Source organism: Vidua chalybeata, chromosome Z, assembly GCF_026979565.1.
Source record: "Vidua chalybeata isolate OUT-0048 chromosome Z, bVidCha1 merged haplotype, whole genome shotgun sequence".
Classification (NCBI taxonomy): domain Eukaryota; kingdom Metazoa; phylum Chordata; class Aves; order Passeriformes; family Viduidae; genus Vidua; species Vidua chalybeata.
In genome coordinates, this window is record NC_071570.1 from 55,764,428 (window position 1) to 55,836,516 (window position 72,089).

General features: G+C 37.8%; 1 protein-coding gene and 1 long non-coding RNA gene across 3 annotated transcripts; both read right to left on the reverse strand.

Moving 5' to 3' along the window:
* Nucleotides 1–2,695: 2,695 nt before the first annotated feature.
* SNX2 (sorting nexin 2) lies at nucleotides 2,696–32,117 on the reverse strand. Of its 2 annotated transcripts, XM_053931580.1 has the most exons (15): nucleotides 31,971–32,117; nucleotides 24,869–24,986; nucleotides 17,393–17,556; nucleotides 16,164–16,230; nucleotides 15,912–15,955; nucleotides 15,684–15,825; nucleotides 12,365–12,443; nucleotides 11,091–11,166; nucleotides 9,739–9,852; nucleotides 9,419–9,512; nucleotides 7,539–7,744; nucleotides 6,467–6,610; nucleotides 3,840–3,920; nucleotides 3,661–3,732; nucleotides 2,696–2,862 (listed from the first exon to the last, which is right to left on the reverse strand). In XM_053931580.1, the coding sequence occupies exons 1-15, from the start codon at nucleotides 32,076–32,078 to the stop codon at nucleotides 2,812–2,814; spliced, it is 1,560 nt and encodes a 519-aa protein (XP_053787555.1). In that variant the 5' UTR covers nucleotides 32,079–32,117; the 3' UTR covers nucleotides 2,696–2,811. The 2 variants fall into 2 exon arrangements, with proteins under 2 accessions (XP_053787555.1, XP_053787556.1); XM_053931581.1 differs by lacking the exon at nucleotides 24,869–24,986 and having other exon boundaries at nucleotides 31,971–32,053.
* An 11,198-nt stretch (nucleotides 32,118–43,315) lies between these two features.
* Nucleotides 43,316–50,532, reverse strand: LOC128781731 (uncharacterized). The gene is made up of 3 exons (XR_008428477.1): nucleotides 49,156–50,532; nucleotides 45,959–46,065; nucleotides 43,316–43,384 (listed from the first exon to the last, which is right to left on the reverse strand). It is a non-coding gene; the product is annotated as an uncharacterized LOC128781731 (long non-coding RNA).
* Between the last annotated feature and the right edge of the window lie 21,557 nt (nucleotides 50,533–72,089).

Here is a 72,089-nt window from a genome sequence, read left to right on the forward strand (position 1 = left end):
GAATAATTGATATGGAAGCAGAATATTCTGTTTTGAAAGGGACAGTGACTAAAGAATTACAGACTTACTGTACACTGAACATCAGCTTAGGAAAGAAATAACAATGTCTTCAATTTGAGCCACTTAATGTTGTTATATTTAATTTAAAAAGGACCATGGACATGATGAACAGAAGAATTTGTTGCAAATATCTGCAACCTAAAAAATAAACTAGAATTCAGTAGCACCTTGTCTTTCATACAGTATTCCAAATGCAGTTCATCATTTTGCAAACATTTACTTTTTGCTTATGCTAGTGATTCTTCAGCAGTGCATTGGCTTGTAGTTTTAATGAAATACACACTTAAATTTAGTACAATACCTAGTAGTGAGGTCTACAGAGGAAAGAGTTCAGTAATACCTCCATTCACTTGGTTTGAGATACATCTGCTAATGTGGATGTTAATCGCATAAGGAAAGACAGTAACCAAATCTCCAATCCTCACAATGCAGGGGAAGATAAACAAAATACATTTCCAGATCATAGGATATTCTGAGTTGAAAGGGACCCACAAAGATCATCAAGTCCAACTCTTAAATGAATCACCCATCTGGGACTTGAACCTAGAGCCTCAGCATTATCAGCCAGCTGAGCCAATCGCAGGATCATTAACAGCTTCTTGAAACAGCAAGGGTTGTATGCTAACCAAATGTGACAGCTGATCTGGATATTCTGCTCAAGCTAACCTTGTGACACAAAAAAACCCTTAGAATCTTTTGTATTAGCAGCCAACCCTGTGTGACAGCGAACTCCAGAAATGCCATTATCCTTTTGTTTCTCAAAAGGCTTCCGGTTTTGAGAAAAAACTTGCACAACTCATTCTTGTTTTCAGTGACTGGTATGGATGGCCACACTAACCTTTGCTAGCAGACTTTCTCATTGTCTTGTCACAAGAGAAGAAAACTGATCCATTATTCAAATGAATTCTAACCCTGATAGAAGCAAAAAGAGATCAAGAGCTAAGATAGCTGGACAAACCACTTACAGAAAAAAGATCATGAAAGGATATGTTCACCCATTTTGACCTCTGCATGTCCAAACTGAGTCTTTTAGTTCTGGAATTATCAATTTCAGTGTGAGCAGTATATATCTGAAGTTTAATACTGAGCTGTAGGTCAATTTTAATTAGCAGCAAGCAAGCCAACATTAAGTACATTGCAACACTTTACAGAGTCTTATGCCTAGATCATCATGCCTAGTTTCTTCGTCATAAATCTCCTGCATACTTGAGCTCTTCAAAAGGCAGTTTTAAGATCAATGACAGAACAAACACTGACGCATAAGGTATTATTTTAAGTGCTTAAGTGCTAAAGCCTTAAGCATTTAAAAAGAAGCTTGATTTGGCTTGTTAAATTTTGGTGATTGTTTTTCTGGTCTAATTTCCTTGAAAACTACTACAAATACTGAGTTAAGAGAGGTATGTAGAGAAAAATAGCAAACACTAATCTGTCAAGTTTACACTAACTTTGTAGTAAAAATAGAGTATGGCCTTCCAATTGAATGGAGGTTTCCATTCTCTTCAGAAATGGTATTATGTGCTCTTTTAGATTTGACCCCAAACAATACAAATTCATGGGTTTATCCTGCAGTCTTATGATTAGCTGAAAGCAACAGCCTCTCTTGCTTTTTTATGTGATTAATATTTGCCTAAAATGTGTTAACATTAATACTTTCCATTAATACTAATATATCAACAAGCTCAGTATGTCACTAAAATGACAGGACAACACATGTTAATCCTGTGTATTTCAGAAAAATGTTTACATGCTCTGACTTCTTGCAAAAGGTATAACCAGTCCTTTCAAATGTATTTTCTACTGAAGAAAATACAAACAGAATACTAGCTCTTACAACAAGCACTGAGCTGAATTACCCACTTTTCTTCCCCAACTGTTACCAGAATTACTGCAAGATTTTTTTTTTTTATTTCTGTATCCTGAGACCACTGAATACAACTGATGCAATGTGTCAGTCCAGTAGGACATCAGTATTTGACCATGCAGATGATTTTAATTCTGCAGAAGCTTTGTAAAAACTTGAAGAAGATTTCAGTTTACATCTGTCTGTTGCCCAAGCATGTCTTTTGACCCTATAAGTACTAACACAGTAGACTTTGCCAAGGCAGTGATAACTTCAAGTGAAAAGAACACCTGTAATGAAGAGATTCAGAATTGGAAACCATAACAGTTACCACAGATAATTGTTTGTGGATCTTTAACACCTTCTCCAGCACTCTTCACAAAATGTTGGGTTTGCCCTGGATACATCTCAGTTTGTTCTAAACAGTACTCCTAAGAACATCAGTAAGTATCGACAGACACAAGCCCAGAGTGTTTTATGTTTCACAAGGTACACCCCTTTATTATTATAATCACAAAAACATGATTTTGTACAGGAATGTTTAAGTGAACATTAATCAATGCAATTAAATTTGTTTAATAAAGATCAGGTAAACATACTACAGAACATCGTGTTGTAGAGAACAAAAATATCAGCTTTCTGACCTTGCAGCGCACGTTTTAGTGCAAGTATTAAGACATAATAGTGTTTAATTCAGCAATGTATTCCAGAACATCATGCCACAGTCCACTTAAAAGAGGGTCAGGACATGCAGCTTGTTAATAAAATGCTGTGGTATATAAAAAAAGCCACATGTTAATTCATAAAATATACAGTGGTTTATTTGGATGATTTAAAGTGATTTCACTGTGGAATTTAGTTTTATCCAGGACAAACATCCAGAGTGTCTTGTCATTTGGAATATTCTTCTTCTAGGCAATGGCTTTGGCTTCAGGTAGGAATGCCTCCCAGTATTTTATTAGCTTGAAGAGAAGAGGAAAATCACTCATTAGGTACTAAATGTTGAAAACCATAATGCATACCTACCTCCTCTTGCAGTAAACTTGCCTCCACAAGTAAGAATGTAGGTACTTATTCAAAGTAAGAATGTAGGTACTTATTCATTAATATTTTTAGATAGTGCAAGAAAAAAACACAAGTAATAAATACACAAATCTGCTCATAACTATAGATATCTTGCCATAAGTTGAACACAGTGTTATAGAATGATACAGATTTTTTTAAAGATCAGTCACTTACTCTTACCACTAAAGATACTGTTTTTTCAGATTTTTTAAATTAAACAAAGCTAGAGGGTGCTATTCCTGCCATTAGCAGAGGAAAGATCCCAGACTTTTTCTAGTAACAAGACCTACTTCTCAGACACTGAAAACTGTTTTACTGCTTTCCAGTATTCAATAATATTCTGTACTTTTTAAAAAGAGCAACAAACATTTAAGAATCCAAGTCTCTTCAGTAAGTGTAAGTACATACTGATTAAAATTTACTCTAATCTCTAAGTGAAAGTACTCATTCAGTTTGAGAAGATAACAAGACCCTCTGCTTGCCCATATCCCTAAGGGAACTTCTCCGTTGCTTCCCTGAATTACAGTTCTGCATGGGCTGGGAAACTGCAGTCATCATGTCATTCACCAATACAGCACAGACTAGCAGCTCTTAATACTTTAGAAACAGCTGTGCTTAAAGCTCATATTTTTCTAAGTAACCTAATACGGAATGTATTATTTATTAACTTCTTCAAAGCTTAATATTTATCTTACCTGCTGTTGTGTTTGCACTAACGACTCTAAGTACTCGATAATAACAGTTTTAAAGTCTTTCACTCGTTCCTTCTGTTAATAAATAAATTATGGCATATTAACTTCTTCACAAATTTTACTTACAATGTCAATATTATGTACAATAGAACTGTCATTTACTTGGAAAAAATTATACATGCCTCAAATCTTCCCACTTCCTTGCGAATGGTTTTGGAGATCCGTTCAAAATCTTTTTCCCCTTGCTGAACTTTTGTCTCCCACTGGCAAAGGAAAGATATACAGAGGTAAGATTTTGTGTTGTCCACTCAGTCTATCTGTATCTGAATTTTTTTAGCACCCTGATAGTCACTTAAGAGCTAAAAGGACCTATTTGATTGTTTTGGCCTATTTAAAAGAAAATCTTACAATAACAATTTCAAATTTGTGTTATAGGATGTCATCAGATCAATTACAACAAAGGTATCTTTAAGGCAATGCTATCTGTAGATAAAATGTAAAAGTATCTTAGTACTGCTATTAAGAATATTTAACAACATTTAAAAATATTCTTTAGAAAACAAAATGGATCTCAAAGGCTTTACTTACTATTCCCTTTACAAACTTCATAAAAAGGAACCTAAACCTGTTCAATCAAGCTTGGAAGAGTCTCAAGTTAGTTCCCCATACTTTCCTAATTCCAGAAGAGATAAGTAAACCTTCATCTCTGCCTCTGGTCAAGTATTTGATTATTGCTATCATATTTCTGTTGCAAATGACAAGCTACTGAGGATTTGTTTATCTGCTTTCCAAAGCACAAGCCTTCTTTTTCAGTGGCAACTGTTTTCACAGAAAGCTGGACTAAGAGGTTACTAGAGGAAAATTCAGAGAAAGAGATGTTTCTTACGGGGTTATGCCATATTGGGAGCATTGCATTCGTGTAACAATATTCTCCTTAGTTTCTCTGAAAAGACATCCAGCTAGACAAGAAGGGATCATCAGTATCTACCTTGCCCTGTAACTGCTTTTACACACCTATTACATTATTAAAATTAAGGTAGTTGTGTAGATAAACTGAGAGAACCACAGCAGGCTAGCAGTTCTTTGAAATGCAACTGTATCTGTTCATATCAACATATTAACTGAGAACAAATACATTCAGTAACATTTATCTTCCTCAGAAAAAATCAGCAGGGAAGCAACATGCTTCAATATAACATCTTGCTGTTGGCAATCCAGAGGTCCTACTTATTTCACAAAAGCATTTTGTGATGCAATGTCAAGTTTCTACTGTGGTATGAGATAAACGTCATCTATGTTCCAATAAACATCTCCATATTTATATTTTTAGTATATATTTATTCACAGTTCCCTGACTGCCCTTTCAGATTTACATTATGAAGCTTTTTATTAAGTCATAATAGTATCTTCTTCATGGAAGATCAGCCTGAACAGTTAGCTAATAACTGAAATATTATAAAACACGGCTAAGGAAGATTAGGATTGCCCATACCTTCCTACCACATCAAACAGAGGTGCCTGAGATATCTGTGAAAGCTTCTACAGGCCTAATGAATTCAACATTTCAGTTTCATCATGCCCAGGTCCTATGTGAATTATCATTGGGTAACAGTTTGCCATTTTATAGTATCTAACAAGGAGAAATTTCCTCATTCAATAAGGTATCTCTAGGACAGTCCATTGTCCCCTTATCCACAAAAAACAACCAAGTCATGGATGATGCTCAAGCTGCTTAGGCTTCTACTTTGCAATTCCTCTGCCAGAGGGTCCACTATTACAGATTTCAGCAGCTCCGAACACATTTCAGTGGCAGTGAGAATTTTCAATTGGCACACTTAAACTGTGGGTTTACTAAAAATGTTGTCTAGTTATCCAATAATGCAGGAAAAAGAATTCCTTGAGAAGAAAGCAATTGCTTTAATATTGGGACTGGGAAAGGACCACTATTTCCCACTACCAGTAATCAGGAAATTTATTGTGCATGCTGACATCAGTAGAGGCAATCAACAAGAATGTGGTCACACAAGAGTAATGGTAGGTTTTGTCAGTAAACAAAGGACTTCTTTAAGGAAAAGAAAATCAAGTTAATGAGTAATTTAAATACTGCATGTAAAATATATCAAAGGGCAAAAAAAAAAAAAAAAAGGAGCATGTGGTTAGTGACCAATGAGGAAGCCAAACAAAGCAATTGTGTAAAAGAGCTTGAAATCTGCAATAACATTCTTCCATTATTTAATGGGAGAGCACTAGAGCATATTCAGAATGCATTAGTGTTAAATAATTAAGTTGTCCTACCTCTTCAATTTCCTTAGTGAAGCATGATAGAGAAAGTGTATAAATTATGACACTTCAAAATGTTAGATTTATTTTTACTGAAATTACACCATATATACATGCATATATATATATGGGTAGAAAAGCTGCATATTTAAGCAAAACATGAGAATAGCTAGCTCTCTGTTAGTTGTCTTTGCTGGATTTACCCAAGTCATCTTAGCTTTAGAAACCAAGAAATGCTCCTCTGCCTATCCAAGTGAGCTGTTAGCAGTTAAAAGCATTAACTTGTCCATGTTCCCTCCCTCCCATCTCCCAGACTCTGTAGAGACAGTATTAACTGTCTTACTGATCTTACAATGAGTAAAAATTGCACACATGTAGTGTTTTAAGTAAATTCCTAAAAAATTTCAGTAAATATGGGAAACAGCAAGTAAGTGATTTGTAAACAAAAATGGTATAAAGCAGCATTAATGCAGAATGAATGAGCCAATGCAGAAAGTCTGACCTCCAAAATAATGTTTAATAACATTACCTCTTTTATCTCATCTTTAGCTTGCTGTAATTTATCAGGTTTGTTGGCTAGTTGGAGCTTTGCTTCAGCTTCACGTTTTTTTTGTAAAGTGACCTGAGCATCTTGCCACTTCTGCCAGCATTTCATTCGATGGTCAAATACACCCTGTGAGAATAGACAAACTTATTAAACAACTGGAATTGTTAGAGCTATCTAAAGTCCCAGTAGGAAAAAATAATCCTAGGATAAAGCTGAAACAAGTATTGCACTACCATGTATTGCATTTCACTTGACATCATGCTTGCACAGTTCAACACCTTACACAAATTATAGGCTGTTCAAGAACCCTTTTCAGAGGCACACACTTCAGTGCTCCAAATCATTTTATGCCCCTCATTTTATCAAAACACTACCAAAACAACCACAATGAAGTGCTCTATCATGCAGACAATTCTCTAACTGCAGATACTAGCAAACTGTTCATGCATATGTATTGCATGCATTTTCAGCAACACGTTTATGTTAGCAATGAACTGAGGCAGCAGAAGTGAAGTACACATATCAAAAAAAAAAAAAAGTCAAAAGAAAAATATGTACTTCCAACAACCTGGTAAGTTCAAAGGTATTTCTGGACAGAATTCAGATACCTGTTCTCATGTCTAAACCTAATCATGCTGTGCAGCATAGCTTACACTTAAATTGAATATTTTCTTTAATGAGATACAGATCCACAAATTGAGTTTTTTTCTTATTTAAAGACATTACCAGCTGTCTACTAAATATAGAATACCAAATTATATTCTTCTACATTTATGTATGCTGTATGCTTTATGTATGCCAAATACTGTACACAATCAATATTGCTCAAAGTAGATTTGCATTTTCTCCGGATCTAACCACTCCATTCACATCTTTGATCACAACCATTTATATAATTGGAGTAACTCATGAATGCTTTCACTTTACCCTGCTAGATCAGGCAAAAACCTAATTGTGTTATATGAGCAAATGCACACATTCATTTACCCTAAACCTATATGCTGAAGAATGTGACTTTAAATGCTAAATCAGTATTTTTCCTAGTAGCACTCACTTTTACTGCAGCAATCAGACGAATGTAATCACCAAGCAGTTCTGAGAACACATAGAAATCAGCAAAAGCTTGTTCTTGATGCAACTGGTCTATCTTCTCCTCAACCTCTGCAAGCTGAGACAAAGCTCTAGATAGAGCAGTGTGGTCCTCCGAGTTACCTAACATGGCAGCACTTTTAGCAAAGGCAGCGGTGTTGGCTGAAAGCTCTGAAACACAGGAGTAATGTTCAGCATGATTTAGTTAATTTAATCAGTGGAGTAGAGGTTTAACTTCACCAACTGAAAAGAAGGTAAAGATCACAGTAAGATACACAAGGACATCATAATGAAACCACATTTAAGAGAAAGACTCCTGTGCAAAAAAAGTCTCAATCAGTAAATGCTTTGCCAAGTCTGTTAATGTCATGCTTACTCTGTTCAGCAAAAATATGAAAAAAGTCACTTCAGTATTATCCAGTTGCCTACTTTAGAGAAAATGCAAACTCACAAAACAAAAGGAAAAATCACCTTTCACAAAATCACCACTCCCATGAGTGGAATTTATTTCTGTTGGGCTGTTTTACTGACTTTAAGTAACTTTTATGTGTGCATACTGTAATGAATTGTCATATTCTGCTATGCCTTTAAAATAAAAAACAACCAAAGCTCACATATCATCAACATCTGTGGAAGTGAAGTTTTGAGCTTATTTATTAACAAATACTGGTGCAATTGTCTCAAATACCATGTAAGTAATGTACAAAGTTTAGTTCCATGAAGGACCTTTGAACAAATGTTTGGTCCAAATTACTTCAGGTTAGTTTGCAATTTTGCTGCTCCTGCAAAACCATCAGAACACCAGAAGTGATTGCAGAAGGAAGCTTCTTCAGATATTTAAAACTTTTACAATTTAAACACAACTCTTAGAAAAAACCCAATGAATCAGTACTTCTTCAAATCTGTAAGATGTCAAATCAACCGTAAATAAAGATTTCCATTTTCCATTACTTCTTAAATACTCCTTAGCCTTGAGGATAGGTGGCTAAAGATATTTTTACTGCAGAAAGAAATTTTTGATTAGAATTATGAGAAAGCAACTTACGACATTTTCATGCACTTTTGGAAACACTCAGAGGTGACACCATATTTTAGCATAGTACAATATTATCAGCACACTTAATGGTCTTCTTGAGCTACAAATTCAAAATTGTGGTTTGTCTGGAGTTTTGTCTGGAGTTCTGTCTGGTTTGGTATGTTTTTTATTATGCTTGTTTTTTTTAATAATCTGATAGAAATCCATCTGACAAAGAGCAGCACAGGTTATTACAATACAAACGTACAGGTTTTGCTTATATCTAAAATAAGCAAACAAAAAGCTGATATTCTGTGACTACTTATCTTCCCAGAAATGTTTACCTTAACAGTAGCTTGAGGGTATATCATTATGCAGACTAAATTAAGAATAAGAAAATCCTGTGTAAGCACTTAAACTCAGTTAACAGAGCAATACTGAACCAAAAGATGTTTAAATGGATTTATGCAGTCACTTTTTGTTCAGAAAATATTACTCTTGCCATGAGACCTAAAGATAAATTTATGGATGTCTACTGTAGTAGAATCACTTGCTAGGTGTGATAAAGAAACTGTGCAAGGGAAAAAAAAATATGCTGGATCATCCTAGTGACTCTAGGAATGACAGATACCCGGGTTAAATTTAAAATTAAAGGCAGGTATACAAAAATACGAGAGCAGTTTAAAATAGAAGATACAACTAAAAAATTCTTGCACTAAAATACATTGTGTAACTATTTTAGTTAAGAGTTCTGACATGATGAGCTCTTGTCTCATGTTTACATGAGCTCTTGTTTACATGTCCTAAGGTTCATGTAAAAGTAAAGTTACCTTTTCTGTGGCAGACTAATGCTTCAACACTGGCATGAAGCTTCCTAAGTTGCTGATCCAGATTCTCAAATTGCTGCTGTTTTTCTTCAAACCACTGACAAAAGATGAAGGAGTCAAGCATTACAAATTAGATTACCAACAACATTTCTGGTTCTAAAGAAGCAAATTATCCAGGTGCTTCCACGGTGGTCAACTGATACAGCTAAGAATTCAAGCCAATAAGGAAATTAATAACCCATTTTCACTTCTACAGCTTTAAAATGCAATTGTTGAGGCTCATTAATTCATCGCATTATTCAAGCTGAAAAATCAGCTCTTACTGCATCCGATTCATTCATCTTGATTGTCATTTTGTTGACAGCGTCGGCAGCCTTGTTCACCATTCTCAATATTCCTGCTCCACTCAGAGCCTGGGTGTTAACTGCTCTCGGCAGCTGGAATTGAATGACAAATAAGGGCAAAAAGACTGGTTAAAAGGATGGAGGTTTAACGGGGCACAAGGGGAAAGAAAAGGATATAGTGTTTTCTTTTGTCCTATGTGTTTCAATATAGTGGAATCTAATTTCTCAAATTTACTACTTCTACATTCTCAAGAGGAAAACTTAAAAATATAGACTATTTACTTTTCTTCTACATCTTTACATTTAAATGGAACAAACAAACCACTTGTCCAAAGCTGTTATGAACTAGCCAAATGTCCTAAATGGCCACCTATATGCTACAATGAACAAACTGCCACTACAGGAACAGAAAAGCTTAGATTTATAACAAATTAGACAAAGGAAATTCTGTTACACATTTAATTGTAATGCAACACATACACTGCATGCTGATAATAAAAGGTTGATGACTTTTTGCTTTTCAATATAAGATTATAAATGTACCTCAAGTATCAAGAGAACATGTTATCTGCTTAGGTATTGAGAAGCCCTTGGAGTTAAATTAACAAACTTTAAATTTAATTGATATTATTATTCAGGTTAGATTGAATATGCTATACAAGGTGGCCCATATGTCAGACCATTTACCCTTCATGTGATGTTTTGTCTGTCAGCAGCATTGACAAACCTACTGTAAGTTATCTATTGATGCTTTTGTCAGTACAGAGGCCTCTGTGACTTATTAGTATTACTAAAATACTGACATTAGCCAAAACATAATTCAGTATTAGAGTGAAACCATTATGCACGTTTATAAAGAGATACGTTGTATCTTTAACAATGTATTTAATATTGTGAAAGGTACCAGAATAGTACAGGCGACTGAAATCCTTATTCACAAAAATACCTAGCCTGGTCAGCAGCACTGCCAGCATTTTCACATTATCGTACCAATATACCTCAAGCTGAATTCCTAGAGGCAAGAGAGCTGCTTCCAAGCCAGTTTAATTTTAGATCTTACTTAACAAGCAGTAACATCAGAACTGAAAAGACCTACTCACTTGAAAAGTCACTATACAGCAAATAGCTTTTTGTCACTACCATTTTAAGTTTTACCAGAGCCTGAGGCACACCATTACCTAAGTAGCCTCTGCCATTATAGCCCATGAAGGGTATGGTCCACTTGACTTCATATTAATTCAGGGGATTAGGTCTCAATACAAAGTGAATATATTGCTTGGTAGGTTATCATATGTAGAAATAAATAAGAGAAGTTAAAAGAACATAAATACCTCAGAACTTTCCAAGAACTGTCTCAAATCTGGATCCTGTAGCAAGGTTGGGTGCTTTACTGTTCGTTGTAGATACCTATGATTTTAAAAATTAAAATATCAGGAAATAGAACAGATTTGATGTCCCTGACTGCACATAATGCAGTGCCATGCACTCCATACTACAACATAACATACTAAAGTTTGGGTAGTGTTTCACAGCACAGTTTGTTTACACCAGAAACTACTTAATGTGGGGACTGCCATATCTGTATGTTGCACAGTGGTAAAATAATACGCGTCTTACTTCAAACAGCTGAGTGAAGACTCCTTTATTAAACAGTTTATGCCAGAAAAAAAAATGAACTTTAAACATTTTTGTAAACTGCACTGGAAAGGCTTCTTGTTATAGGTAATTCTGGCTGATTTATTTTAGAGTTATAGGAAATCTGGGACAAGTTAGTTGATTCTGGTCTAGGTATAAACTATTTATGTGCTGGATAGATGAGAGTCTTCAATCCATTTAGTTGTCATACATGCACAAGTACAATTGAATGTAACTCATTCCTTTTATTCTTCTGCACTTCTGCTTAGACCTCAAGTGCAATTTTTTATCCACCCTTCATTAGGTACGACCAGCAGATCCTCATCTGTTTTTTCCTGAAGAAGGTAAGGATTGCAGTTAAACTATTTTACACATTAGAATGCTCAACTTTTTTTCCTTGTTCCATACTCTGTATGAAGTACAAGTTAAGGTTAAGGTGGCACTCTACCAGGGATAGGACCTTTCCCCGACAAAGATACTTGGACAGCATCAGCTGTGTATCAGTGCTGGGTGACAGAGATCCAGTATCTCTTATGCCAAAATTCAGCAAGTCACATCAATGTCATCAATGCACATCATCAGAAGCCCATTTTACTTTCAAGTGATTGAAGGCCTCTTCACCTGCCTTCCTGCCCAACAGCTGATTTGCTATGGAATAAATATATTACTGTAATTGTCTTAATTCTTTCAACCCAAAATGTTTACAGAAGCTGGTAATGGTAGTTTTACTTACTGAACCTCTGCAATCTTAATTTTAAGCCTGAAACAAGTCATCTGTAATAATTTTTATGAATAAGGCTACTCTTCCTGTTATTAATGGGAATTAGTCAATCTCTACACAAAAATTTGACAGTTGTATACAGTCTCCAGAATTCACGTAAGTACAGATCACCAGCGCTGCAATTACAGAACCCGTATAGTGTACTACAAGCAATTCTGAGCCTAAATAAATTTTAGATACACACATTACCTTTCTAGAGCTGCTCTTCTTTTCTCCACAAATTCAGTAGATGAAGAATCTTCTTTGCCTACTTTAACCTTGGTCATGCCTTGAAGGAAACAGCATCATATTGATTTTATTTTATCACAGATAAATCATTAACATAACTGATGTGATTAGAATATAAGGCTCACCTAAGTTTACATATTTAAATCAAATTACAGTGAAAAACACTACATGGGAACATAAAAAAAAAATCAACTGCATGCTGCATGGTTTTGTGGAAGTAGCTCTGTGAAATACTCAATTTCCTGTGACATATTAATTGCGACTAATAGGTAAGCAAAACTAGCTCAAGTTGCATTTATGAAAACAATGTAAATGCTGATCAGAGTCTGACTGGCAACTCACATCCAGAAAAAGAAAACAGTTAGCCATATAAAGTAGAATACAAAAATGTTCTCAGATTATAAGCCTAGTCACTGGTAAGCTTATTACCATTATTTTCATTCTACTATTTTTTCTTTTAATTTCTAAAACTAATAGTTTTTTAATTAACTAATGCAAACTAACAAGTTCTGAAAATTCTGAACTGAACTGCATGGAGAACAGAATCAGCAGAATAAAATATATGTAGCCTTACAGTGCTTTCTCTGACCAAGACAAGAGTAGCAACCAGTTATTGATGTGCCATAGCACAGGAAATAAATTCAACCTCAGCAACAGAAGAGCTCTAAAACAGTCAGACTGAACTCACTATTTGTTATGCTAAAGATCTAAACTTGGAGTTTGGCAATCTGAGTCCCATCAAAAACACCATGAAACACTGGCCATCAATAATTATTATTATTTCCTGAAAAACAGGAAAGGTATTTTATTATACAGTCCAGATAGATGTCTGATTTCTAGCTTTAGTATATTTCTTATCCGTTACTTTTGTGTCTCTTTAGCTAAGTTTTGAGATTCTGATGATGTACCCACTGATCTGTCAGGTCAACAGTTCGCTAAGTTCCTCACCCAATCTCCCTTCCGGACTTAAAAGTTTCACATAGTAACCCCTGGAGGAGACAAACAGCAAAGCCTTACAGGAACAAGAAGGAACCCTTAACCTCTCAGCCTTAGTTTTTTCCCTACTCTGCAACATGATGAAAATAAATCTGATAAAGATTTTTTTTCCAAAAGTATTCTACACAGTGTAATGTAACTAAACCCATAAATCTGTCAGTAAAATTGAGTATGTCTGCAAATAGAAATGATTAAAGTATTCAAGAGAAACTGGGGTAATTCACATGCCTCATCTTTTTACATTACAGTATTACTATGCAATAATATTTTATTGTAGAAAGAAGGAAATCCTGTGGCTTAATACAAAAGAGCCTTCATAGATGAACTTTGAACAGAAGTTCATAGGGAAAAACTGAATACACAAACAAATGACCCATATGAGGAATTCCTACCCTGTAAAAATGACAGTTGTTTCTAAATATCTTGCCACATTTCTTTCTCTGCTAATATAAGCCTATTTAAATGCCAGTGTAAAGACTGTTCCTGTAGACCAAGCACTATTTCTTCACAGGAAAAAATTCATGACATAACAGATTATTTTCTTTAGAAAATGTGATTTTCATACACACTTAAGTAAATAGTGAGGTACCTTAATGAATGTCCAACTCCAGTTCACAATTGATTAATTTTTGTCCTTTTGTTCCACAGTCAGTAATGATGGACTTGAATTTGTAGCTAAGATCTAAAATTCCAGCCCCTACCACTCATCACCACAATAAAACTGTAGCTTTAAACTCCAGGTGTTACCGACAGTATAACAGAATGAACAGACAGGGACTTCGTTACAACACACACTGCATAACACTGAATGTATGACATTATGTATTAAGACTTTAAATATAAACATGCATAATGTAAAGACTATAATCTTACTTTCAGCTGTTTTGTCAGCTCTCTGCTTTAAGATGCATTATTTCAAAAAAGACCAGAATCAACTCCTTTTTTTCTTCAGAACTGGAAATGTACTGACTATATGCTCTTGAACCAAGTAACACCTGTGAAGTTCAACTTTAAAGAGGGAGTTTCATGCTCTTTTGAAAATATTCTATAGTCTGACTTTTCCCAACCTACCTGTAGCTTAAAGTCTCTACACAAGGCTTTGAAGCACTAGCCAGTGCTTGCTTGCGCTACAGTATGTCCTGCCATTTTACCGTCTTCCAGGTATATCAATTTTTATGCTGGCTTTATTCAAGTGGTAGCTGAAATCCAGTCTAAGCTGAATTCGACTGTGATGCAACTACTACATTTTCATGTAAATGCACACTGTCATAAATCCCTTAAATGTTGTATAATCCAAAGGACATGATCAGAAACCTCATTCCATTTCCATAAGCCCTGTTAGCATTTGGAATTAAACTTATTTTTGGTATAGGAAAAACTGATTATTATGGAATTACCCATAAATTTCAAGAACTACCAAAAATTCAGGTCAACTTTTCAGTCTCACAGGCTTAAAAGCACAGTGCTTTTCCACAGAAGTAAAATCATGAATTTTCCAAGCCTCTGGCTGCCTACATCTACTCAATCTGCCTACTCCTACTTACATGAAAAACTGCTGCTCTGATTATCTTTACGGACTAAACTACTGAAAAGAAGTTCTGCTATTGCCTCCATATCAAACAACATTCTAGATTCAAATCACTTATTTATATGAATAACACAAAAGTCTTTAACAGGCTTTACTGTTTTAAATATTTACCTATTTTGAAAGAACCTCTCCTGCTTAGAGATCACAAAACTGAAGACTGTATTAATGCATCAGGCATGCTTCTTAGCTCATGGAGAAAGGATCTGATCCTTTAAGGTATTCAACCCAGAAGTCGTTTTTTGCATTAAAACCTTGCAAAATTTATGAGAGATTTTGCATTCACCATGATCAAAAGAAACAAAAAGAAGTATCAGAGATCTGAAGTATGTATGAAGCTCTATATATATGAAGTGTATATGAAGCTCAATTAGCAAGCAATTGATAACAGATCAACTTAAAAATAAACTTTCTTTTAACATCCATGTTTTGGTAGGTTAATCAGCTCTTGAAAGGCAACAGCAAAGAAGGAATCACAGATAAGAAACACAAGGCCATGCATTAAGAGACATCCTTCTCATTATCAACACTAGTCTGAGTTTGGAAGAGGCCATTACATATCTTTCCAATTTAACATGAACTTTTGGAAAATACAGAACATGAGGAATATTTGGACCACCTGAGAAAAAAGCAGTATTTATGCAGCAGCGTAATTTGTATTCAGTTACTTAAATGTCACCTTACTGGAACTGCACTTACCTACAATACTTTTTTCTGGAGCTGGAGGCACAATACAACCAATATGCATGTATTTTGTTGCTAATTTGCTGTGCAGGCCAAGAAAATCACTGAATCTTCTTTTCACAGAGAATTCATTTTTGTGGAATACTGAAAGTGATGTCTTAAAAAAAAATAAAATCATTGTGAATTACTGACCCATCACAGCTACAATACAAAGTATTGACAAAGTTTTGTTGCACTGCCTACCTTTGTTGTTACTCTGTATGCCATATAAGCATTCATGCCATCTCCTGTAAGAAAATTAAAATACTTATTCCAGGGCAAGATAGTGTAATCCTGCCATACACTTTTTAGTCCAAAAATACATTAAATAGATTTCCATTTAGATACTAAAAATTGCCAAAGGAATACTAAAGAGGAAATCATGCTAAAATCTAGGAATAGACTTCAAGGAATAAGACAGTCTACAATCTGAATTTTTTGGCTTAAGGAACTTACCTACTTTCTCTGGGTCTGATACATTGATTTCTATATCAAACAAATCTCCATTTGCTTCCTCTTCAATCTAGGAAAAAGATATACCACATTTAACAAGGTAATGGACATCCATATTACCTATGGGTACAAGGATAAGGATATAGAGGAAGGAGGAGAAAAAGTCAGTATGTTTGTGTAATTATGAAACATTTCCCCAGTGTTAATATACTTTCCAACACTGACTGTGACTGCAATCAAAGTTCTTAGGGTAAACCTGGTAGTGCTAAGTCTACAGCTGGATTCAAATGATCCTAAAGGTCTTTTCCAAACTAAATGGTCCTGTGATTTCAGTTTTAAGACCTCCTGCAAAACCTCTCAGTACAGGAAACTTAGGGGTCTGTTCATTGTATCACCTACAATGCCAGCAGGCACTGTGGTTCCCAACAATTCTCATTTGCAATGCTTCCATGTGTCTGTAATCAAAGAACAGACATTCCTTTTCATTAACAGTATCTGTAGCGGAAGAGCTTGGGAAGGGAAAAGCAGTAGATAAAAAAATTTCTGATACTTCTCTGAGTTCTGTTCTTCCAGAATTTCATAATCCTTCACGTACTATACCTAAAAAGAGAGATCTTAAGAAATGCCATGGTAGAAGGGACAATACCAGGGCTGAAGGGGGCAAAATCAGAATCAAATGCCATCATGTGGTATCTAGGGAAGCAAGCATCTTTGAGTCACAGGTAAGTCTTGTTTGCAAAGTCACTGTCTGGTTAGAGAACTCACTAGAATGAATGGCATTCTGCAATGTCCACGCTTTCACTGGAACATCAAAAGTAAATAGAAATGTTAAGACTACAATTACCCTCAGCTGTTTGTTACATGCAAGATAATGCTAAAAACTGCTTGTTCAATTTCCCCATTAGGAGCAGCTTCAGAAATACAAGGTGAAACTGTAACATGTTAGAGTTATTTTACATTGATATAATTTCCTTGTATCAAGTTCACAGCTTACTCCTACACACACTTTTAAAGTACCTATTCTGAAGGAATAGAACTTTGTTCTCCTAAGACTACATATCTCAAATATAATCACCTCAGTAGTGAATTCTTCAAATTCACACTAAACTTCTTTTGCAAAACAAGGCAAGGTATAATGCCATGTGCCAACATTTAGGAACGGGCATTTTAAAACAAGGTAAAACTTAAAAATCCAAATGAAACATTTCCCTAGTTTAGAGTTTACAGCATACCTCTTCTCTGGATCTATCAAAAATCACTGGGGCTGTTACACTTTTTGATTCCATTCTGGGAGCTATCAATGTGGTAGGTGTTACAGGAGTGACTGCAGGAGTAGATTCTGGTGAAAGTATTGGATCCCTCTCTGGACTGTCCAATGAAACTTCTTCTGTTGCTTCTAGATAAACATATTGAGTTAGCAATAAATTTCCTGTGCAACACAATTGGATATGCATCACAAAGACAACAAACATGCATGATACAGAATGATGACAAAATAAATAGCACCCATTTGTGAAGGATAATGTTTTTCAATATATAGCTAAAACCAGATATGGCATTTGGGCTTGTAATGCAGAATGGGTTAAATTAAGACTAATATTGCCTTTTTTTTTTGTATACTGTTCAGTAAGAGTATTTTAAAGCAGTCACAAGCTACAAATAATTTATTTCTGTATGACATTTTGTTAATTAATTTTTTTTACCACAGGAGCAGCACTTTTTCATCACCTGTTTTGCGCTCTGAACAACAGCTGATTTAGTCATATAGGATGGTAACTAAGCCATATAACAATTGAAGTTACACACCCCCACCCCTGCCAAGTACCCCACTAACTGTAAAGAAGCAGTATTAGCTGGTGAGACATTATCTTTAGTCTATCTCCATTCTATTTGGAGCTTAAAACAGCTCACTAGAAACTGAGTACTTCCTTTAAACTATGGACAGTTAGTTCACCTACCTTTAATGACAATGCAAACCCCTGCTCTACAAATCTCACTAACCAGTTTTGACCACTGGCAAACTACACATTTTCTGGGTATACAGAAGTTCCTGTTCTAGCTCAAATAAATGAACAATGTTGTGTTCTCACTAGATACGCATATTCAATAATTCCAGTTTCTTAAAAGATAACATGGACCACAGAACAGTCATTTGATACCAAAATTGACTTTCCAATAGACCTCAAGTCCTTTCACAAACTAGACTTTTGTGGGCAGTAGTTACTAAATAGGTAAAAAGACATTAATCCAAAGCAGACACTCATTCTGGCTCGAGGCTAACAAAGTTTATTTGCATAATTTTATTTTGGAGCATATCACTCAGAATTGCTGAGTTTGAAAGGATTTTTGAAATCAACCTGTCTGTTCAAGCAGAGCTCTAGCAAGAGCAGGCTCAACTGGATCACATCCAGATGAATTTTGAGCATCTCCAAGGAGGAGAATCCACCTCTTCCTTGGATAACCTGCGCCAGTGCTTGACTACCCTAACCAACAAGGAAAAAAACCCATAAGCCAGCATCACCTCCTCACCCCCACCAAAGACAAACAAAAACATAAGATTTGTCTTATATATTATCTGGTTTTCAGTGTGTAGCCATTGCCTCTTGTTTTGTCAGTGGAGACTACTGAGCAGACAGGCTCCCCTTTTCTTCATTCCCTACCATACAGTATTTACACTCACTATATGATCCTCCCCAACCCAAGCCCCTACTCCAGGATGAAGAGCACTAGCTTTCTCAATCGCATCTCTTATGCCATGCATTTTATGTCCTCAACCATTTTCATGGCCTTGCATTGGAATCACTCCCATCTGTCCATGTCTCCCCCGTACTGGACAGCTCAGACCTGGACTCAGCAGCCCAGGTGTGGCTTCAGCATGGTTGAACCAAGGGGAATGATCAATTCCCCCAGCCTGCTGGCATTGCTTTTCCTAATTTCAAATTACATAGCATTTTTAAACTAAAGTTAAAACCAAGCACCTCATTATATTCTCCATTTTTAATATGAATGAAGAATCTACAGCCTTTCTTTGAAAATTATTTTCATAGCATTGCTTTACTCTTACTGCTGAATTTTAAAGAACATAAGTATCTGCTAATGCTTCCTTTCCTCAAATGCCACAGGAAGGACACTGAGTCTTAAATCACTAAGGAATTTTAATTCAGAAGCTAAGATCAGGTGGGAAATCATGCTGAGACAGTTGCAAAAGAGCTTTTAGATTGGCAGAACAGCAAATTTTCAACAAGAGGCAGTTCTCTCCTTTGGTGGCTAACAGCATTCAACATATATGTTATATAAATGAATATTTTACAGAAACATTTCTCTGAAAAATATGCACATACATATGTAACACAGTATACTGTATACATGATTAAATATAAAACACAAAATATTTCTGAAATAAAGCAATTGCACTTTTCCTTTTTTTCTACCACTAACTGTATTCCAGCACATTCAGGAAACACACCATTAACCACCACTATCTACTTCTCTGTATCTTCAAATTTTAGACAGGTTTCTAAAACAAGTTGCTTAACAATCCAATAATTAGCTGAGATCACAATCCTCTTATGGTAAAGTATTACTTCATGTAAAAACTGAATTTAAGGTAAGAAAACAGTGCCGTTATCAGATGAAACAGAACTTCTTCTCCAGGACTCCTCTTTTTTAGACTTGTATCCACATACCCATTAGTATCACAAAGTGATCTAGGTTGTACATCAAATTAATTCCAAGCAGGATTAGCAAATTTTTAAAGCTGCTGCCTGGTGTTTATTTTTTATTTCCCTGAAGGAATTTACTCACAGAAAATAGTATCTGTTTGTTTGACAGCAGTAAGTCAGTTATTTTAGGAAGAATTGGGAATTTATGCCTTTTTTCCTCTTGTTACCTCTCACACCAGGTTTGGCATACCACCAGACACTTTGCAAATCTAGAAGTATTACATGGAAAAGATATGAAAGGGGATGATGGGACTGAGTTGGACAGGGAGAAAGTTATCACGCTTTTTGTTTAAAGCAAAAATATTCAAGGACTCTGAAAGGAAAAAGAAGCATTAGCTTTATATAAAACAGGAGGCTTTTACTTCTAGCTATTTTTCCCCCCGCAGAAAAGCAGTCTTCAAGTAGTACTTGAGCTGAAGATCTATTTCTCATGAAATAGAGATGAACTCTGGCATTTATGCTTCTTACATACATCCCTTTACTTTGAGTAATCAGATGACATTGTCTGATTAAAAGGTTTTATTGATAATTCCTCTGCTTGTTTTACAGGTGTGCTTTTCTTTCCCCATGGAAACATTAATATGGTAGGCTTCACAGCAGAAACTATGGCACTTCCAAAAATTATAGTTTTCCACTTTTTTGAAGAAGGTGACAGAACACTGATAAAACTTCACAGATGAGTTCACCGTCTAGTGCTCTTCTATTAATTTTAGACCTTCACCTGAAAACTTAGAATGAAGTTGTGGTTTTGTGGTGTAGTTGACTGCTGGTTTGGGGTTTGAGAAGTTTTGTGTGCTTATGTGGGTTTTGTTTGGTTTTTTAAATATTCAGTATCATTATTAGCATGAAAAATGAAATCTAGATGTCTTCTTTTCCAGGATAGTTCTCAAGAGCTTAAGTTCTCACTTAAAGAGGCAAGCAATTGCTCTGTCCAACTTTTGGGAGGAAAATACTGAGATTGAACACTTAATATCAGCTATGGGAGTTATCAGAACATATTAAGAACTCTCACCAACCTAATAGTGTAGATTGCTAGACCTAAATACATACTTTACAATCTATAAACAGTCTTTGTTAGGGATCACTGTCAAGTTGCTTAACTCCAAAAGAACATGAAGATAGGTCTTTCTGCTGTAGGAGACAACTACATATGCTTAATTAACATTCTACAGCCAACCACAAGTTTCTATCAACACTCAAGCACAGGCCTTAATCTCAGCATTACACAGAGCTTGTTTCTTTATTTTTCACCAGCAGTTTTTGTGAAATATCATCTTAGAAAATGCAAGTTTGTAATTCTTCATTAGCATCTCACTTTGGCCACAAGTTATTTTTACTAGTCACACTTCCAAATGTCAGACCTTTAACATTCTGACATAGCTTGAATGATTAAATTGGCTTATTATCTTTGAAAATTTGTCCATGTGTACACATAAAATTGGAAGTAAACTTAAGCAGAAGCTGTTATGTAGAACATAGGACAAGCTATTAAAAAAGGCTTCTCTGGGCACTGCAGTATTTCAGAGACTTTACTGAACTGAACTGACTCTAAAAATTACTACACCAAAGTCATAGCCCATGGTCCTTATTATTATATCAGAAGTACTAAACATAACCTTAATGAGAACAGACGTAGTTTTAATGCAACAGTCACACATTAATACGACCACCTTCTGACTTCAAAACTGTAGGTTCACATGCTTTCATGCATTTATTTCTTGCAAAATAACTGAACAAGCAGATTCTAAAAAGCAGCAAGCATTTGCACAACCTCTTCATATCAGCCACATTACATGACAACGGTCTGACAGACACCATCACCTAGAAGCTTTTCTGTTCAGAAGTGCCTGAAGAACATATCTTGTCTGGATCAGAGAATTATCACCTAATTTTCTGTCTCAAAAAAAAAAGAGAAGAAAAAAGCCTAAAGGGGAAAAAAAACCCCAGAAACCCAAACAACATAAAAACTCACTAAACAAAAAAAACCCAACCCAATGAAAACAAACATCATCCCAGTCCCCAGCACAGTGACTTCTCCTCAGGACACAATAGCTAGACACTTCCATAACATGATCCATTCCCAAACACATTTCAGAGCTGAAAAAACAAAGTAACAGTAATCTTTTACCCGACAGAGGAGAGGAAAAATTATAGTTTGCCACTTTTTTGAAGAAGGTGACAGAACACTGATAAAACTTCACAGATGAGTTCACCATCTAGTGCTCTTCTATGAGCACCAGAAGTAGAAGGTACAGACAACTATGCCCTTCATGGGCAGTCCATGGCATATTTGTGCAGTTATACATTGAATTTTGGGTCAACATTTTGGAAGACTAGTTCAATATGCAGCTCTTAACTGTACAACATCAAGGTATTGGCAACCAAGCTTTAAGACGTCTCTCCAAATTCCTTAAGATACCCATAATACTGCCTTATTTGAAGCACTGACCATTAAATTGAGCTCTACGAGGCAAGATAAAGTAATTCTTCTGGTCAAATAATCAACATAGCAACTTTTATTCTAAGGGTGAAAGTTTTAAAGTGGGTTTAGCAAGACAGTTTGCTTTGTTACAGAACCAAGAACCACAAGAAAGCAAAATTTACTCATCTCCATTGACAGCAGGAAAAACACATTTCTTCCTTTTTTGAGACCCTGTTTTAATAGTTCAGTTATAAGTTGCCATAGAAAAGGTAATAAATATCTAAATTGCACATATCATCCTATAGCTGCCACAGAAACATAATAGCAAAGAGGCTTTAAGCATAATAAAAAAAGCCTAAACCATTTCCCAGGTTCTGTCCTGCATTAAAGCTGTAGAGAAAATTTGTACTGATTCACCTTCTTTTCCATTAGGCTACAATATGAGGTGGAACAAAGGAAAAGTTTTATTAAGTCTACAGAGGCATACCATCACAATTTTTGCAAGACTGAAAAACTATAATTATTTCTGACCCTGAGGAATGGCAATCACTCCTCTCAAGAGCCACAAACATGATTTCCCTTACCTGGATTTTGAAGTGTCTAGTAATTCAATATGAAGGCACAACTAAAGTTACAAAGCTGTGGAGCTTCATTTTTTTCTCCTCTCCACTATAAGATGTGCCAAGTCAAGATTCTTTGGAATTTCAACATGTCAAAGAAAAACCCTGTCACAATCACTGTTAAATTAGATTCTGCTTTCCTAGAAAGCCAGACTTTTGCAATCATGCTGGAAGCAAGAAATCAGGTATCTCATCTTGCCTTTCTCACACTGTTTCTATACTGTCTAGTAAAACAGTCTTAAGAAAGAAAAAAATAGTTGTACTTGTGAGTGCACAGCACTGGAACTCAAATTCAACAGTTTTTCAGAATATCATTTCAGAATGGCAGTGACACAAACACTGAAGTTCATTACTTGGGTTCAACAGCTTTATACAAACTTTTTGCTTAGAACAGGAAACTGTGAAAAACATCATATTTTATCTCATGCTCCATAAATCACATTTGTTTTTTCCTCTATTTTAGAGTATTAGACTCACTCTGTACTATAAATTGAACTTCAAAAGACCAGTCTCAGCTGAGGTAGACGTGCAGTGTTAGATGCCTTCAGTTCAGTGATGCAAGTGGTTAAGTGAATGTCCTACATGGCAAAACCCAAACTCATTAAATCAATTCCTTGTGTTATTCTCACAGCATTCATTCCAGTTGAAACAATCTGGCTGCAAACATTTGTTCCTTCTGTCTGACTCCCCTCAGTATTTACTCCAGTCTCCCTTTTTCTTTTCTTACTATTATCCAAAGGAGAACTGGCTTTCTTAAAATATCCACTCCAGATTGTTCTATGGTTATAAAAAGTTGGCTTTATATACTGAAGCTAAATAATCAAATTACCAACTAGTTCTAGAAAGCTACATTGCTAAAGCAGTTACCGTCTTTGTAAGCTATAAGGCAAAACAAATGCAGAAAAAAAGGAAGATTACCCCTCTATCCTTTATTCCTTTTTTCTCTTAAAACACTTTCAGAGAGGTACTAAACTTGTCAATACATTCCAACAGTGTCATGAACAAACAAGTTTAAATACATGGAAACACAAATTACACAAATTGAGAACAAATGTAATGGGCTTGTGTATATATGCATTTATACAAAATAACCCAAAACTAAAGATTATAAAGTTTCTTTTGGAATGATTACATCAGGTAATCAATGAGGATGAGATGACTGTATTCAAAGCAGACTGTCAGCTGACTAACTCAATATGAAGTAATAGGGAAAACGATAGTATTGAGATGTAACATTCAGAATCATCTTATGCACATAATATATTCCAAATATTCCAGCTCCTTTCTTGAATAGGTAATGCTCCTACAACTGTAATTGATAGCAACAATAGCCCATGTTAGGATAGTTGAAAACTGACACTGAAGTAGCAACTGATTTATGGACCTTTAGAAACATTCTGTCTATTAAGAGATCACTTATCAGAACTTTCACATCTTTTTCTAAGCATGTAATACTGTCAACTGTCAGAGACACAACCATGCACTAGTGAAGTGACAGGACTGGTCCTATGTGCCAGTTTGTTACCTTTCCATTAAAACAAGAGTATTAAGAAGGAAATACTTGCAATAGAATCTGAATTATCTCTCTTTAGAACAGGAAAAAAGATTGGGACAGCTTATGCATGATTATTAAGTAGAAAACAAGAAACTAACTTAAGTCATGCATTTCCACACAAACAGATTTGAATATTTTGAATCACAAAATTATAAAGACTATTCTTACTGTCAGCAGAACATGTTAGTGACCAGCTTAATGCTCCCACACTACACACCACAGAGAAACTTATAACAAACTCAACTAACAACATTCTTCACAAGAAAAAACCTGTACAACACTGTCAAACTACTTATAAGGTTTCAATTCTCCCTCTCAGCAAAGCACACTTCTTTCAGTCCAAGGATGAAAGGGTTTGTGAAGGCATGCTACAAGAAAATAATCGTTACCAGCAAAGAGGTCTTCTCTGTCACCATCCAGCATGATTTCTGCTGGCTTTGGACCATTGGAGTTTGTGCTGAGGTCTTCTGCAGGAAGACTTGCTGGCTCTGGAGACAAAGGACTTGACTGTGTTTAAAAAAAAAAAAAAAAAAAAGTGCCGTAATTATAAGAGAACCAGAGAACCAGTTGCCATGTGCCAGTATATAAGAATTATTGCAACATTGTTTCATTGCAAAGAAACAAAAGAAGATGTACAGAAAGGGAACTCTGTCAGCTATTTCCATTTCCCATCCCTAGCATAGCAACAACAAATAAAAGATATGAGCTAGTCAACAGCTCTTAATTCCTTTGAGAGAAAAAACAGTCAACAGTTTCTTCAGGTTTAATTAATGTGAAACAAAAGCTGCTACAGAATGATCTAGAATGAGTTTATTACTAATGCCAAATGTAATTTGATTATGTTCCTCCTGGGAAGGCTTGGATTTAAATCTGGATTTGTACATAGCCTAAAATCAATCAAGAAATCTCCAAGTGCTCTGTGATTGAAAAGAACGTATTAATGCCACCCAAACAATTAAAGGCTGCTTGGACCTTTTCTGTGAGAATTTTGTGAGAAATTTTGTTAGCTATGCAACAGGATTACTGCCACGGAGGATCAGAGGATCACAATGTATTGTACATGGAAGCTAGGCTTGCCACAGATACAAATTTTTAATTCACTGAAGACTGGAACTTGCCCTGTTGAAGACACTAAGGAAAACTAAAGCAATATTGAAACTGGTCCACAAATAAGTATGTGTTACACCTAACAGCCAAGGTTTTAAGCAATTTCACAACTCAGAAGTAGCATATTTTAGAAGAAATGTTCTGTCTCTCCCACCAGTGCTGTGTAGAAGGGCAAGTTCAAAACCTTGCATTCCAGCTAGAACAGAAAAGCACGGAAATACTTGATTTCTCAATGCTTGAGGTTCAAGAGGCTAAAAGTTTTATCAGCAAAAGCAGTTCTTCACTGAAACATCATAGGTACTCATTCCAAACCAGTTTTGCTGCTATTCAGCTTTGAACAGCAATCCATTTACATTTTGATAGACTGGAGTTTTAGGACACAGTGGGAATCCCACATTGCCACAGACGCAGAATGCATGTAGGTTTGTGCTTGTCAAGTCATTGCCATGAAAAACAGACATAGCGAAGAAAAGCCTTCCTGAACCTTTATAGCACATAAAGCAGAGAGCTTTCTGCTTTATCACTTAATTATGCTCTTGCTTAATGAATGGTGGAAGAGAGCCCTTGGAGAATGCTTATACCTTCAAGCTATTAACTCAGTCTATCTTAGTTTTATTGGAAGTAGCTATTTCAGTTACTAATGATTATTTTTGACTATACCTGGCTTCTAATCGCAAAACTGTTCAATCAGACACAAAATTCACTTTGAACACTTAAATCTGATCAACCCATGGAAAATATCTGCATGCCTAAAGTTACAAGTTAACCAAAGGTCAATACAGAGGTATTCCCACTGTAGATAAAGATAGAAATTCCTCTAAGAATGGCTATAAATACATGCCACCAAATCTCTTTCTGTTACTGAGCTGGGAAAGATCCTGTCCAATGGCACAGTTAAAGCCAGTATTTCTGCACTGGATACCAGGCTTCATAGCTGTAGTTAGTAGAGCAGTTACAGGCAGCTCTCTCCAAACTCCACATGAGAATATTTGCAAACAGTGAAGACTTAAACAGACCTTATGGGAACTTCAGAAATCTGAACAGCAAAGCTGACCAGATGGGTATTCCATACCATAACCATGCTCAGCAAAGCTATGGCGAAGAAGGACGGAAAGGATACCTGGAGTTAGAACATTTGTCTAAGTCACCATTACACTTCTCTCTTCCTGGAGATGGCTAAGCACAGGCCTGCCCATGGAAGAGGTGAATAAATGCAACTTTTATTCTACCTGTTAAATTCTCTTAATCTCTGTCCACTAGTCTTCTCATTTTTTCCTTTCCAATTCTTCTCTCCCATGCCAGGGGGAGTCATGAATGCCAGAGAGAAATAAACTTCAACAAGCTGACAGGTGAATAAGGTCCCTACTTGTCTGTTAATCTTTCTGCAGGTCTTTGGTCTTTTAAACAGCTGTGTTCTCAGACAAGATTAATTAAAAATGGGATTAAATATATTCACTAAGAGTTGTGACTTTATAAGAAAAAGACAATGTGTAGAAGCATCTTAAAAATTATTCATGGTCTGAACACTGCATCAGCTTGTTTAAGAGTTTTCAAATTAAGTATAGTGTCTTCTCTTCAAAATGGGCATAGTTCTCAGGGAACTACAAAAACCCAGCAAGGCACAACACTTAGGTATCAAAAACTGAGTCAATAATTTCTAGTAACTTGATTATTTTGCACAGCCAGTGGGTCAGAAAGTGCTATCCAGCCTCTTAAAAACCAAAAAAGCACCAATGTCTGCGAACAATATATTAAGCTGTTTCAGTTACAGTCTTCTATGGATGAGAGCTAGAAGACAGGACCCCAGCTTTGCTTCTTTATCTCTACAAAATACAGCTAAAATGGCCAATGAAAATGCCTGTCGAAGGAGTCAGTAGTTAGTGCAGAAAAAATCTCTTTATCAGACAAGACATGGAGATGAGACTAACAAAAACCTCATGGCTCAGACAAATAGCACAGCCATTTAGAAACTTTAAACTTACTCAATGCCAAGGATTCACAAAATGTCACAAACACATCCATTTCCTGAAAGGTACATAGCTGTGAAATTTCTGAACAAGTCCTGAGCTGAAGGTTTGGTGAAGCCTCCAATAATCGAGATTCTCAATGGCCAGGACATCCAGGTATGCAGGACAGTCAGGATCCTCCCATGTTTTTCTTGAGAACAAGTTTCTGGTAAGATGCTCATGGGCCTATTCCAGTTTACAATGTCAATAACAAGCTCTATTTTCTGTTCTTTTATTGTCCATTAAACCTGGAGGCAATAACCAAGTATTTTACAGCTCTAACTTATGAAGAAACAAGAACAAGATCTTGCATTTTCTGCTGGCTGAAATTATAGCTCTAGACATTAGGACATCCTCCTTTCTCTTAATAGTAGGGTACCCACCAAACTAGTCCTGCTTGCATGAGCCCCTCCTAGCTCCCCTCAGTCAAAACACAGAGGCATAACAAAAGGTGGCCATCATAATATTGTAGTTGTTTAGGTTAACCCAGCTCACTGTCTGAAACAGGGTTACTGGAGCTCACAAATCACAGTGTGGACAGAGATAATAAACTCAATGGCAGGACAGTGTCATTTGTAGCAGAAAGATGATACAAGCAGCCACATTGGAATGAATTTCCACAAACTTCCATTACAGCCTGGATTTAAGATCAAGCAACGAGACACACATTTTCAGCAGAATTACACCAATCAATCTTGGATACATACCTAGCTTTCTGCAAAGGTATAGTACAGTATTGAAGGACTTAGTGCTTTCCTGTCTGATATTCCAGTGGGAGCGTTACTGCTTCCACAGTAATGGCCACTGTTAAACTGAGTGGATATTATTAAAGCCATCTGGACTTCTGTGGCTATCTAGTGCTTTGCTTCATGTACAAAAACCAAATAGATACTGCAGATCTTTAACATAAACTCATCAACTGGCAATGAGATTATTACACATCCTGCCCTAAACGACAGTCCTTGATAAATTACCACATCTACTGCTTACTGATTATTTTCAAGTTCCTCCATGTATTTTTCCATTAAAAAAACCCACCAACAAACAGAAGTATGGGAATGTAAATGTATGTTTTAATGAGTAGATGGCAGCCTAGGTTCCTGTGTTCACATGGCACCTTCATGAAAGACAGACTGGCAATACAGAGATAAGTGAGAAGTTTAGGGAAAATGAAATAAGAAATGGTGCAACATATAAAAAAGGAAGATTACAAAGACACAGACCGGTGCATGAAGGACAAAGAAGGTAGAAATGGTGAAAAGAGAGTAACGGTGACCATTTTTTCAGAAAATCTAATGTATATCTTACACAAATTTGACTTTCATGCAATTGTTTGTGGACCCTTCTAATGGGAGCAGAGTACACAGACAGCAAATTAGCAGTTTGTTGATTAAACTTATAATAGGGAGTGATTCTTCTCATAAATCACAAGTAACTTCCAGAACTTCTTGCTGTGCAAATCATGGACACCCTTTAATAAAAACAAAACTAAACAACAACCAAAAAACAAAAACACCACATCACAAAAAAAAAAAAAAACAAAAACAAAACCAAACCCAACTAAAAAACAAAACACCCAAAAAAAAAAAAAAAAAAAAAAAAACCCACACCAAAAAAAAAAACCAACACCAAAACCACAAAAACACCAAAACAAAACCCCACCAAAATCCATGCACTTGAAATTTTAGCAAGTAGATAAGTCTACCTAGACCTCAGGAAGACACCGAGCTACAAAAACCTGATACCTATGAGAGCAGTGCAGATGCCAACCAGCACATATATATAATAACCAGCAATATTATTCACATGGAACTCACTACAGATTATCACTGCAAATGCAATTTTGGCTTAAACCATTTACATGATTCATCCTGGCTGTTTTCACTAATGAAAGCTACTCTGGCAGCTAAAGGGAAACCTCTCAGTAACCTTGAATGTAAGAAAGGCAGTTGTCCACACTCACAATACAGCTGGCACAATGAAAACAAAATAATCATTCTCATTCTACTACTCATAAGCACTGCGGATATCTGACAATAAAATCAGCATCCCACCAGCTCAGACAAGCTGCTGCCCAACCTCGTTCCCAGCTCATTGGAGTCCTAAGACCACAGGAAGGAAGAGTTCTCATTCTCTGCCATACAGCCAATTTTCAAGTCCTAAAACGTGTTTCCACTGCACCCCAGAAATCCCAGTTGTTACACCCCAGTGAGATCCTTCTAATGTCTTATTTTCTACAATTGGGAGTGTTAAATTCAAGACATTAACTTTTTTACAACATGCACAGAGAAAATATTCTCCATTCCAATCCACTGAAGTAACTAAGCCTCTCTGTACATAAATGCTACATATTTGCCATTCACAATTTACACTGAATGCATATTTTTTTCAAAAGCAATTTAGCCTGTGTTTTCCAAATGGAGACTTTGTTAATATGGAAGGTATTTGAAAGATGCATTAGAAAACACACAGCTTTTCCACTCTACAATAGAATTCTAGACAGGAAAGGCGCAGCACGCGTTTTGTGAACTGCCAAGAGAATGAAAGCAAGATAAAATAGGAAGGAACTGAAATTAATCATGCTAAAAGCAAACAGACAGCTCCAAGATAAACCAGTTGGGAACCCTTTCAAAGTACCAAAGCTCTCAAGTAAGTTGGGTTTGGACCACAGTGTCTTTTGCTACACTCTCACTTCTGGTATCAGCAACCACATACATTATTAACTACAAAAAGTGTGACACTATTCTGTTCTTACTATACAACTCCCACTGCCATTTATAATCAGTTTGTCCGTGAATATTTACTAGATTAAAGTAACACTCAAGACAAAAGTTTAACTAGGCCTGCATCATCAGACAGTCATTTTTCTCTGGACTATGGTACTCTATACACTGAATCCACCAATTTATATTCAAGCTAGTAAGAAGTCCAAAGTCAATTTTCATTACCTCTTTCTTCCAAATCTGGAAGAAAGATTAAGGCAGTGCCCTAAATGCTGATGTCAGAAAAAGCTTACTGACACAGCTTTTAAGCTTCTCTTTAAGCAACAAGGCTTCCCCTTTCCACTCAGAGACTCTATCCCAAACAGTGAACACAAACAAAGCAGCACAGTGGAATTGTCAGCAATTGATACAACGCCCATTTCTTTGCCAATGTTTGCAGTTAGAGGAGTTTCAGTAACTTTTTTATCTCATGGTAATTGTGATTTGGACACTACATCTATCTTATCTCCTGCAGCTTTAGTTCCAGACAACATCAATAAAAACATTGTTTGTGTTACACTGCAGTCTTTCTCCGTGCACTGAAAAAGACTCCAGTAATATATAACGTGTAACACAGAGATGCACAGAAGTCTACTCATGCAATTCTTGTCAAGTGCAGATTCACATAATTTCTTGTTCCTTCAGTGCATTTTTTCCACAGATCTTTTCCTACCAATGCACAGATTACACATCTATAAAAAGAAAAAAAGAAAGTAGCTTGAGAAAAGTTACTTTAAAATACATGTAAAACCCTTTTTGTATACTGCAGGGTTTTTTGTTAAGGATAGACAACAGCCAGAGTAAAATCAAAGAAATATGCACCAATACTATTTCTGTAAAAGTCAGGGACAGAAAACTCTTCAGGAAAAGAGGAACGGAACAATTTGCTTTATAAATTTATGCACAATAAGAATCAAGTTCTTCCAGAAGATACTGGCAAGACACGTAGGTGGAACGTGACCATAACAACGTGCCAAAAAGGCTCCCACTACAACGAATGAACACATAAGCGTTTCTCATGTCTTCTCGTGCTTCTTTCCCAGCAGGTCCCAGCAGCCGCCGCAGACCAGCACTGCGTCGGCTCCCTTGGAAGAAACCTCAGAGACAAATAAGTTCCTACAAGATTCGGAAACTGAAACTGAGTGAAGCCTCGGAAAGAGGCCAAACAAAGAAAATGGGTCGTTATTAATCCACTCAAAGTCTAAGGCGAAGACACACACACCCACGCACACATACCCCAGCGAAACTGGAAAGAGGTAAGGTGAGAATAATTTCCCTGGCAGCACAAGAAGAGCGTAAAATAAGGGAAAACGGCGGTAATTGGAGAAAAGAGTTTTGAACTTCTCTTGGCAGCAGAAGCCCCCTGCTCTCCGTGAGGGAAGCACCGAGTAGCCGAAGCAGAGGTGGGTGGTGGGGGCCGCGGCCGGAGGCAGGTCGGCAGGGGCAGCGGCAGGGCGGGGGCCTGGGCAGAAGTGAGGGGGCCCCGGGCAGGAGCGAAATACCGGCGGCCTGACGGGGAGGAGAGGGGAAGGGAGGGTACGGGAGGAAAGGGCCCGGCGGCCCCGGGCCGGCCAGGGGCGCAAGGCCTGCAGCGGAGGGCGAGCTCTCCTCCTCACCTCCAGGGTGGACACGGTGCTGGTGAAGAGGTCCTCGCCGTCCTCCAGCTCCTCGAGGTCGGCGGGCCGCGTCTCCCCCAGCGGCGGCGGCTCCCGCTCCGCCGCCATCTTCCCCTCCGGCCCGGCCCCCGCGTTCACGTGACCACCCCACCGCCCCACCGGCACGTGACCGCGGCGGCCGGGGCGGGGCGGGGCGGGGCCAGTGTCCGCAGGCCGCGCCGCGTCCGCGGCCCCTCCTCGAAGCCCTGCCGCAGCCCGTGCCACATCCTCAGCCCCTTATCCTTCTCAAGAAGAGGTAAAGAGGCAGAGTTCCCTAAGTTAGCTTGGTTATTTTTGGTCACTCATTAAAAAGGGTATGTGAGAAGTTTAGCTTCTTTGCTTAAAAGTAACATTGTAATTATAGTCGGGCTAAAGAGATCTGTGGCCCCAAAAACCTATTATAGGGGTTTTTTGTGTGTGTGTGTGTCAGAGGGGTCAAGAAATAACCCGAAGATAAGTATAGGACCTGGATTTTTAACTAACCAAGGTTCGAGGTTGAAAAACTGGATTAGTAAATCTGTGTGGAAAAAGAACCAAAATTAGAGAAAAGCATTTAAGAAAATAAATTGGACAACAATTAATGCTGCAGGAAAATTTAGGAGGACTGCAAAAAGCCAATCACATAGGAGACTGTGATATCTTACTGCAAAAAGCAAAACCCCAGTTTAAAACCAAGCCTCATCCTTGTTAATCTGGGTATTAATATGTATGTCATTTGACAAATACATAAGAGCTGTCAGCTCTACCTCATGCTACTAAGTGAAAATCTAAGAGAAGAGGAAGCTACTCATGTATCCTAATGGAAACGACAGCCACCCCTTCCTTTGCAGCCAATAAATCCACCTCTGTAATGCTGTGTGAGATGGATATGAATTAAGCTGCAAAGCTGCTGAGCACTAGAAGTAGAAATACCAAAGTTAAGTTTACATGTGGAACTTGTGTATATGCCATGTGCCTGCCATATGCTTTAATTACCTGTTTATGTGATAAGATTTACAGGAGCCCTCTTCCCAAGGAGCATTTACTACAGTTTTTCCTTCTTTCCTAGCAGCTCTGTATTCATTTATTATATGCAGTCTGAAGTCTACACTGAAGAAAAAGGATTTGTCTTCTCTGATTCATTTCTCTGACGTCTGTCACTGCCTGTTTCACAGGCACTGATCAACTTTATCTTTAGGATATGATGCCCATTACACAGGAACTGAGCAGAGGTAGAAAAATTTAAACCTAAAATGTTTACTGACCTGGGTGCCCTAATTGAGATCACTAGGATTTAGTTTTTTTTTTTTTTTTTTTTTTTTTTGCTAGAATACCTAACATTTCAACAGTTCTGTCACCTAGGCAGGAAGCCCCAGTATCACAGTACTAGCCTTACCCCCATCTATTTTTAGGAGTAGGCTTTTATTTCTTTCCTTCTCCATTGTGTCATTTTCCTCCCTTTATTGGCCCTTGTCAGGTCCCAAACCTTCTTGATTAGCCTTGGGAGCCATTGAGAACCCACCAAAAAAGGTAATTTCTGGTTTTGGCCCACCAGCCAATAGTTCCTCCAAATCAGTATGTTGGCTGCATGAAACTGTTACTGTACAACTCCTGCTTCTGCCCCCAGCATCTGTGAGCTCTGCAAGCCTTCATAGTCCAGCACTTAAGAGGACATCTAGAAGTCAAAAATGTATTCTGCATAAACGCTCTTGGGAACTCTTACACAATAAAAAGCTTCCTTTTCTTCCTGCAGAATCAGGTTTCACTCAGGAATATAATCTCCTTGATTTTAAATTGCTTTTAAAATGAACAGTATAACAGTATTATGGCTCCGTGTCATTTCTCTGGTTAACTCACAGAGGTGCTGAAGCCTTGAAATAGTTATAAGAAGTTATCTGGGTTTAGGCACTATACCGTTTACTACCTTCTGGCCATCTGTCAAAATCTATTAAGTTAGATGCAAAATAAAGATGGATATGCTCTAAGCAATGTGAATCAAATACGTCAGATTTTCAGAGTCTTACTTCACTGAACATCCACATACTTTGAACATCCACCCCAGCACCGGTAGTCTAAGTGCCAATATCCAAACCTGACCACTGATTGGTTTGACCTAACTTCCTGGAAAAAATTCACTTCCATGTCAAACCACGACACTCTATTTTAGGATTGTACTAGTGCAATAGCCACTGTAATACTGTGTTATTTTTGTAACTGAAATATCAATGAAACTGAAAGAAAAGCATGACTCATGACTTAGAAGTAGCTGTTTTGGAAGAGAGAGTGATAGTGAATTATACAAGTTCAAGGTATGGTTTGGATCTGGAGGGAGCCACAGGAGATCACCTAATCTCTTTGCTGGAAAATGTTTGTCAAACTTTTTCTTCAACAACTCCAGTGATGAAGACCCCAGAACTTCTTTAATGCTTTGCTCTCTAGGATCAGAAAAGAAATTCCATCACATCAAACGTCTTCAAACACATATGAAGTATGATTTTGCAGCAGCATGACACTTGCCTTGTTCAGTTTGTGACCATATTCAGGACAGATATCGGCCTCATTTTGTATGTGGGAAGTGATTATTCAGACTGGATAAAATCTCTCCGTATCGAATTTTGTCTTTCTTTTTACCAACATTTACTCCAGTTTGTTTTGATGATTTTGAATTCTTTAGCTAAGCTACAGCTGTTTGGTGTCACTAATAAATACAGTATGCATTCTTCACTTTCTATTACTGGTGAGAATATTAAATTGTATCAGGCCTATGGTAGATCACTTCATTCATCTTTTATTCAATTTATCCTTCCATAAAAATTGTAATCACTAAAAAATAGCTTTTGACTTTGTTTTCTACACCAGTTTTGTACCTACTCTATAATAGATTAGCATATATTGTTTCATTAGCTTTCTTATGAAACAGTCATAAAAGATAAACCTTCAAGAAATACCCAAGGAATGTTTCCTCACTAAGAGATATTTCAAGAAAATGCCTAAATATGATGGGGGAACAACAAGCACCAGAGTGATTAGAATTAGAGGTGATACATTTTTGAGATTTTATTTTACCTATGTATAAAATACGTAAAAAGGAATATTGTGCTCTTGTATAGTGACTGCAGTCACAGCAGTAAAGAGTTTCAGTTAGTCAGCCTTCCTAAGAAAAATTACAAAGCACAAGTATTTACCAAATCTGTCCCTTTGGTTCTTGTCCTCACTCATCCTTTCAGACAAATAAACTTTACACTTCAGGTCATCATGACTGTTCTTTTGTTCTGTCTTTCCATCTGAGTATTTAATTGCATATCTTATTAAAAAAAAACTTTTTCTGTCACCTTTTTTTGCCAGTGAGTGGTCAGTGTTCTCATATATTGCAGAAAAATATTTTTAATGTATGTGAAAGAAACCTATCAGTTAGATATTTGATTTACTTTTGGAGTGGTGGCAGGTCCTACTCTCTAATAAATAATGAATGAGAATATCTATTCCCTAGTTCATCTAATGGTCCAATACACTTAAATATAGAGTTGTACTAGCATTAGCTGGGTATGTTTACCCTGTTAAAAGAGTGAGATTATAGAAGTACTTCTTTTTGAAGATTCATAAGCACTAACAACTGTTAGTGCTTATGAATCAGTTGAGAACTAAGCACTGTGATATAGGCTGACCTGCTATTTAGACTTTGCTCCACTGTTTATGATTTACAAGAGAGAGCAAAGCTTTGATTTTATTTTGCACTGCTAATCTTAGATAATCTAGGTCATTGCAACTTGATAAAAGATAGCCTCTGAGATCCTGATTTGCTTTGGACTTCAGACACTTGCTCCTTGACAACTGTCAGTCAAATCTCATGGGTTGTGTTCTGATACAGAAGTCACGCTGGAAACAAACATCAGGATGTTGTTAGCAACATTTTACCTGATGTTTACCTGATGTCTCAGGCAAACCTGAGACATCTCTTGCCAAAGTAGGAAATGTGTTTTAAAAGACCCAGAATGGATGGAGGTGGGACAATACTTCGAAAAAGTATCATATGCACTTGTCTGAAGTTAACACTTCTTCAGTCATCTGCTTTTGTCCACAGAGAGAAGCATAGTCTTAATCACATTAAAGGGAACTATGGGTTCCTAAGTGCCAAGTAATTCTGGCATATTCTGAGGCAGAAGAGACCTATAAAGGATCATCGAGTGCAACTCCTAAGTAAATGGCCTGTGTGGGTATTGAACCCACAACTTGGTGTTAATAAGCACCATGCTCTGACTAACTGTTAATCTCATCTCCCTGACCTAGTTTGTTCAGTTACAGCCCAGTTAAATTTTCGTGCCATGTAATTTCAAACCTGTGGTGCGTGACTAAGTCAGTTTCATACATTTTTATAACTATAAACTGTCTATAACTGTCTTGACCTGCTTTCCTGCTTTCAGAGAACGTAGCAAAATCCTGTAAAATGTGCAGCTTGTCCCATGTAGGCCATGATCATATGCAGCATTTTATTAATCCGTTTTAACTAATTTTATCCGGGATAAATTGTTATACGGTTTTTTATGTCAAATCACTGAAGTCAACATACATTTTTTACCAATCTCTGACTTGCTAGGACTTTCAGTTAGATATAAGAACATTAGAAGCCATCAATCTCTTCAATGATTCATGTGCAATCTTATCTGTTATCCAAATGATGTTTGTATCCATTAATTCCAGTTAGTATTATTTGACGCTTTTTTTTTTAAGAGCCATCTGTTCATATTTATGTTGTGAGTTGCCTTAATTCTTTTATCCAAAACTGGATGACGCAAGAAAAAGAGAACAGTGAGGAAAGGAGGCTGGACTTTCCATACAGTGTCAGAGACAAGTCTGTGCACAGTATCAGTTGGTGCTATCCCTGAGTAGAACATCAAAAGTTACCATTGGAAATTTTCTCCAGTTAGAGAAGAGGTTTCATGTCAGGTACACCTTGATCTGAGCAATTTTTCTTGATATTTGGAATTTTTCTGTAATAGATTCCATGTTTCTTAAACTGTGGAACATTTTCCTCAAATGGGAGACAGGGTCAGAAGTGATCCTCTTTTCTGCAGCTAGTTTCTGGTACTGCACTAGGAAGTGCTCAATGCCTCCTAACTTGTACCATCATCACTTCACCAGTGATAAATGTAACACTGCCATTTCATCCAATTTGTCCAGGGAAAATTTAGTCTAGTGAGAACTTTGAGATCAGAACCATAATGAAAACAGTTTCAAGTGGAAAAAAAACCAAATCAAACCAAAACCACCACCTACAAACAAACCAACGATTCATTTCCAAGTATCTATTTGTAGAAGAATTTTTTTAAAAAATCACCTGCTGAAAGCATACACTTTATAAAAAATTTCCTGTAACCAGATGTACATCTCATTGTACCTCTATCAGCCAGCAGTACTATTTCCGTCTAGTGTAGGACTTACTAAGATGAGAGTTTAAAATTATGTTGCCACTTGATAGATGAAGAAAGTCTATATTGTCTTCCTCTTTCAAAGTGTTACGATTCCTGAGCTGATCTTATTTTAGAAGATTTGAGGGGGAGTAAGGCAGAATGTGAATTAAGTGAAAGCTTTTTGCAGATTTTTTTCTTCATTGGACAATCATGGAAGAAGTCTAAGAGTAGAGAAGGTGGCAGCATGGAAGAAAATGAAAGTGATATGCAGCAAAAACCAGTATAATAACCACTCCAGCTCACCACTATAAACCTTGGGAGAACTGTGTTGTTCCATCAAATCTGCAACCTGTGGGAAGGAAGTTTATTTCCCTGCTTGCTTGGCACAATATATAATATATTATAATATATAATCATATACACCAGCCTACTCCTATGCTATGGGATTGCAGTAATGGGGGCCTTGATCCATCACAAGGTGACTGAGAGTTTTCAGATATCACCATCAGAATATATGTAAGTTTTACTGATCACACTGTTTTTCTAAAAGATTTGCACTCTCAAAACATTAAACTATAATGCTGGTTATTTCATTCATTCATTCATAAAATGTGTGTAGAAGGCAAGGGTGACATTGCAACTATGTCTTTAGGATATATAAGGAACAATATTTGCTATTTATATTCCAGACAGTGGACACAATGTATTTTGTATGTTCTCAGGACTTTGATGCCATTGCTATGGTGTTGTCAAGAGGGTCTCCGAAGACATTGTGGAAGGTCAGCTTTTTGGCTTCCAGCTGTTCCCTTGCTGCAATTACCCATGTACAAAATGAGGGAGTCATTGTATCTGGTCTTATACAGGTGTTTAGTGCTTTTAAATAGTTTGTCCCTCTCAGCTTGATGAGTGTGCTTTATTTGAGGCAATTAATCTAGATTTTAAAGCAGAAAGTAAGAGAATGGAAATCTGTTCTTTGAAACCATGATTGGAATTTTAAGAACGTGTGTAACCAACACTTTCTTCCAAAATCCTGCACTTCAGTTCTTTTAAGTTTTTCATATGCATTTGGGTACAGTTCACATTGAATAACTTCAGCTGGCTAAAAGGCAGCAATCTAATGAAAGCTATTCCGCTTAGTTTGGGCTGTGGCAGGAGATAATAAAAATAAATAGATGATTTCTCAGGCATCCTATCCATCTCTAACTCTTATTCTAGGAGCAATTTAATGGTGAGTGCCTATTTTCAGAGAGGAAATTTATACTTAGGTAGATGCTTGACTTTAGACCAACTATGATTGGGTGAGAAGATGTCATTCTGCAAAACATATGCACATAATCTAAATTATAAACTCTCCAAGTTAATGAGCCTTAATCTTAAATATAGCTTTCTGGCTGATTATAATATTTATCATAATAAAAATTATAAAGTGACTGCAGAATTAACCTGAGACAAAATACTATTAATAATACTTATTCCAAAATTAGCCTGAGAAAAAATTTCTTCGCTCCTTTCAGACACACTGATACATGTCTGCTGCTGCTTTAAAAGAACCAGAGCCCTAAAATAAAAGAAAACAAAAAACCACACTCCAACTTACAAATATCTCTCAAAATGTTTGCATTTGCATGGATTATGAGAGCTAGGCACAAGAAAGATTTGTTTCAAATATCTCCAGTCATTTTTTTCAGAGTATAGCCTCCAATCCACAGAGACTTTTTTATTCCACTTTGTGGACATACAAGATAAAGGCATGTGAAAGCAATTTTTCATTGAAAATTGCACAGTGGATATGCATGAACCAGAATTTGCTTTATTTGAAGTTTCACAGCCCAAATGCAGCTGTAATTTGCATCATTTACAATTTTGCTGTAAACTGACTTGGGGCATTTGTCTACATTATAGCCAAACCAGGCAAAAGATAATTAGGAAAAATCGAAAACTTCTACCATAATTGATTTCCACCAAATAGCACTGTCTCTGGCTGTTATAACAATTAGTTTATCAATTTAATGTTGATTATGGCATTCCCATTGAGGAATAGGAAAGCTTGCAAAACAGCAATGCAAAAGAATCTGGCACTGTTGCCACTAGAGCTGATACAGTATTTAATACATATATATACAGTTTTCTTTAAGATATTTTCAGACATGTTGAGCAAAAAGTTGGCTTTGCAACATAATTCTCCTTTGCTAATTTTATTTCACTCTGCTGTGCCTAATTTTATCCTCTGGAGGCATAAATTTGGGCTTTGAAAAATCTATTTCCTTCAAGCTTTTAATTCAAGTGATAACAGATGCTAAAGACAGACTAAGAAAAAAAAAGATTGATCTCTCAAGAGTGTTGAGCAAGTGATCAACATAGTTTCTAAATAAACACATTTTCAAATTTCTTCATAAGAAAACAGCTTCAAGAGCTCAGAAGTTAGTAAGTTAAGAAGTAATAAGTTAGGAGAAATCCATTGATGAAGAGATGGGAACTTAAATAACAAACCATTGAAATTAAATTGATATTTTAGAAGGGATTTTTTTTTTAATGCTTGACCTGCATAAACTACAAATTTAGATACAGAGAGGGCATGTTGCTTTCTAATAATCTATTTATCTATTTTACATTTCATCCTACAGTATATTTTATTTGCCTTGATTAATTTAGTGTTGCATATATAAAAAAATGGCATCAAGCATCTCATTTCAATAATAAAAATTACAAATATTATTTGGCAGTAAGATAATTAATGAAATCACTGCAACTGCTTAGAAATAATTTTTGTGTAAACTGAAAGTGATACTAATAAAATTCAGCATGACTATTCCAGAGTAGCACATTGTAGGATTATTTAACTTCAACCCTTAAAAAACCCAGCACCGTCATAAGGAAGCTCATTCTATCTTAGGTTTATTTTCACTTTCAGATAAAGACAGATAGTAAAGAGCTCTTGCTTACCTGTTTTTAAGTACGATATTGAATTTCCTTTAATGTAAGTATCCTCATTTTTATGTTCCCCTTTTAGTTAGGAGATACACACCTTTAAAGAGGAATCCCAATTTACTCTACATCATTCCCCCTATCTCTTGTACCTCTTTTAAATGACCATATAGGAAACTTACAGAAAGTCTCACCTTACCTTTGGTCCTTTCCTTGGGTAGCTGAGGTAAATATCCACTTTGACACAAGCTACATTTTAGCTTTTTTAGCTTTAATCTTAAATCTTTTACAAAAATATGCATATCCACATGGAAAATCCACTACAAATCAATATATAGAGAGCGAAAGGGTGTGGAGGTAAATATATATCACTGCATATAGATAAAGTACTTATATATAGTGTATAGTCTCTGTGGTGTATAGATAGTATATATATTCTCTGTATATATTGTCTCATTTGAGTGCTATATATGGACACACTCTCTAAATATATATACTCTTTTGGTATACAAAATATAATTATGTCTCTCCATGTATATCTATGACTGTGTATTATATACAAATATATCAGTAAAAAGAGAAACAAACATAAATATTTGAGAAAAAATCAAAATATTTAATTAAAAAAAAAAAAAAGCTTATCCTGGAGATCACTGAGTTATCTTCCTATGTTGCTAGTGTACTGGCACACTAATATAGAGAGTGGACTGATGTCTCAGTTCCCCCTTTATTTTGCAGTTCTAAGATTAAAATGGCAGAAGGAAGAGCAGCCTCCCATTTCATGCCTGATTCTAGGAATATAGATCTGAAACAACTGACATGCTGATTTCTCCAGAACACCAAACACAACCAGTCCATGGAACTAATTGTTTTAATGAATTTGATATCCTTGAAGATTTGGAATACTTTTTTCCAAGAAACATATGGACCTTCCTCTTCACAGACCATCTGAGTTTCTACAAAATATGTGCTGTTTTGAAGTGTTTTTTCTTCAAGATATGTTGAGATCTTTGGTGTCACAAAGCTGATTCCCCAGCTGCTCACCTGGGAGCCGTCTCTGTCCTCAGTGGACCTGCCTGCTGTGCCAATGGGAGTGATCACTTTCGGAAGCTATGAGGTGAATGATCAAACAAGATCCGCACGCTGGGAATCACTTGGTGGCAACCAGCAGGTCAAGGCATGGGTTGGAAGCAGTACCTGCTATGGGCAAATGTGTTACCTGGCTCAGCTTAAGTTTGGCCCAGTTTCTTCTGTGTTAGCAGAGGATGCACTTGTGCTCTGGTTTTTTTTGCCCTCTCCTATGGGAGGTTATTGCCGACTGAACCAGACAGCTGAGACGCACAGTTAGAAATTATTTTGGCAGGCCAGGCAGGATGCAGCTGGGTTTCCACTCCAAAAGGCCTGACTGATTTTCTCAGATGGTCTGAAAACAACTCGCACTTGCACTTGGTGACAGAGACACAGGACTAAAAGAATAATATAGTTCTTGTATAGCACATAAGTAGTGAATAGCACATATGAGTTGAGGTCAAGAAAACATTATAGTTTTGGAACAATTGTTAAGAATCAAGATTCATGTTTAGAGAATATTTATTATGTCATACCTAATGATTGAACTATTTTTCATTTGCAGTACCTTTAGATCTTTAATAATTAAGTAGATATGGCTTACTACTAAAATCTGGATCTAGACATAGTTGTTGAAACTTTCAGAAAGGGTGTGGTGTAGTGTCACCCCCAGCAACACCAACTTAAATATTTATAAGGTTAATTAGTCTTCAAGTTTTATGATATAAATGATGCGGTTGTTGAAATTTGGAAGATTTACCCTATGTTAATTGTGGAGTACAGTTTTTTTGGTGGCTGGGATAAGACTATAGCTTTGTTTGTTGTGGCTGTTGCTCTGATCCTATGTTTGACTAAATGTCAGTAGCATACTTAGAAAGGCAATGTATACAACTCTGATTTGCATAAATATGCAGTGACATCAGTTTCATGCTATTTTTATCTAAAAACTTAACATATTTTCAGGTACTTGTTTTCTAGTGACATCAAAAGGATTGTACGTGCACACCTGTGTGGATTGAACTTTAGTTTCTTTGACTTTTACCTAAACACTCCAGAGAGTTCATAAAAGTGGATACTGTCATGCTGGCAGCAGGCATCTGCTGGGAGGGGCCTACACCCATCAAGGTAAAGTTCCACTTGGGACTCTCAGTGCAGCAGGACCCACAACCAGAGTAACCAGTGCCTTCTCCATGTTGTCTGGAGAAGAGAAGTCCTATCTCCTGCCCAGAAAACAGGCACAGGAGGAAACAGAAGAGGATGATGCACAGTCCATGCAGCCGCAGGACATGGTCTGCCCCCTCAGGGGACAGTGCTGGTTCCTGTGGGCAGGTCATCCAGGAAGAGACTTCAGGACAGTCTGTGTGGTCCTCACCATCACTCCTGTCCCTGACAGCACATTAACAGGGGTATATATCTGGTAGGTACTATTACTTCATTTTCTGATACTGGTATGTGCCCCAGCATTTACTGTCATCCATCCAGTCCATGTGCCAGGATGATTTTGATGTGCCTATTTATCAAGGAAGGGCTGAAAAAGAAATTCTGGCACACACTTCTCTTGCAGCAGGCTGCTGCTCTATCAGGGCTTGGCCAGAGGCAACACTGTCTGTAGAAATTATGTTGACTGAGGAGAACTGGAAGAAATGCAAGTGCACTTCTGGCATCAGTGCTTTTGCACAGGTGTTCAGGCAGCAGGAACCTATCAGATTGCTGTGCTCTGCAACCTGATACAAGTTGTCAGGTCCAGGCACTGACTGTTCATGGAGAAAAGATGAGGAAGGCTGAGCATCTCACAAAGAACTGGATCCTACCTCTGCTCAGCACCGGCTTCTGTCCAGGCTCCAAGAAATGATGTAGCAGGGCCCTCTCCATCCTCTCACTGGGCACAGATAAGTGGATGGAGATTGAAGAGGAATGGTGTATCTGTGAATTCTTGAGCCTGTATTTATGGCTTACTGAGGACACAGCTAGAGCATTCAGGAGATGTCGTGAAAGCTGCCAATGAGAACATAGGGAGGTGTATAAAGATATGATTATTTGCTTAGTTTTTTGCATATACAATGTGGGATTCAGGGTAGAATTTAAAAATATATAATACATCTTTTTATATGATCTAAACAACCTATGTATGCTGAGCTAAGATCATTATTAGTGTAACCTGTTTGAATATTACATGGGATAAATGACTTCAATATTTTTAGAGCCTCATACATTTTTACTTAGGTATTTTAAAATATAGGAAATTATAGTCATCTCTGATGATAGACTTACTTCATCTGATGATAGAATACTTAAATGCTGATATTGTGCTACTTATTAGATCCAAGTATCAGAATATTCAAATAAAATCGAATGAAAAATGTTAGTGGCTTTGTAATTATGACTTCAGAATGATGAGAATGCATTATGGGTTTTCTGGTTTGGAGAGTAAATGTTGTTTCAATGTCACTTCTCTTAAGAGATCCTGAACATAAACTATCAGCATTAGAAAATTCCCATACTATGTTTTAACCAGAGTATAAAAAATGAAGAAAATGCTATCTTGGACTAGTGACCTTTTTGGTCTCTTACAACAGCTCTTAGGTATTGCCCACAAAATATTTCTTTTTGCTAAGTCTGTATGTTGACATGAAACCTATTATTTTAGATGAGAATGTTACTTCTGGAAAAATTATTTGGTCTTAGTCAAAGGATTTTATTTTATTCTTCCTCAAACAAAAACAGTGTTTTGGCTTTCATTTTTATCAGACATTTATGTCAAAGCTGGCATAAGCAGCAGGTTACTTCATTAATTCAGTAACTTAAGATACATCAACTTCCTTTTCTAACGGAAGTGTTTACATTTGGTATTACAGTTTATATTCAGAACATACTTCAAGGTTGCCACTCATGCTATTATATTTTGTATTCTCAGACTTCCTGTAAAATCTATGGTCTGAAATTGTGAAATCAGCATATTTTGTTCTACATGTGACACTAGGTAGACTCCCTCTGCTGGTAAATTCCAGCCTCAACTGTACTGGGTTTACCATTTTGCTATATTGATCAAGTAGCTGCACTGGCAGAGAACTATGCGCACTAAAATTTACTGTGAAAATAATGTGACTGGAGCCTGTCTTTGTCCTTCTTTACAAAGTGGGTAACAAAAGTCACAAAGATGTGCTACAGAAAAACATAATAAAATCTGTGCACCCCTTAGACAGGTAAAAAATACTTTTCACATTGTCCATCCCATAAGATGAGGAATATACGAATGAAAAAAGGAGTAAAAAATAACTTGCAATATTGAAAAAATACAAATCTACTGAATCAAAGTCATTGCACATTACTGAACCAAAACTCTAAGTAGTTTTTGTCTTTAGAAAGACCATTTCCCTTGATAGCTATGAGTAATTACCATAATATGCATTCTCAAAGACACAGCTGCTTCCCAGAAGATCTATCTGAAACTGGTGGGAAGTAGTCATCTGATCCGTCTACCACAACAGACAGTCAACAAGCCATATCAAAAAGGAATAGTCAACACTTCACAGCCAAGATGATATAAAGCTGATAGCACAGGTCTTGGCTAGTCCTTCAAATGTGAAGTAGTTGATGAAACAGGTTCAGGCTTAATAATTTTACACTTACTCTACAGACAAGTGAAAAACTGAAAAATTATCAAATTCTTATTGTCTGCTAGAATTTTCAAAAAAGTATCAGTGAGAAAGAAAATATGAAACACATAAAAGCAAAACACTAACCCATAAGAAAACAAGATATAATCTGAACTTTCATTATAGGTTTTGTAACAGCAGCATTTTACAAAAGGCATGAGAAACAGAATTTCTTTTTTTTTTTTTTATTTTTTTTTTTTTTTTTTTTTTTTTTTATTTAATGTTTAAGCCCCAAGCCAAGAATATTTTGTGTCTGCAGAGGACAGCAAAAAAGATCTACATTAACTAAAAGTACTTCAAGGAACAGCAACAAAAAGGATAAAAAATTAAATTAAATAATCTCTGAGGAAAAACTGAGGAAGCAATGAAAGATGTGATACTAATCTAATATATGAGAAGTTTTAAAGAATGGTGTAAAGAAAAGTGATGATGAAAAATCTTACATTTCCTTCACAGTGACGCAAGAAGTAAAGTCTTATTTGCATAGAGGAAAGTTTTAGGCAGATAATAAGAAAACTTCCTAATATGTGCAGTGTTGATGAAATGTGAACCAACTCTTTCAAGAGACACTGTACAGTATTTTGGACATGTTTTTCATGCATGACCTATATATATATGTGGCCTTAGAATAGGGAGCAGATTGGGTCACTGTCTTAATTATAGGTGGAAAGCTTCCATGTCTTAATGCTAGACCTACACAACTAGGGTATCCTACTGCAGGGTATGCTCAGTTTTAGACTGTAGCTCTAAATGCAAGAACATTGGATTTCTCTCATGACATTGGAGATAACCACATTTTATGGATTGCTGAAAAATGCTTATCAAGAGACAGTATTAAACTGTCATTTTTTTTCTTGCCTCAGAGTTTTCATGAGAAAGGTGACTATTCAGTAATGCTTGTTGTAAAACTTACTTGTTATATTTGGCATCTTCTGCCACGATTGGTACCAGGGAGTCTGGATCTGTTGTTTTTCCTCCTTCATCCACACTCCACATATTTTTTTTCAATTTTTTTTATATCTAAAAAAGAAGCCACAGGGGATTTGTTTAAAAGGGAAGCATCCAAAAGAAACAAGTGTTCCAGTTCACATGAAGCAAATAGTAATCCTGAAACATAAACCAAAATCACTTAGATCATTCTGTCACAATATAAATCCTGCACAGTATTTTCTTAAGAATTCTTTAAAGAATGATCTTGTCTCTCACATTTGCTCAGCATGATCAGTTACTTTTCTCAGTTCGGTATCTGTCTCTGATAACATTCTGCCTTATCATGGGATTGTAGGAGATGAAGTTGGAATAGACCTCAAGAAACTTCTGGTCCATCACAGTGCCTTATGTTCATCTGTCTCCTATCTGATAATATGCACAGATCAATTTTTAAAACTTACTTTTTTTTTTTTTTGTTTTCATTCCCATTATTGAAGAAGACTAATATGAAAATTTAAAGTTAGAGGGAAAAATCCTTAACAGCACCTGGGACAATATGGTGATCCTCCCTGCCTGCCTTCCAACATTCTACTCTGTTGAATGAGTAATTTTTTCCTTTTACTCCTTATACTATTTTACAGATTATTTTTCTAGAATTGTTGTTTTGTAGCTTCTGTCTTTCCTTTGCCCTTATTTTCTGTTTTTTTCACAGATAATGGTACAAAGAGAACTCAGTGAAATGTCTGTCCATAGAAGAGCTGTCAGAAGTACAGTATTTTTTCAGTGAAGAAAATAGAAATGCAATAAGCACAGAAATTATGCTGGTAATTGTTAGTAATCATCTTGAGACATCCCCAGTGCATTTTCCCCTACTCTGATTGAATTTATGTTGTGGTCTGGACATGCTGTGTAAGGACACAATGATTATCCAGTGTTGTGTACAAGCAGCTCATTCCCTCCCGCACTTCTTTGGCAGCTGCTTGTCGTTTCCTCTGGACATCAGATTCCCTTCTCTACTCATTTGGGATGAATCTGATGCCATTAGCATGACTGAAAGCCAGGCCAAAAGTGATACCTGACCTCCCACCCATGTACTTATAGGAATCTAATGTGCTGGATAAAACCTCTAGGGAAAAATCCAGCCTGTTTCTTGGAAGGCTCTTTATGCAATGTAAACCTGAAGGTAGGAAATAACTCTGCAAAAGGGAATAGTTAGTAAAATTCTTGAAAAATGCCTGGAAAATAGCATCATACCATTCTACGCTCCATGATGATGTAGCATGGGCCACCCATGATTTATCAGAACTGTTTAGTTATGCTAAATTTGGATTTCAATAATATAAATCTTTGCAGTTTTTTGCAACCAATTTTCAACCTCCTTTGTGATTATTTTCCCCTCCTTTCTTCCTTTCTTCCAGTAACTGTTGCTGTATCTGCATTGTTCTGCAGCCAGTGCCACTGTCAGGTTTGTGACCAGCTGGAAAAAACAGTAACATCCTCTGCTACAGCTGGACTGCTGTTCATTCAAGTGGTGCTATGGAATGGATACCCAATGCTAGCAGCTGGATTGTGAACCTCCAGTTTATAAATTAGGGTGAAAATGAAAAAGAACAAAAAAAAAAAAAATGTGCACAGAGGGAATGTTAAGTATTGGATTTTTATAATATAACTCGATAGGCTTGGACCTTTTTGTTTTATCTTGTCCTCTATTTGCAAGAAAAATAATTTTAAAAGTTGAAAAGTCTGTTGAATTTCTGAATGCCTGATAGCAAAGACCTCTTTGCCCTGAAAATAGGGAAGAAAAGAGATCTTAATGCACATGCAGTGTGTTGTAATATAACATTTTCTTGTATAAATGGAAGAACTATGTTGATTTGCAGTTACTGCTGTTGACTGAGCAGTTTTTTGGGTAAGGACTGTCCATTTCAGTGTGGAATCTGGAAAACACCCACAAAATATTGGGAATTATGCAAAGTACACTTATTTTCTGTGGCAAGAATAATGAGCTGCAGCAATAGGAAACTCCAATAGTACCAGCAAGAAAGCATATAGATCCTTGAAGATGACAAATTAAAAAAAAAAAAAAAAAGAAAAAATTATATTTCCTTGATTTAAAAAAATTCACAGGAATTCCATTTTTTGGAGCTGTTAGCCAGCTTTGATGCTGGAAAAGGATTCTTTCTTACCAGCTTTATATGTCTTCACGACATATATTTCAGAAGGTCTACTATGTATGAGCAGAAACAGAGATGAGGAGAAGTGCTGGAGCCTAAGGCTTCACTGATGAAACTGATAAGCTGGATCACCAGAAAACATCTAGAAATTGAATTTTTACTGAGTTTTTCTCTAAGAAGAGCTCTAAGAGTTGACATGGACTGTACTTCAGAACATTTACACCAGTGGTAAATTCAGTAGTGATATTAGTTTGTTGATAATAAAGTTCAGTTTGGAGATCAGCTCCATCATTTTCTCATTTGCCACTATGGGAAAACTTGATACACTTTATGTTGTGCAAATAGTAAAAATCTTAAGACTTCCTTAAATGATGGCCTAAAAGCTATGACGAATATTCTTACATTATAATTCCCAGAATAACAGGAAGTCAAAAAACTAATGGCAGATTTGGGTTTCATGAGCTGATTTTCCCCAGCTGTATTACATCAATTTGAATTTGTTTTTCCAGCTCCTTGAGCATATCTCTTTGCATGACTTTAAGTGTTATGAAGTACAGAAAGGACTCAGGAGAAACCTATAGGCTGAGTTCTGCCATGACATATAGTGATGTGAGAACCTTTTCTTAAAGTGGCTGGATCCCAGATCAGTGGGAATTCAGAAGGGCTTGGAGGGCCCTACTAGTGCTGAAGATTGTCTCCTTTTGCTCTTGTAAAAACATCATAAGGTGTTACTGTTTAACAGCATCCCAAGTGTCTGGGAGTAAATGTTGCAAATACTGGGGGCATACACAACATTTTTATTACCTTGAATGCCTTTGCCTTCTGCGGCTGTATCCAGGACTTTTAGTACTCTCTATATTATTTTTTCTTTTTTTCATCAGAGAGAATCCTAAATCCTTCTCCTACCCTTTGATTTATAAAAGTACTACAGAGATGAATATTTTGCTTTAATTTCATTTAAGAGAAAAATTCCTGGTCTGCATTTTGCACTATGAAATTTTTTTACCTCAAAGCAAGAGATCAGGCAAGCACATGTAAAACATATTGAAGCTCTATAAAACAAAAAGAGAAAAGAGTAACAAATGAGAAGATCTGATTAGCCAAAATGAAATAATGTGTGGTTCTCCTGGGAAAATAATAGTGAGCACTGTCTGTATATTAATTAGGAAAAAAAATTACAGTATAGCTGGAACAAAGGGATATTTGCCACAGGAGTACTTAGAGCCTACTGAATGTATACACATTCAGATCCTCAGCAACTATGTGCATTAAGAGTAAGTGACTTTCTGCAAGTAAACCCATTAACAAAATAAATCCATGTTTACTACCTACAGTGTATCTATTTTATAAGAACAGATCCCTTAACTGTCCCATTTATTCAATGGGACTAAATAAGGATTAAATAAAAAGGCAGTGCATACATGCCGGTTTATGGCACATGGCTTGAAAGCATCACATTTATCATGTCACTAGATAGTCACGTGCCAAAATTTGCCCACATCCTCTTATCTGCTTATGTGTCAACAATATGCTTATCCTGGTTGTCTAGAGTTCAATGAAATCAGTCAAGTTTCCAGGGCATATGGTACACTTTGTATGCTATGAGAAGACTGAAAGGGAATTTGAGTGCAGTGAAAGGAGGTGAATGTATACCTTTAAACTTTCTAAGACATTCAAGCCTTCAAGCCTTTTAATGTCAACAAAATACTCTAATTACTTAAACAAAAGGACCTGGAGATAAGAGAAGAACTCAAGACACTGGCTAGCATCTAAAACATGGAGCTGCCTAACAAGGTTAATATTTTTTATGTGTGCTCCATCTTTCTCTGTATAAATATCTTATCTATAGTAATGTTTGTCACAAAACTAATGAACCTGTTAAAATTCAGGAAAACCATGTGATACATGGAACTGCACAGACATTTAATAAAACCTGTACATTCCAATAATGAGAAACTCAGACTGATGCACTAAGATGTTCCTGAAATGCAATCTGAAAAAAACCTCAATGCTATTTTTCTGCCAGACCAAGCTGATAAATGCATCATGCAAGGACATGCAAGGACAAGCAGTATTTGGAGCAGCTCTGGGAGATGTCCTGTGGCCTTCAACTCTGGGCAAGCACAGGCAAGGTCAGCAAGGTTCCTGTGGTGTCTGGAGACCACCGACATGCTGGATAGTGCTCTGGACAGATTCAGCAGGGAGCAGTTGAGTTGGGTCAGTGTAAACACCTGCACTCTATCTGACCTGCTAACTCCTGAAAAGGAATTTCTCCTAATTGGTCTCTATAAAGAAAACTAATGTTAGGCAGAGGGGAAAAAAGCACACATTGGTCAGATAGTGGGTAAGAACCTCAGTCTGACCCAGCTGTGCCTTGTCTGTGACAAAGAAAAGTGAAATGAATTGCAAGGTCATTGCACCCTGCCTGTATCAGACTGTCTTTCATACTCAATAAATTATGTGTGATTACAGTAAGCAGTTACCTTTGAAGCAGTATATTTTGGCAAAGCCTCTCCCCTCTCTCTTCAGCACTGGTACTATGGCTTTGTGCCATGGTAGCCTCCTACCTGTCAAAATACTTCAGTCTGAATGCACTGACTGCTACCAAGTGAGGAGTAAGCCTGGTGTAAGGCAGCCACCACTAGAATGCTCACAGTGGTGAAGTAGAGAGGTCGCTCCACCCATACTCACAGGGATCATTCTGATATCTTTAGGACATCCTTCTCAAACACAGGGAGAGGTGGTTTAGAAACTAGCAGGTTATTTTGTCTAGGTGTCAGGTTCATGGAAAATATAGTGATTGTCTCCTTTATTTATTTTTCCATTTCTACCACTCCAAAATGACTCAGTCAAGGTGTGGAGGGTTTTTTTTTTTCATTTATTTTGGTTCTCTCTTTCTTGGTTTCGGTTTTTGGGGGTTTTTTTGGTTTTGGTTTTGTTTTTTGTTTTTTTCATAAGAGGTGATTTTTTGTTATGTTTTGGTTTAGGTTTTTTGTACCTAAGGGTTGATTTTTCTCATTGCTTTCCCTCAAAAGCTCAACACTTGAATTTCTTTTACAGGTAGCATAAACTGAAGACAGATTTTGTTTGCTCCCCTTTGCTAAACTTCTCTTGTTAAAAATGACTGATGATTGTTTATCCTTTCTTTTGTGCTTTGAACAGATATGAAATCCCATGCTTTGAGAAAGGAATATAGAACGGGTCATGGATTCGTCATCATTCATCATGCACTTCATTGTGCATGTGTGTGCCTTCACTGCAAACTGAGACTGCAGATAAATTCATTTGTCTCTTTGCAGTGAGCTGTAATTAGATTTCTGACTGGCTGGAAAGTGACTATTCATTACACTGCAAAACTACAGAGCTAGATGAACTTTTTCTGGAGGCTTTTCAAAAACACCATTTGCACTTTCTGGCATGCACTGAATAATAATGACATAGTGCAATAGCTTCTTAATATTTTGTAACGCAATAGCAAATATGAGCCCATGTCATGCACTGGGAGCCCACTGGGTTAGGTCATGTATAAACACCATTTGTTTTGGCTCCCTGTAAAAGATGTTATGATCAAGTGAGCAAGAGTAAACCTGAGAGAATATGTGTCCTATACAGTCCTTACTGCTACACCCCAGAGCAGATGGCATCCTAAATGCACAGGTGGAGCGCCCCAACATAAACAGCATCTAGCAGCACAGACACAGTGGAATAACTCTGGTGCTAGCCTCTCTGTGGTCGATGGCACACAAGGATGACCACTGTTTGTGCCCACAATCTTTGGCTATCATCTCCATCCCTTAGATATGCTAAAAGCTGTCAGCCTCAATAGTTAGGTGCCTGATCCAAAACTCCAAAATCTATGGATGACTTAAATGAGTCTACTAGTTCCTTTGAAACACAAAGGTGTTTTTCAGACACAGCCAAGGATTTAGAACCTTCTGTCTAGTCCTTGAAATAATATGGATAACTTTCCAAGCCTGTCCTGTATATAGCAGATGCAAATTTCTATTCCCTTGCCTGCGAACATCTTGAAGCAGGAATTCTTCCAGGTCAAACAAATTACTTAGCAGCCTTTCATTTGAGGCATGTTTTTCCCTGTAACAATGTCAGATTCTTATCTTTTAGGCTGGAATATGCTGTTTTAGGAGTAGTCAGTTTTTCTTTAAAATTTGAACAAAATTGAAGCATGCTTTTAAAGGAGAATAAAATAAATTTGCATGTCTGCTGCTAAAGAAAAACACAGGAGTTTTCTTTCTTACCATCTTTAATACTGAAGCCTAAAAATGCAGAAAATGTACATCTGGATTAGGAATGTCTTTGAAATTCCAGCAATAACTTTTAATGCTCAGATAAGATTCTGTTTTGATCAATAGGGTTATCACATTAAACAATTCTGTGTATATGTGAAACACAGCTGCTAGGGATGATTATTTAATTCTGTTTTCCTTGTGGTGCTTGTTTGTATAGCTACATTGAATGAGTTTTGAATCATACTAAAAATCAATATAGAGAAGTTTTAGTTCTCAATGTGTAAGAACTTGTATCTGTGTGTGAATGACTGAAGGGATATAAAGTATAAATCAGGATATTTAGCAGAATGGAAGATGGAGAGTGCTGCTACCAATACTAATGGTAATAGTAGTAGTAGTAAAGAAAAGGAAAGAGAAAGAGGAATAAAAGTCAAGAGAAAGAAGTGATGCACAATACAATGCTCACCACCTGCTGACCGATGTCCAGACTGTTCCCAAGCTATAGAATCACAGAATCAGCTAGGTTGGAAAAGACCCTTGAGATCATAATGTCCAACCTATGACCTAAAACTATCAACTAACCCATGGCACTGAGTGCCACATCCATTCTTTTTTTTAAACACTTCCAGGGACAGTGACACTACCACCTCCCTGGGCAGCCCATTCCAGTGCTTAACCATACTTTCTGTAAAGAACTGTTTTCCAATGTCTAGCCTAAATTTCTCCTGGCACAACTTAAGACTGCTAAGCTTAAAATCAGCAGCTCCTGGCTGACTCCCCCCAGTTTAAATATTGGACAAAACATTCTATGGTTTGGAATATCCTTATGGCCAGCTCAGATCAGGTGTCCTGATTGTGCTCCCTCCCTGTGCTCAGTGCCAAAACAGGGAACACTAAAAAGTCCTTAATTTAGGGTAAGTACTACTTACCAATGACTAAAACATTATTGACACTATTCTCATATTAAATCCAAAATACAGCACTATACCAGCTACTAGGAAGAAAATTAGCTCAATCCCAGTGAAAACAAGGACACACTCCTTGGCAGTGCAATGCACATGCATAAAAATCTGTTTATGATTTAAAAAATTACAAAACTCACTCAAGTAGGAAATTCAGTGTTAAAGGTACCACAAATGGAGCAAGTGATTCCTCAAATACTACTGATGTAAGGAGTCTTTATTTCACTGACTAATTCTTGTCATAGGAGAATAGCAATTAGGCTGAAATTCAATTCACAGATGGCAGAGATAGGAGGAATTAAAACATCTTTATTTCCTTTGTTATAGTAGGAAAACCAGCAAAATCTAGACATTCAGAGTTCAGTGGCTTTACCGGTTTTCCACTGAGCCTAATCAGAATGAGTTCCTCATTCTTAATTTTGCTGGTTTTAGTGGCTTGCTCTGTATTTGGACTTCACATGTGGCATCATCTAATGTTACTTTGTGCTGACCCTGCTCAGGGACAACACCAGCTGTACAGCTGCAACACAGGCTCAAGCACAGTCCCATGAGATAGCTTAGCTGATAAATCACTGTATTTGGCAGTGGTTTAAACTAATACCCTTGCCCTGAAGCAGGGTCCTAAGACTACGATAGTAAGGCACTCTTCAGGGAGAGCTCAGGGAGCCATTTTTGCCACAGCTGAACTTCCAGATGCCTGTGCAAAGGATTGCAACCTGCTGGAGTTGCAACCCCAGCCTATTTGCACTCACAGTCAGAGCTGTAGGCTCGGTTTCACAAAGAGCTCTAATCTTAGCCTCTTTTTGGACAGTTTTATTACAGCTTAACTACAGCTTGCACACATGCAGTGTATGTTAAATACCAGACCATGCTGACTCATCAGCTGTAGCCTTAGCAGATCAAGTAGCCAACATTACTTTGAATAAACTTCCTATGTCATGGAGTTGGTACTGCTGTTTATTTTTTTCAGTGAATATCCCCTTCTTATTACTATTTCAATTCAGCAGTCACAGAGAAATCTTTCTACTTTCAGGGAGAAATACTGTATAGACTTTACCAAATAGAAATCGACTCATAGTTGATTAATTTTTTTTTTCACTGTGTTTTATTGTGTATCAAATTATCCTTGTCTTATCAACATAAGTACAAATTCTGGAGAAGGCAAATTTAATATGAAGTGCTTTGGGGTAGCACACAAACTGTGACATGAATGTGAATAACAGGTTTGTCATCTGTATATTTTTCCAAAAATGATTTCATTTTTTTTACTCTCATGAGACTTTGAAAAGTGTTGTATAAAGTTCCTTAGATATTGAATATCCTTTCCATAAATAGCCATAAATAAGCATGAAAAAGCAGTTCTGAGCCACAAGAACTGTCTTTGGATTCAAAATACGTCTTGAACACACCAAGAGCTTAAATTTTTGTGTGGCTTCTAGACAGGCTTGTGCTAAAAGATAAGATTAACTTGCTTTAGATCTAAATGTGACATTTTGCTGGGCGTTCTATATTTGATTTTGGAAGATTTAGTGCATTTAGTTCTTTGAAATACCAACCAATCCAAAAGAAAAAGATATGATTTTAAGGCCAGATGTTAAAATTTTGACATATTAAGCATGCATATATTCATATCTCTGCACTGAATTTAAGGCATTTAAATTATTCCAGTTACAAGTTAATTCAAGAATTCTTATCCCACCTTTCATAAGTCAAATTTTAAAAATACTAAAGTTGTTCCTACCCCTGACTTTCACAGCCCATTTTTTTTTTAATTTAATTTAAATAGTAATCTATTTCTCAAAGACCCTGTTCTGTCCAGGTACAACTACACAATCAAATGAAGGTATGGCTGTAATATGTGGTAGTTTTTCCACACCAACCTCATAGAACAAGTACTGATAACAATAACAGTCATGGCATCAGGGCAATCTTCAGATTTATCAGAAAAGAAGCTCTCCAGGGACCCTTAGTTAAATGAAAAGCAGTATTCTAGGATATGGTACAGCTGCACTTTAATAGGCAGGCATATCTTTCCTTTCTCATCAAAACCACCAAGAAGGTTAGGAGCACAAATCTTTATTGACCAGTGGCAAAATTTGTTATACTAACTCATTGAGGCACTTCATATGTCTTCCCCTAACTTACCTTCACAGGTTACACATACCAAAAATATTGTTCTTCTGTCCATCTATCAATCAATCTATCAGCAAATGAGGTTGTTTGAGCTAATAGTGAACTAACAATATACTAATGGCTCTCTTTGGAAGAATACAGCATGCTTCAGCTTTGTAAAAATAATTGTCCTTTTGCTCTGAATTTGATAAGTAGGTAAAACATACTACATGATATCATGCTCTAAGAAAATACCATTAACTACTTCTGTATTGATAGGGGTGGTTGTTAACAAGAATCTTCTGCAATCACTTTATTGCTGCATTTTATTCTGCTTCTATAAGAGCCAGTAAATAAGTGTGTGGCATTAACAGTAGTCCAGCAGTTAGTGTGGATCTCTGCTGTTACACATTATAGTCCATAGCCATTGTTTTTTAATCTAAGGGGAGCTAGGATCTGTATGTATGCATGTATACAATAACTTCTCTAAACCAGCCCAGATTGCCTTCTTTTACTTACATATTCTTTATGACCCGGAGTTCTGTTTTGTGCTGGTTCAAGATATAATATTAATATGTTAATTTCTCTTCCTTCTGAAGATTTGCAACAGCTTTAAAAGCCTGACATTAAAAGCATTTATTTTAAAAACACTCAGATACTGCTGATCTGAGGTCCAGAGAGGTTGAGTGATATACCCGTAGAAATCTTCTGTTGCAAAGGAATAGTAATGTAGAAAATAATGACAAAAGCAGTATTTTGAGCCTTAAAAAACATCTCTAGGTATAAGACATAGGCTGCAGACATGCAGAATAATTCTTAGAGGAACTAGCAAGTAACATTTTACACTACACACCTAAATGAAATAGGATTTCACATTTCATATAAGACCTGATGTTTTTGTCTAGAACATGCAGAAAAATAAATCTGAATTAACTTTTAAAATAGATTGGCTAAACCACTTTAAGTTTCTGCATAGCCAACTCTCATTTAGAATGTATTAATTTACTTTGGAAGTAAAAGTAGTTAGATTGAATTAGAGCCACTTTAATTTTGAATGAGAATGTGCACATAATGCAGTTAATCACAACTTTAAATTCACGCTTTTAGTTAATTTGTATTAGTTTTCTAGAGTGTTCCCAGACATATAAACTCCAAATCTTACTGAAGTCAATAAACACTTCTTCAGATGTGCATTGTTATGTATCCAGATAGAACAGAGCAAGCAAGACAGCCTAAAGGAACATGTCTTGACAGCCAATAATGCTGCAGACAGGAGGTGAAGGTAGAGTTTCCTATCTAGTAACAACTATGGTAAAAGCATCTGTGTCTTGTGAGTGGTATCATCCAGTACCTGAATGCTGAAAACACTTAAAATCACCTCTGTCAACATTTCATTATAGCTGTGATAGCCAAATTTTTGATAGGGAAATAATGTTATCAAAATTGACTGCAGTGGGTTGCTCCCCTTTGTCAGGCAACATCACCTATAACAACTGAGAGGCAGTTAATGAACCGTGGGTGTTGATTTCACATGCCAAATTTCCTCCTTTCCCTGCAAACTGCAGGTCTTAATGACCTGGTTTGCTGTAGACCTGATGGCCACCCGCTGGCAGCTGTGTCTGCACTATGTATAGCTTGCTTCTTTCAGGAGCTGCGGATGGAAAAGTCTGAAAGAGCATTTATTTGAGCTACTGAAAAAGCAGTGGGAGATGTGAAGGAAGAAGACAGGGGCAATACAATCTCTAATAGGTCCAATTTTTACTCTTACAGTGCAGATTAAAACTTACATGACAACAATCCATGTGCCAAGTGAACTACAGGATTTCTGCCGAGAATCTCTGTTCAGAGGTAACAAAATGCAATGGTTGCATGACTGAGAAATGCCAAGGTATGAACATGAAGCAAATCAATTGGCAGTAGCTGCATGTGGATAACAGACTGTTCTGAGAAGTGAGAGAAAGCAGCTGTCTGGCCATCAGGTCTTGGTTGATTGAAATTTGCTTTTACACATGCAAATTGAAAATATGGTAGCACTGTGAATCTCAAAATTTAAAAATTAAAACTGGATGGCTAAACATTTAACTATGTTTACTATTTCAATAAGAGGAAAAGTTATCAAAATACTATTTTAAAAATTACTGATTGCAAAGACTGCTATCACTGATTTTTTTGGAAGAAGAAGTTGAAGGTATAAGCAATTCTCATTAAAATATTTTTAGCACAGCTAATCTGCTTCAGTTTAGCTTAATTTTACTTTTAAAGGTTGTCATTTTAAAAAGTTGTATGGAAATAGGCAAACTAAATTCCTCTTTCCAACACATGCATCAGATTTGTAATGAGGAGAGATTTTTTAAACTGTATTGGCTTCTGTCCTAATCTTGCATAATATGAAACACAAATCCTAACTGTTGCATCCCGGAGTTTGGGTTTAGATTAGGGTTTTTAATTTATGTTAAGTCAAGTTCTGTAATCCCGCGTTTCCCCCGTGCTCCCCCCCTCCGCGGTTTCTGGCCCCACGCTGCCCGCTGCCGGAACTTACCCCTCTGCCGCTCCTGTAAGCACCCTGCCGTCCGGCCCTGGGAAACCCCGTGCTGGCCACCCCAAGCCACACGATCCCGCTCAGCCCAAGGCTCGGTGCCCGCCCCTGCGGGATTCTCTGGTTGGTCGCTGTTGCTGGTGTCACCGCCACGGCAGCCGCCCCTATTGGCCGGCAGGCCGTGGATCCTCTCGCCCCGCCCCTCCATAAAACCCTATCCCGCCGGCAGTCAGGCACCATTTTCTCCCATGCGAGTACCGGGAGCGGTCGCGTCTTTCCATCAAACCGTGCCATGTGTGACCAATAAACCGTTCCTGCCAAGCACGGAGTAAATGGACAAATTCCTTACCTCTTTGCCGGGTCCCTAGTGCACGGTAACAGAGGCTGGCCAGCGCACGCGCCCGAGACACGGAGCCGTGTCCGGGAACCCGCGGCAGCAAACCCCGGCAGCACGTGGAAGCTACGCCACAGCCGGGCTCCCAAGAGCCGCGTGCAGCCGGGGAGAGCGAAAACCCAAGCCGCAATTGGTGCCCCGACGTGGTGCCGAGGCCAGTGCTCAGCTGATCATGTGGCCGGAGGTTCACCACGGAGCTCCAGGAACAGTGCCGGGAGCCGCCGCCGCCGGCCAGGGGCCGCGCCGCCGCCGAGGGGGGAGCGCCGCCGCCAAGCCAGAGCGGGCAGCGGTCCGCGCCAGATCACAGTTCCGTGCCGGACGGAAACCGAGAGCAGGGGCTCTCCAAAGTACGTCAGTGAAGTCTCCATCGCCCACGAGGGACCAGACAGTGTGTCCTGCATGGGACAGGAAGTGCAAACTTTCACAGCCAGGAAGGCAGAAGAAAGGACACTTCCCGGGACTCCCGGACCCTGGTGGCAGCTTTCCTTTGCAGAGACTTCAGTCTGGTAAGTATTAGTCGTGGAAACGTGTCCAGCTAATACGGGGAGGGCTGGCCGTGTTCCCGAGGTTGGGACGTGCGGCGCGCAGCACGAACGGCAGCCGCTGGAGTCGCCTGCGGGGTTTTTTGCTTTCTTTTTCTTTTCTACTGCCCCAGGGGTGAGGTGGTTTGGGTGGAAGAAGCATGGGGACTGTGCTATCTGCCCAACAAAAGGAATTTTATTCCCAAGTTAAGGAAATCCTTTTGGTGAAGGGCCCCTACCAAAAAAAAAATTTAGTGAAGAAATTCGTCCAGTGGCTGTTCTTTGCTTTCCCCCGTCTGTCTACCGAGGACGCGTGCAAAACAGAATTTTGGGAGCAAGTGGGAAAAAGGCTAGCAGAGGGGATTGGTAGGGATCCCTCCATAGATGACTGCTTCCCAAAATTCCATTTGTTGATCTCAGATGTAGTAAAATCAGACCACGTGCGAAACTCAGTTGGGGAAAGGAAAGAACCATCCAGAAAATCTGTTACTCCCTCTGAATCTGTTTCCCCATCACCTTCTCCTACCCCTTCTTCCCCTAACCCGGGTGAGCGAGGGGGGGCACCCCGTCGATCTGAGACGCAGGGCAGCTCCACAAACATGGACCGTGCTCCTGGCTCCCCCAAGCCACCCCGGCGTCCCTGCCTTAGCGAGATCGGTCGATTTGCTGAGGCCATGACCGTAAACCCGCCTTCCAATCCCTTTTTCCCAGTTGAAAATCCCAGTTTCGGCGCTACCCCGCGCAGTTCTGTTTCTTTAAACCCCTTTCTTTGTTCCTCTGAGGAGGCCGAGGCCACGTGGTCGATCCCTTTGTCTTCCCAAGATGGAGGGCGGCCACATGGCAGGGTCTCTTCTTCCCACAACCCCTTTCTGTTCTTTGTTCCCGGTGTCCCCGCCTTTGACCCAACCCCAACCTGCCTCCCTGTGGGCGTGGGCGCCGCCCCCTCGGGAGGTCAGGTTACTCCCTCACCCATTGTTCCCCCTCGAATGGGTGTTCCCTTCAGTCCTTTGCATGTCGTCCCTGCTGAGTCATCGACTCCGCCCTCCTCCACCGGGGAGAGCTCTGCCATCTCCATCCCACTGCCTAAGGGAGGCAGCCCCCGTCCTGTTGCCCGCACCCTGTCCCCATCTTCCCATGGGTCCCGGAGATCCGGGCGGGAGGGAAGAGGGGGAAGGGAGGAGCGGGAACCCCTTCCCCCATCTTCCCATGGGCCCCGGAGAGCCGGGCGGGAAGGAAGAGGAGAGGGGGGGGAACGGGAACCCCTACCTCCAAGTTCCCATGGGCCCCAGACGTCTGGGAGGGAGGGAAGAGGAGGGAGGGGGGAACAAGAGCCCCCGACTCTGCAGTCCCATGGTTCCCGGAGACCCGGGAGGGAGGGAAGCAGGGGGATGTGGGTCTCTGAGCATTTTCCAGATTCCGTGGAATGGGTCGAGCCGACAGATGAGAGGCATGTAGAGGGATCGGAGGTTCAGGACAAGTTTGTCCTGGAAGCGGCATCCATGAACACTGCTGCCTTGGATGCTGTGCCTCCAAAGAACGCTGGTCCGAAGCAGCCTCCAGCAAGACGCCAGTGCTTCCACTGTAATCAGAGAGGACATTTTGTTGTTCAATGTCCATTTCTGGGCAGGGCACCCCCAGGGACAGTGGGAGGGGGGAGAGGGGGGGAGGGAGACCCCATTCCCCCAAAAAACTGAAAAAACAACGCGCACCTGCCTCGCGTGAAGATAAAAGTAAGGCAGGCCACAGCACCTTAAGGGGAGCTGTGATATACCAAGTAACTGTGCAGGTGGTAGTTCAGAACATCAGGGTGCCTTTGAGTGTGGCAGATGACCCTACCAATCGGGGGGTTGCATCAAACCACAGGCGACGCAAAAGAAAAAGGACCCTACGACCTCCTTAAAAAATGTTTTTCCCCAAAGCCCCAGGAAAACTTTCCAGCCACCCCAGTCTGTGTGTGTCCGAAATCCCCATGTTTGTAATAAAGTTGTCCCAGTTTCCCTATCCCTAAACACCCTGAGAAGAACCAGCCCCAGTACCATCTCCAGGCCCTTTCCACCTGTGTAGCAGCCACTGCAGTTGCAGCACCAGAAGAAGCTGGGAGAGGAGGCCACCGCTTAAGAGACTGAATCAACACCACTGCTTTCTTTTTATATTTTATTAAGCGGGGAGATGTTGCATCCCGGAGTTTGGGTTTAGATTAGGGTTTTTAATTTATGTTAAGTCAAGTTCTGTAATCCCACGTTTCCCCCATGTTGTTCCCCCCGTGGTTTCTGGCCCCATGCTGCCTGCTGCCGGACCTTACCCCTGTGCCGCTCCTGTAACCACCATGCCATCCGGCCCTGGGAAACCCCGTGCTGGCCACCCCAAGCCACACAATCCCGCTCAGCCCGCGGCTTGGTGCCCGCCCCTGCGGGGTTCTCTGGTTGGTCGCTGTTGCTGGCGTCACCGCCACGGCAGCCGCCCCTATTGGCCGGCAGGCCGTGGATCCTCTCGCCCCGCCCCTCCATAAAGCCCTATCCCGCCGGCACCCAGACGCCATTTTCTCCCATGCGAGTGCCGGGAGCGGTCGCGTCTTTCCATCAAACCGCGCCATGTGTGACCAATAAACTGTTCCTGCCAAGCATGGAGTAAATGGACAAATTCCTTACCTCTTTGCTGGGTCCCTAGTGCACGGTAACAGAGGCTGGCCAGCGCACGCGCCCGAGACACGGAGCCGTGTCCGAGAACCCGCAGCAGCAAACCCCGGCAGCACATGGAAGCTACGCCACAGCCGGGCTCCCAAGAGCTGCATGCAGCCGGGGAGAGCAAAAACCCACGCCGCACCTAACATTTATGTTTTTAACACATACAAACCACCTGACAATTTCATCTTAACATGAAACTGTGCACCTACAGTTAAATGAAAATTTATGGCAGGTTACTATATTGATAAAACATAGCATTCTAAATCAACACTTAGACATTTAAATATAAAACAGTCTTCTTTTAAAAGAGCAACATTATTCTATTTGGAAATAAAAAATCTCTATGTTTGGTATCCATGGACCTATGGATAATTCGTTTTAAGTACATGAAGCTTGCTTGCTCATACACGTAAGTTATTACTGAGAGACAGGAAAAGAAAGAAAATATAGCTGATAGAAAGAAGAGTGTATATATAGAATGCAATGCACGACAGATTACTTTTTTGCACTTGTAAAATTTTTCAATTTCCACTAAGGTGTCATTTTAATTGTGCTTGGAAATGAACAAATTTCAAACCAGTAATAAATTTCTCTCAGTAGCAAGAAACAGATTAGGGACATGGACTACAGGCAGCTCGCTCTTGAGTTTTTCAATTCTGTGATCCTATTTTATAGCTCTAGCCTGGTTAAAAGTGTCTAATAAGTCATCAGAAGTTTAGTGTATGAGTTCCAGGCAGCACTAAGCCCATGGCATCCTTTCACAGGTGTGCCTCCCACTCTCTCTTCCATGAAAGCTGGCCAATAGCATTGATCCTCCTGGGTTTCAGTTCAGAAGTGGAAATGAAATAGATTATTGTAAAGATTTCCCATGATTTGACTAAATGTTGTTTATACCAGCCTCTTCTTGTGAGCAGTTTATAAAAAGAAAATGTTCAGCAATCTTTTAATTCAAAAGCTGCATCTCAAGTTTGAGGAAACTTCATGTACTCCAGGGCAAATCATAATGAAAATTCGAGGTTTAGAACCATCATTTTAACGGCAAAGTACTTATTTTATCCTTCCCTATTTCATTTAAGTCATTGGCTTTCTATTATGATTATTTATGGTTATCATTTTGGCTGCTCTGAGCAGCAGTGTCTTGCCTTTCTTGTCTTCTCTGCTCAGGATGAAAAATGAAGTTTGAAAGAATGTTCATTACCTTCACAACATGTGTTGACTGCACTGATTCTTCATCTGCCAAACTGCATATGCTGGCTTCTGGCTCATCTGGAGACCCCTGGAACTAAAAGTAATTGATCAAATTAATTCTAATATAATCCCACACAGACGCTGCTACTACTGCAGCTTGTTAACCTTATATGCAAACTGTTTATTTAAACTATCTGGATGACATAATGAAAACTACCTTCAATGCATCAAAAAAGTATGAAATTAAAGCCCATTTAAACATTTTTTTCAAAGATATGACTTGTGTTATGCTACATTTTCTCTATAAAACAGAATTTGGAAACCTACCGCTTACAGAATTACTTTCAATTCAGTTGGCCCTACTTTCCAAATAATTGGATTTTCACTAACTCTTTAAAAAACTAACCACAACTTTCAAATGATCGAGTTTATCACAGGAGCTTTGTACACAGTGTGAAATAGCAGTTGAAGGATTCAGGCAGCAATTTTCTGAACTGTACGCTCCCTTTTATATACTATAATCACAGAATGGCCTGGGCTCAAAGGCACCTGAAAGATCATCAAGTTCCAACCCTGGTACCATGAGAAGAACAGTGATTCTCATTCTTGGATTTCATGGACTTTTACATCTAAGTCAACTCCGTGATAGATCTGCATCACACCTTACAAACCCCAGTCCATCTATTACCTCCCTACAGCAGTTACAGTTTCTGGTTATGCAAAACATTAAAGCTGTTCTAATAAACACCTTTGCAATTGTTTCCACCACCCTATGTATTTCCTACTCTCATGCTTGCTACTGGAGGTAGGAAGCTGTTGACACCAGTAATAAATGGTGCCCTTTGCAACACCCTGGCATAATGTGTGAAAGACAAAATGATCACTCTGTCACAGCACAACATATAATTCAGTACTATTCATAAACCATCAGAAATGCCAAGGGTACATAAGACAATAGAAAATGATTCCCATAACAAAACAAGAGTGAGGATGTAAGTGTGCACATGATTGGTAGTGATTTATAGGTACAGAATGTTCCCCACTGATTCGGGATCCCAGCTTCAACTAGACACAACATAGTGAATTAAAGGTAGTACAACAGTCTCAACTTGAAGATTTCCTATAATTTGTCACTTTGGCCCAAGGACTTAGCCATGATGAAGTCATATCTATCTCTATCTCTATCTCTATCTCTATCTCTATCTCTGTCTCTATATCTATCTATATCTAATTACTTTGCATAATATTGAAAAAAACAAAAAGCAAGTTTAAAATGCCATAAATGTATTAAGATGATCATCAAAGTATAAAGTAGTGTATTTCTATCATTTGCCTTCATCTCTATTACTTAGTGGGGTAGCAGCTAAGAACCTGTTAGATCTTACAGTACTACCTCAGGGTAAATATTTAATGCTTACTAAGCATGGTTTCTGAATGGGCAAATGAAGATTATCATGAGAGCACTCCTAGGAGGTTAATACATTATAACCCTGTCCTGTGATTATTCTTCTGCTTAAAATGTAAAATTGTCATTTGCAGGTAAGCTAGGTTCATTCTCATAGGCTTTCATGACAGCTTTTTAAATTCTCTTGCCTCTAGCCTCATAGGTAGTTTTCCCAAAACACCACAGTTTTAGCAGAAAGGATGTAGCACTCATTAAAGTTCATTTCTTGTAGAATTGCTCAATGCTATATACCACAATCTGTATCTACTTAGGGCTAAATGACAACTTTTCAGTTTAAGTTTTTTTTTCTGAAAGCAAATACTTTGATGCAGCCTTTTTACAAAAAGATGATTTCTTTTTCAGATTTAGGATAAATCTTACAGTCAAAATGAGAGATAAAATTCTGAAACTATGCTTCTTGTCTGGGACATAGGAATCCTCAGTTCAAATCCACACTCTACATTCCACCCTTTTAACAACAAAGGAAGGTAATGCAATGATTTAAAAAATATATTATTTTTAAAAAAATTAAAAACATGCTCATTTCTTGTTACTCACGCAAATAGCTGCAAAGAGAATAAGATACCAGGAAATAACAATATACACAATGCTCTGGCCAATTATTGGGGATATCAGGATGTGAAATGTGAGGTATGGCAGCTGTTTTTTAGTTTTTATTAAGCAAATACCAGCTGTGGAGATACATGGCTCCATTTCAAATATCAAAATTCCCAAATCTGGTTTGTGTGCTGGAGTTCTACCTTGTTTGTCTGTTTTTTTTTTTTTCCTTATTGGTTCAGTTTTTGAAATAAAAATTAGTATATTTTTCCCACAGACCTTTCTCCAAGTACAGACATTCACAGTAGCCCAGTGATCCTTAAGACTGTTGCTTAGGGACAAATTCTCTAATACTTTAAAAACAAAACTTATTTATTGACAAGCACAATAGTTTGCCTTCTCCAAGCCCTTCGTAATCACTAAAAATCATCATTCAATAACTAAAGAGGGAAATGCAACAGTCTCTCCTTGTGAACAGAGCCAGTAAGTCAGAAGAATTTGAAAAATATATCCCCCAAGGGCAAAACTGTGTGTAGGAACTGTGGCTTCTACCTTGATGGTCCATACAAGGGTCCCCACAAAAGCAGGGATAAACCAGACTGATGTGGAAAGCATGGAGCCCACCATAACTTATTAGCCTGCAGGAGAAGCAAATCCAAGTGTTTTCAGTCTTATGAAGTCAACAGGTCACTCTGTCTGTTTTTCTGCTGAGCACATACACAAGCTGGCAAAGTTCCCTACTCGCCCAATCTTTCTTTATTTTTTTCCACACAGCCCGTAATTCTATATTAGTCTTCTATAAACAATTCATGGTAGATACAGGAACTTTCTGTTTATAACTAGTGATTCTTCAATGCTTTGTGCGTGTATGAATTCCTCTTGCTTTCTAAATTTTGAAAGGGTAACTAATCCCGACAGAAATATAACTGCAATAAAAAAACTCAGAAGATTGTATTTATGGGCACATCAGTTTCAAGTTCTTGATGGATTAATCAAGAAAATTTTTGCAAGAACTGTAAGAAACAAGGAAATAGGATTGTAATTTAATTTTTCTTTAGAAAACAGAAGCAGCATAGGCTACTCTTTTGGAAAGTGCCACTGGTTTATGCATCATTGCAGTTAATAACTTATTCTAGGTATTAAATCTGTCACATTCCTTTGACTTAGAATAGAATTGAAGAATTTACAGCCAGAGACCCAAATCTGACCTAGAAATTTGAAAGCATAACAGAGATATGAATCCAATTTTTCTCTGTCCAAACACTGACACACATACCTTGTATCAGAGAAACATCTGAACAAGTCATATTTAATATCAGACTGAAATTATTACAAAAATGAGAGCTTGAGGATTATTAAACACTCATTTGCTGAAGAGACTTCACTCCCAAAAAGACATCACCAACAGGCTTTAGTTGATAAGGTTAAAAATTTCTTCAAAAGACAATAAATATGGTCTTCTCTTATTTCCCACATTCCATGCCCTCACATTTAAAAAAAAAGGCTTTATTTTTTTGACTGTTTGTTAAAAAAACCCTAATACACTCATCTTTGCAGATATCTTTGTGAGAGCAGCATTATCAACGCTACACTAGTGAGATCCAAAGGATTACTTACGAGTTTGGTTTGGGGTTTTTTAATATAATGGGATTGTATGAGGAGAAAGGGTGAAAATGCAACTTTGAAAATCTCATTTTGCAGTGTTTTTTCAAAAAAGGACAGAGAATATTGTCTTCTGCTGGTTTATACTGAATTTTACAGTTGCAGCAATGACTATAAAACCCTGAGAGCCTATGACTTCTCTTCAAGATGTCAGAACACCAGCCCGGGGGTGGAAGATTTTCATATTACCAAGTAAAGGTAAAATTAGATGTGCGTGCAGTGGCACTGAAGCACTTTCCAGCTTTTTCCCAGGTAACATTTTATCTTCAAGAAGGTGGAAACATTCCTGTAAAAAACCAAAAAAACACAGGGTCAGGCCTTCACCTCTTCCCAAACAGCAGCGAGAGATAGCGCTGTGGCAGTAGCAGGGAACATCTCCTCCCACTACATACTTGCTGGGTAGGTCCCAGCATTATCTCATCCCCCAGGTCATCCACACCATCCATCAGCCCTTATCTGCCCACGGGCCCAGCACTGCCTCGCGCCCCTGCCGATGCTGATGCCGCCGAGTACTGGGTCAGCAGTGCCATTTGGGGCAGGGGGTTGCTCCCTCTGGTCCCATCCCTATCTCCTGAGCTGGCTGAAGTGTCAGTGCACATGTATAGGACAAGGTCACCTGAAAAGGGACAGAATCTGTGGACTTTGACATGTTTCAGTCATGTTTAGTTTACATTTCTTTGAGGCTCACATGGGTATATCTAATCTCTCAGGACGACTGCCCATTTTCCCTCAGCAGCCAAATCTTGCAGTCTAGTGCGTCACCTCATGTCAGAGCAGGGATTTTAAAAGCACTGAGGATGCCAGCCTTCCCATTGTCTTCATGGGCTGATACTATGGTATCTCTTTATAAGAGCTTCACTGTGGCACTGAGGATGGAGTCATTTGCTCTTCAGGCATTCACACTGCCTAACAGAGAGAAAAAATGAAAACTTCTTGGTATTGCTCAAACAGCAAGAAAAACCCAGGAAGCGACTGTATTTTTCAGATTTCAGATTCACCTCTGCTACTGTCTGCTTAAGTCAGGAACTATAAGTATGGTTTAAATCCTTAGAGGGACAGCTCTTAGATTACATGAAACCAGGAAGATGGTTTGGTAACTAAATACCTTTTTGATTTCCAGACAAAGAAAAGGGAAAGGACAGGACAGCCAAAAAAAAAAGTCCGGGGTAATTACAAAACAGTGTAAATTGGCAAAGGAATGCTTTTACTCCCCATGGCTGGCAGCAAGGTATTTCAAGGTATGACTGCAAGGGAAGTTGAGTGTTGGATCTCAAATGGGTGTACACAGCATAAAATGCACTTGGTTTCCAATAGATTAGTCTTTACATACGTACAGTGAAAAAAGGTCAGATAGCATTTCACATTTTGAGAGTTCCAGTGAAATTTTGTAAGTGAAATATGTACAGAGCAATGAGCTATTAGGTCCTTAAGAGTTACACAAATTTTGCCAAATTGTAATATGTAGTATAATATAATAAAATATGATATAATATGATATGATATAGTATGATATGATAGTATATAATATGATATAATATGATATAGCATGATATAATGATATAGCATGATATGATATGATATGATATGATATGATATGACATGACATGACATGACATAACATAACATAACATAACATAACATAATATAATATAATATAATATAATATAATATAATATAATATAATATAATATAATATAATATAATATAATATATAATAAGTAATAACATTATAATAATTTATAATTGACTTTTATTTTCAGTATAGAAGCTCATTCTTTTCATAGACTCCCCTATGGGATTCCTGATTTGGTCAGTATGGGAAGCTGAAACCACTAAAATCCAAGATTCCTGGAGCATAGGTGCTGAAAAAAGCATTTTGAGGTCAAAAGATGATACTAGCATTGGACATACCCAGGGAATTAAATCACAGTGATGGGACTTTCCCAAAGGAAAGGCATTTAGTATTTTCCAGAGCTAGTTATTACCAGGTTGTTGCACTAGGAAATGCCAGTTCTGAAAGAGGGGATTTGAGAGGTCCCCGACTCCACGAGCAAGAACAGTAAATCTTCTGCATTTCACAAACTGGTAGCACTGGATGCTGCTGGCTTGCTCTACAGTCTGTTTATTTGCTATTTGCAGGATATACAGGCTTGTGTCTACCTACCTTAATCTCCTGAGTGGATTGTGGTGCCTGTATCTGGGCTACGCCAGCTGCCTGTCACTTCTGTGCCAAAGTGGTCTAGCCCACATGCTTCTCTCTGTAGCACAGCTATTCACTGTCTGATGTCGGAGAGTGTGTGGAAAATTGTCCAGTGCCAATACAGGGACCGGAGACAAGGTGTTTTGGGCCCCCATCCCAAGTCTGAATTTTCTTGTTTACAAGGATTGGATGTTTATCCAGAATGATGCGCTCATTGCTGCAGGTAAAGCAAAGATCCTCTGATGTAAACCATTGTCTAAATGTTAAACACTAAAAGGGAGTAAAATAATAATAATTTATCTTGTCATCTAATTGAGTCTAATTATTGCTAAAAGTATCTCACATGCCATTAAAAAGCTAAAAATCAAAATCCCTGTGTTTTCCCAATAGGATTCATAGCCCTCAGCTGACTTTTTAAGGCACTGGTTTAGAATATTCCTTTGAAGATATGAAATTCTCTTTCTCATTTTTGTATTTAATAACCCACTTGTCCAGTAAAATAATAAAACTTTAATTTGCAAATGAGGGCTTTGTGTTGTAACTTTCTTCCATTTAAGAAACTGAATTTCTGAGTGCTGTGTTTATATTTAATTTTTAGAAAATAAACAGGAAAACTCAGTAAAGGAAAAGTGCAGCTTTGAATTATCAGCTTGCTTTTTATGAGAAAAAAATTAAGATTCTGTCAGAGGACAATATTATGTAGTAATACTAGGACGTTTACATGACACAATGTCAGAAAACACAGATTTTGAGAATAATAAAATCCACTATAGAGTAAAATAGTTCAAAAGTTATTATTCTAAGAAGAAGACAGGAAGTGGTTGAAAGCAACATAATATTAGCAATTTGAAGGTGATAGTTTTTGACCTAACACATTGTTTTATTCTGTACAGGCAAAGGAATATTTTATGTTGACAATATGAAGCAGTTTTCTCCAGCAGTTCAGTGCTTCAGTGCTGAAATTTCCTGCAAGAATGCAAATACAGAGAGGGCCTGTAGACATTTGACTCTTGGAACACTGGCTGGGATTTGTGTGACGTGAGATTAGACTGGTCCAAGATAGAAGCACAGAATATCTAGACACAAAGTACCCACACAAATTGTAAAAGGACAATGCTTGGCTGATGCATTATTGCATGCATTTATTTGAAGACAGCACACTGAAGAATTCTTGAGGAAATCTCTTGGCTAAGAAAAGAGGGATGTTAATACTCCTCTCCTTTTGCTGACACAATCCTTATGAAAAGCTGTTACACCAGTCCCCAAAAGGAACATGTGTACAGCCTGCACCCTATTAGAAGCAATGTGTTTCCCCAAATTGGCAGGGCTGATGAGAACTTATAACAGTAAATTCATTTATGAAAACATTTAAGAGCAAGAGACAGATCAGGGAGTGTCACTGCCAGTCTGCTATGATAAAGCCTGAGCTGGGAGAACTCTGTTTAATCTTTTTGAATCACTGCCAGGGGTGGGCTTGAGTGAGAAGCCCAGAGATTTAGATGATGCATATTTTCAAAGTGAGTTAAGAAAAGGCTGATGACAATCTGATATACTTTTATTTGTGGATTTATTGATAGCATACTACTAATGGGGAAAAAAATTAGAAATAACTCCACTGTATGCAGTTTAGGTTGATCTGTATTTAATCACTCAGATATTTATTGCCTTTGTGGTTTGGTCTCATGCTTGAATTATTCTCTTGCACCTGTTTTTCTGAAATTGTGAGCAACAGGTACCCTAGATTGAAGGGATCTCTCTGTATTTCACTTTTCTTTACAAGTATCTTTTAAATGTATTGCTAGGATTACTTCTGTTGCAATTACACAGAGTCAATGATCAGAGGCTGCTACTTCCACATATACAAGAATGGTTTTTGGACTGATGAGCCAGTTCCATACACACCCTTCAATCTGTAAATAGAATGGAGATAAGTTTTGTAGGAGAAAAGACTGAAAGACAGCCAAATGGTAAAGAGGTCTCAGTTCTGACTTTTCCAGCATTTAGGATAATGGATTCAGAATAAGGATATAAGGTTTTAGAGGGCAACTTATCTTCTCTGCCATCTCCTGTCATTGCTGTGTGCTGAGGACTGCACTGCTTAACAAAATGTATTGTCTACATAGGTGTCTATTAATAAATAATATTTTTATATAGCACTATATACAAGATTCACCACAAAAGAAAGAGGAATTAATAGATACAACTAAAATCTCAAGCTCTAATTTGCCTTTTGATATTGAAGCCTGGCCAGATCTTCAAAACAAGCCTGTGCAAAAGTTAACCTCATCCTGGTTATTAATAATTTGTTATAACAGAGTTATAACACAGGTAAGAATGAAATTATGTCAGAAACAGGCAGGATGTAGGAAATAGTAAAATAGAGGCATTATAAAATTCCTGTCTGGTGGGTTTTTGTTTGTTGTTGATGTTGTCGTTGTTTGTTTGTTAGGGCTCTTCTCTTTTTGTTTAGTTCGTTCGTTGGTTGGGGATTTGTATTTTTAGGATTAAGTTACTTTTTGTTTGGGTTTTGGGAATATTGCCTAAGAATGTTTTTTCTCTACTTATTGGATAAGTTTCTTCTCAAAAGAATAGTGAAACAATAAACATGTAAATAATAAAAATAAAAGTTCTATGGGAGCTATTAAAAAAAATTAAAGCTGGTCATTGAGTCATTATATTTGTCTGACTGAACTAACTAGATAGAATTATAAAAGGTTTGATCTTTCTACTCAGATATTCACCAGAATCATTGCTGTCAGAAGTGCAAATAATGTTTTAAACAGAGACTTGTTGTGAGGAATTCTTAAAAATACAACCCATGTCAGCCCAGTTGCTATGCTGCAAATCTGAGGTTTGTTCTGGAAGTGAAACATGCAATCTTCCTGTATAGATTTTGCTGTGCTTGTTTTACCTTTGCAGGAAATGTCTGGCAAGTACCTGGCTCATGCCCAGGGGCAGCCAGCACTGCTCTCTTTGCACGACTGCTTGGTGGCTGCCCTCCGGAGCTCCAGCCTCTCGGGAAAAGACAAGGGAACAGGGAGTAACCCTTTGTTGTACCGGGAAATTCAGGACAGCAACAATGGCCAAAGGGTTTAACACTGTGACAGTGGAGAGCATTGGTCTCTGGGTTCTGACAAGCTTTGTAAGGATGGAATAGAAATGCAAACCCAGCATCGGCAGGCACTGTCTCCTTGAGCAGAAGAAGGGGTTGGACTGCCACTTGAGAAGTGTCAGGTAAGAGTCACTGATCACCAGAGGACCAGAAGAGATGTAGGAGCACAGATAAAATAAGGGGATAATACTGATTTAATTCTACATTTCCCACTAATGACAGTACAAAATCCCCTGGGAAAAGTTTTAGCTATTATGCTCTCAGATTTATGCCCTCCATGGCAGCATTTCTTAAAATTTCTTATATCTTTAGGGTTGTTT

Bases quoted from the DNA above. Each gene is read 5' to 3' on its own strand.
- SNX2 (XM_053931580.1), bottom strand. From the start codon at position 32,078: ATGGCGGCGGAGCGGGAGCCGCCGCCGCTGGGGGAGACGCGGCCCGCC. The intron at 9,853-11,090 runs GTATTTATGTTC...ATTCAATTCCAG, and splicing joins AGTTCTTGGAAAGTTCTGAG to CTGCCGAGAGCAGTTAACAC. The intron at 9,513-9,738 runs GTAAGAGCTGAT...ATCTTTTGTCAG, and splicing joins AGATGAATGAATCGGATGCA to TGGTTTGAAGAAAAACAGCA.